This window comes from Dermacentor andersoni, chromosome 2 (genome assembly GCF_023375885.2).
Source record: "Dermacentor andersoni chromosome 2, qqDerAnde1_hic_scaffold, whole genome shotgun sequence".
NCBI classification, from domain to species: domain Eukaryota; kingdom Metazoa; phylum Arthropoda; class Arachnida; order Ixodida; family Ixodidae; genus Dermacentor; species Dermacentor andersoni.
The window spans coordinates 229048161-229120249 of record NC_092815.1 but is presented as its reverse complement, the minus strand read 5'-3'; the positions used below and the strand labels follow the sequence as shown (position 1 = coordinate 229120249).

Here is a 72089-nt window from a genome sequence, read left to right as displayed (position 1 = left end):
CACTCTGTGTTTTCTGTGGTGACATTGGCGACATTGAACATTTAATTTGGCTATGCCCGCAGTTTGACACAGAAAGAAAAGCGATGGTCGACAACCTACAAAAGAGCGGTCTCACGCGCAGGAGCTTTGAAGACGTTGTTTTCCCCGGATGGCCCGCGGCATTCAGGAAGAGAGCGCAACGACTGCTGATTGCCTTCCTGCGAGACACGGGGCTCGTCGACACCTGGTGACGCACCGCTGATCTCAACTCGAAGGAGGATCAGGCGGAACAATTGCGGGCTATGTATGCCAGGCTAACCCCGCCTGCTTCGACATCACCACCACCACCACCACCACCACCATAATGTGGCCTTGTAATGAATTGCGTGTGCATTGTAGGATAAATGATAAAGGCCATTAAACAGTGCTAGATGTGCAATTCTACGTCGAACAGACAGCAAAGGAAGATTAAGATTAGATCTGATGGATTAGAATAACCGCGGAAGATTTCAGCCAGCACTGTAGTTACTTCGTGAATAGTTGGATTTCGCGAACGGTTTCCAAGTGTCCCGAATAATATACCTCACAGACATTAGTGCACTGGTTTTGCCTCCTGGTTAGTTTAGTGGCCAGTATCTTGGATTTGTCCGGAACACGGTACTTTTCCATTGCAATTGAAGCTAGCTAAAGAAAGGCAACCGCAAAGGTTGGCTTTCTCCATGTTTCGATCCCACTACAGGAAAGTATGTTTACTACTTGTCTCTCTAAACTTACAAAACACCTGTCTCATTTTTTGGAACGAAATCCTGTTATAACAGCTTCATTGCAGGGCTTTAAGATAAATTGTTCCAGGGAAACAGCACTTCTAATTCATAAAGAATATCTATAAAAAATTTTCAACGCAGATAGCTAGTCTTAGAATATTTTATAGACTTTAAGAAGGCTCACGATAGCTTAAACAATGACGCCTTTTTGGTGAAAAGAGGAACAAAAATTATTATCAGAGGGCCTGCGCTAGAGCTCGTACGTTCTTATTTGAACCGTATCAGTATGTCGACGTGACTGGTTAGATACGTGGCGAACAATGTCAATCAAGAACGGGGTACTTCAAGGAAATGTTTTGGGGCCACTTCTCTCTTATCTCTAGGTTAATGTCGCCGTAAATGCTAACAAAAATGCTACCTTTATTATATATGCCAACAAAACAAGTATATGTTTTGGTGGAAGCGACCCCAATAACTGAATTTATGCTGCAAACACCACCCTTTCTAGTCTTCACCACTGGGAGAATTCTAATGCTTTACAAGTTAACGTGTCAAAAACTTAACCAAGCCAGTGAATTACCCGAGAATGCATCTACGCTACTGGCTGGCTGAATTTGCAAGAGCAGTAGAAGTGCAAACGTGGGCTAAGAGTCGCAAGATGGCGTGTTTGTTTTTCTGCGAAAGAGAGAAAACTCACGAAATGAACAAAATAATTAAAAAAAGCATCAAGTAACCATGTGCCCGCGCGCACAAAGTAGCAGTGCCATTAAACGGTCTCTGTTGGAGAGCAAGCTACTTATCTGAGGCTCGCCACTCAGGGCAGCGCGTTTCTTTGATGACACCGTCGTCACTGGCGTCTGTTTACGCGTCGTGGGAAGAACGCCCGTGCTATTATTATCGCCGCCGCTCGGCCCACGTGACTGGTGAATAGCTGGCTGTCTTTCAATTTCCATGTTGTGGTCTCCGTCCACTGCCCAGCGGGGACAATAACAGCGAAGGCGGCAGTGTGGCCTTGCGAGCCGTGTGCACCTTGACCGAACCGGTTCCCCACCTTAGCCGGAAGGAGATCCCTTCCCGCGCGTCCTTGTACGATAACGTTGTTCGCGCTCGGCAGCGCGGCATCCATTCGCCAGGCATCCACTGTAAGGCACAACTTGAGCGCCTGCTGCGGGGGCGTCACACTCGCACGACGCAGCGATGCAGCTGGTGGTAGCTGTTGCAACGATCCTGGTGCTTTTCTTCAAGTGCCGCGCGACGGAGCCGGACAGCAGGCAGATGGAGCTCCTTGACAAGGCCAACAAGAGCAGGATTGCACCCGACTTGATCGAGGCGATTCCGGGGGCCGTTTTCGAAGCGAGATTCGAGGCGGGCCCGATCGCCATGGGAAACCGCTTCACCCCAGAGCAGGCGTCCGCCGCACCGTCGGCCATCGAGTTCCCGAGAACCGCCGGAGCAACGTACACGATCGCCATGCTGGACCCGGACGCGCCCAGCATGAGCGACCCCAAGTTCGGGCCCATCCTACACTGGCTAGTGGTCAACGTGGAGGCGGGAGACGTCAAGGAGCCCGTCAACTACGAGCGGGGAAATGAGCTGTTCGGCTACCGCGGTCCCATGCCCCCCGCAGGATCGGGTCCGCATCGGTACGTCTTTCTGGCATACAAGCAACAAAATATCATCGAGTCGCCCCAAGTGGTTCCGTTCGACAACAGGAAGAACTTCAAGATTGCCGAGTTTACCAAAAAACACAACCTGGGTAATCCGATAGCGCTAAATTACTTTCTCGCCGAGAACGCAAAATAAACTACTTTCTCGCAGATAATGCAATATGCATGTAACGACACATTGCAGTTTGCGTACATGTTTTGTTAAACTACGTTTTGTCATGAAGCGTCTTTTTCAAATAAAGTTCTTTGTAATCACCTTTTTGTAATGGGTCTGGTAGCAGCCTAGGCTGCGGTGGACTTAAACGATTTTACACATATATTAATACGACAGCAGCTAAGCATTTGAAATTATGTGTCATTTCGTTTCAGATATTTACCCTAAGGGCCCGGCATCAGGCACTACATAGGGGCGATAACAACAAGAAACTTCGAAAGCGGGTTATAAGCATGAAGAACAAAGCATAACTAAAGAACGCAAATGTTTTCAGAATTAAGCGTAAACAGTACATCTAGTAGCAGCATGAAGTAAGGAATATATAATGCAATAATACAAGATTGAGCTGCAATGCTATTAGTATGATACAACAAATGCATGACAGTGTTCAACGTTAATAAGGCGGGGGGTAACATTGTTCTGTAGAATAAATCAGCTGGAATGTTTGCTTATTAACCCCCGTATTCAAGAACATTACCCAAGTTGAAGCCCACGCTTGTCTTGACTTAAATGACGCCTGTCGTAAACGCGCCCGAGGAAACGCAATGAGCGTCATGGGCACGTTCGCGTCAGGCGTCTCTCTGATCAAGTCAAGCGCGGGCTTCAAGATGCATTCTTGAATCGGGTTTAAGTTAAGATGCGTTGTTGTATACGGCGGTAAGGTGGGTTAATAGTAGAGCCGATTGTAAAAAAGATAATTCCTTGATGTTGGCAATGGAAGGGCGCTCCACCTTTAGTCTTGATAAGACTAAAGGTAAGTGTAAATATTTTTTAACCCGAACGAAAAGTGGATATTTCTTGTGTTCGTGGTCAATGCGGGCGGAGATGTCGGCTGCTGGATGAATGAATTTGCGTGAGAGGCGGTCACGAAAATGAACAGTTCGAACAAAGAATAATCGCAAATATTTTCTGCTTATTAGGAGAGTTAAAATGCCAAGTGTTGTTTGTATGGATGACACAGTGGGGCAGCGAGAATACTAGGAATAGATTAATCTAGCGGCTTTAAATTGACTTAATTGATTTCAACATCTCAGAAAGGCAAGCTTTATGGGGAGGCCATATGTTAGAAGCGTACTCTAGTGTCCATTCATTTAGCGAAATAAATGCCTGAAGTTTGGGGTCTGAATTAGGCGCAGGCAACGTTTAAGAACGCAAAGCTCTCTAAATGCTTTGGTAGTGATTAATTCGATATGATCAATCCATTTTAGATTGTGATTGAGCAGAACACTTAAGCATTTAATCACCGAAACTGCTTCAGCTGCAGAATGTTTAATTAGATATTCGTTAGGCAAGAAATTGATACAGGGACGAATGTTAATTTTCATCTGCCATTTGCTGCACCATTCTGAAAGGGTCGGTAAGTCGGATTGCAGAATCCATCTGGTTGGTTATTTCTTTATATATTGCGCAGTCATCTGCAAGAACACGTATAGAAGACTACATGTTGGTCGATATATTGTTTCTGTCGATTAAAAATGACAGTGGTACCAAAACGGATCTTTGTGGGACATGCGTTTGGTGAGATACGTAATGACTGATTTTAATACTCTGAAGTCTGCCCTGTTTGTCAGTTAGTTTGGCTTGTCCATCTGTCCATTGTGTTACGCTGACGACGACCGTTGTCGCCAATGACGACATCGAACGACAATTGTAGTAGTTGCCAGACCACGTCTTTATCCTCAGCTTCACCACTACACATGGTGAAGAAAAAAAAAGAAGCTTATCAACAATCGCCAACTATATGATTCGGACAAATGTGACTCGGGAAATGTGTGGTGGAGTCTTTTTTTTTATTATTCGAGGCACTTGCCGCATTGCATACGAACAAAAAAAACGTTGAAAAAAATACATCAAATGAATACACCCAACCGTCTTCGGTCCAGGTACTTGAGCAATGATTGGTGCATTCGTTTCCCGTTATCCAATGGGTGAAATCATTTGCCACATTAGGCTGACCTTCTTGAGCATGTTGTGCCTAATGTCCAGGGCAGAGCCACGAAGAGTGTAACCAGTGTCCGCCATGTACACATTCGTCGGGCACTTAGCGCACGTTAGGGTCACCATTCACAGATCCACAGGCGCTTGTGACCGCGTAACCTCAGCCAGAAGCCTGTTGAGCGTGCTCACTATTGAACTATCGCACAAGAATCGCGCTGGGCAATTACTAAAAGTTTTTGCGTTCCACACAGACTCTGAGAGCTGTGCAAACAGTGCACGTATTTTGTAGGCTAGAACAAGCGATAATGTAGTGGACGAGCATTTTATTGCGTGCATCGCATAGAAGTTGTTCTTCACAAGACTGCGGTGTTTTGCCGTTAAATTCTTTGGTCGTGCTTCTAGAAACAGCGTCAGCGCCGTAAAAGAGGCGTACACGAAACCTATCAGTATCAACCTGAAATATGGCACATTTCCACAATATAGGATGCGCCGAGATGCAATGATTCGGTGAATAGTAATGTCGAAAGCATCGATGGCGTGAATGCTGACAACGATGTCGCAGCACTAACATCACACACTTCACAGAATTAGTAGCCTACACAATTCACAACAACCAGTGTCTTATGTTGCAGCACCGCAAATTTACTTGTAAAAGAATGGCTCAAGCTTTATAGGGGCCACTGCGTCCTTTAACTTGTGACATCAATTAATTGTAGCAGATGTTTTGGCCTCATAGATGAACAATGTCCAGACGGAGCCTAGAGAACGACTCTTGTAGCCCGAAAGGCAAGAAGTCTTTAAAATACACCAACTTCCTCGTTGCTACCATATCAACTATGGATTTGAAGAAACACTGAATTGAATGAAGGGTGGAAAAAACTTTATATTTGAAGGTTACCTCATATGCCAAGCTGCCCATGCATCGGCCAAGTAGTTGCTTGAACGTTGTCCTACTGAATGATTGGATCAGGTATGACTGTGTTCACAACTGCTTGAAGCTTATTGCACTGACCACAACGCAACACTACCATAATAACAAAGATGAAAAAATATATGCAACGAGATTGTCTCGCAAATATATAGAAAAAAATCAAAACTTATTCACCTACAGTCTGCACTTTTCTTTTTGGTAAACCACAAAATGTAAGATTAAACAAAAATGAAATAATAAATAAAATTATAATTTTTTCATATTCATACTTTAAATAATGCATTTAATATGAACACATCCCTCCCAATTAAACCAGCTAATAACCGCTGGATTCTCGTTACTTTGCCGGTAGTAAGTGAGCATAATTATTTCAGGAAAAGCAGGCCAGTAAAATTATATGGTGGTCTTCAAAGTGGCAGATTGCTGTTGTCGAAGTAAATGAGTTGAGAGCCGGAGGAACTGCTGAAGATTTTGTTTGTTCTTGGCGTGGGGAAGGGGTGCGGGTGTAAGTATTAAAAGTGAAAATAAAGTTAATGTTTTCACTTCCTGTATGTCATAAGTGCCGCTAATTGGACAACCGTTCACCGCGCGGCCTTTCCGATCTGTGTCGTTCGACCACGTTTCTTACAGCGAAGCTGGCTAGACGATTCGCCCGTCCGCCCGTCCGTCGCGCCTGTACGCCGAAAACTCCTCCGACGCTACCCCAGGACCATGCGCGAAAAAGAAGGAGTCGCGGCGGTCGCTCTGAATGTTATCGACCATTTCATGACGCATGACCTTTATGGTCATATAGAAAACACAGGATGGCGGCGCTCCTTCACTCCCATTGGAAGGTCGAAAAGCATAATAAAACGCAATCGTGTACCCCCTATCGTTGACTTTAACGTTGGCCTAGCGCGCACCGGCGGCAAGTGAATTGTATCCTTCCTGTTGGAATGGTTTGGAATTGAGTTCTAGACGGGCGTCAGTGCCCCGACCACGCGTCACCGGTCGTGTATAGATTTAATCTTTGGCAAAAACTTGTCTAACATAGCAGTCCAACCGATCGCGGTGTACCACAGCGACCACAAAGCTATGGTCACAGTTATAACGAATGAGACAAATAAAGACGATAAAAACCACCAAGTCAAATGTATGTGTCTTTATTCAATGAATATAGCAATCGTCTAGAAATAAATATAAATCACTATAGTTGTCAACATAGTCATCCGAATACAGCTTCGCCGGTTATCCTTCTTGACAGAGTGGAAGGGCATTAAATTTTTGTTTCTTTAAAAGTTCCTTACGGAAGGGGAAGGCAAGTGTATACAAATACGAGAGAACGTTGCACCTGGGCTTCCGCGCGGTTGTGAAAGAACTCAGGAGGCGATTAGAAGCATTCTATTTCGAATAAACTTTGTAAAGCGCATAGGCCTCACGATCAAGGCGTTCTAGTGTTGCTACAGCGGAGTGCGTTATAATCTTGGAGGTCACGTTTTGAAGCACGGCGAATTCTCCACCTTTGCGAACAATGGTAATCTGCAACGTAAGGAGGCTATAATTGAATGCAAATTACAAGATTGTTCTAGTAGGCTTTGTATCATGCAAGTCATCGTGTTAGGGCGGCGTCTGTGCATGTCTGCCAGCCACGGCACCCCATTAGCTGAGCTTGGAGTCGCTTCACAAACGTCCTTCGTTTGGTTGAATCCATCCCTGGTACATGATCTGAGAAGTGGGTCGCCTTTCCGTTTAAGCAAGAAGCTGACGGAACGGCACCTGTTGGGATGGAATTAGTGAAACCAACGGATCTTCTGCTTCTGTCGGGCAGCATCTCGAAAAACTGGGACCGCTTCACACCGAAGTTTGAGTTCTTCCTCATGGCAACAGCGTCGACGATGGTACCAGGGTAGCAAGGCGCAAAGAAATAGCAGATGGTTAGTATTGCTGGAAACAAAGCGCTGTTAGTATTTCACTGTATATTTTTGTCAAAAATTGGACAAACAAGACAATGAGACTTTTGGAGAAAATTGGAGGAATACCAAATGAGGTGCACGAACCTGTTAGAACGAACATTTTGCCCGACTTACGGAAGGAAGCCTGCAGCTGTAACATCGTAAAACAGGTCAACTCAAGAATGACGAGATTGTGTCCGGCACCAATAATCCCAAACCGCGTGGAAAAATTCCGAACGAGAAGACCTTGATAGTGTCAAAGACAGTACAGATGTTTAATGTTGCGCAAGTAGCTGCCATTCAAAATCAGGCATGGACACAATGAGAAAGTGCGGTGCAGAAAGCATAAATCTGCAGTGAAACGACCACCAACTTCAACCGGGTCCAAATGCGGCAGATACAACTGGCTTCACGAGCGTAGAAGATAATCTGCTTTTGGCAAGGCCAGCTTTGTTGGCAAAACTACGAATAATTTTGCACTGTGCTCTAACAACGGCCCTCGTGTACACCAGTTACTCAGCAAAGACGACGACGGCTTCACCATTTTGGACATCAACGCCTGCACCGTTGGAACCAAAGCTGAATGGTTCATAGAGGAGAACATAGGCAGCTAAGCAGTCTTCTTCAAGGTAGAGACGGGCCCTCCCGCTAACCTGCTGCCTTATTCAGTCTTCCAAAGGTGCTAAGTAAATCTGAAGCGAAGTAGAGCGGTACTTTGCACCTATAGCGGGCATATGATCAAGCACGTTCAGTGTGGCCACTCTGCAAGTTATCGTAAACGACCGACCTTGTAAGGAGGAGATTTTCATTGCCAAGAAAGCAAGCACTATTAGCAAGCGAAGCGCTCGATCTTGCGTCGCGTTGAGAGGATGTCGTAAGCACGGAATGCGCAGATAAAACCATGAAAGAATTCCATTAGTTGTTTCGCGACACTGTATACGCGCGTTATTGAGTAGTTGGGCAAGAAAGACTACTTAAAAATAAAATTCTGGGGGTTCGCGAGTCAGCACCACGATCTGATTATGAGGCGCACGCCATAATGGAGGACTCGGGTTAATTTTGATCGCCCGGAGATCTTTAACGCGCCCTCAATACGGGACACGGGTGGTTTTGCATTTCGCCTCCATCGAGATGCGGCCGCCGTGACCGGGATTCGATCCCGCGACCATGGCGGCTATGTAGTAGCGCTGCTAAGGACGAGGTCGCGGGATCGAATCCCGGTCGCGGCGGCCGCATTTCGATGAGGGCGCAGTGCAATACCACCAGTGTACTTAGATTTAAGTACACGTCAAAGAACCCCAGGAGGCCCAAATTAATGCCGAGTCCCTCACTACACTGTGCGTCATAACCAAATTGTGGTTTTGGCGATCAAAACCCCAGAATCTAACCATAGCTGCTAGGCCACCGTGGCAGGTCTTTCAGTCTAAAACAAGCCATTTCCTCCATAATTGCCGTTGTACAAGAAGTGCAGTTCAAGCTATGAGAAATAGTGATTCCGAAGTCAATGAGACCGGAAATGCTTAAGCGCATGCATACACTAGAAGTATTTAGGGCTGAAAAATAGCAACGCAATAGCTCGGAATTTGGTGTTTTGATTATGACTCAAAGTTCATGTTGAACACATGTTACAAAACTGCAGTGCTTGCCCGAAGTATGTCTAGCGCTGACAAGCGAAACGATCATATTGAGACGAGCCCCAGCGCATGCGTGCTACCAATTTGGTGTAGCACGGCGCTAGCTCCTATTTGTGTCTTCGATGCGCTAACATATTTTCCAGAATTCGAAAAAAAAAACTAGGTGATGCAACAGCGACCACCCTAATCTCAATATGGAGTGTTGCCATTGCAAAATGGGATTACCATTAGAAGTTTGTAGTAACAACGGGCACCAGCTTCCTCTCATCAATTGGCTTTTTTTTGCATCAAGGGACGGCTTCCATCATACAACATTGAATACCAGTTTACTTGCTCGCTCTAGTGGGCTCAGAAGGGTGATGTTTTGGGGTAGACGGTTTTCAAGCTAGCCCAGAGGGCTTATGGGCTCGTAGATAAACGTGTCTATATCGTAAATAGAATGAAGAAAACTTCAAAAACCAGGCAAGTACCCGAGGGGGGGGGGGGGGTCGGGGAGGCCCTGCCTCCCCACCCAAAATTAAGCGGCATACTACACCCCCTCCCCTCCCCGCCCACACCATCACTCCTTACACACATTCCTAAAGCACTGACAAATCAATCTATATGGCAGTTAACATTTTGATGCCTTTTACAGCGAGAGCTTTTGTATAAGACTAACCTTACATAGTTTTTTCGTCATCGGTCAACAGAAAAAATCATCGTCTGGGCCGATCCTGGTGATAGTGCAAAAAGGGTCCACGCTCAGTGGCACATAGGCTCGGGAACCTGTAACGCGCCCTTCGAAATCTTCGGGATGGGCCCACCCACGGCATAGGTGAAGCTGGCGTTGAGCGCTCCGCATATACCGGGTGTCCCAGCTAACTTGAACCAAGGGTTTAAAAATGAAATATTGGGGTCAGGAGAGTGAAACTACCTGCATATTGGTGACAGGCATTTGGCGCACCACAGGAAATTTTTTGTATTGCAATTACTTAACTAGTAATTAAAATAATTTTTTTAAAATTTTTAATATTGACTTTAGACACTAAGTGTGATTCGCAAAGTTGGAGAGCACTTTCAGAAACCCCCATTCCATTATTCGCCATAAAGAAAACCTTACGTGTACCTCTTTTTTCGAGCTCGAAAGAAAGCCCGCGAAATACAAAAAAAACCACGTGACGAGCGCATTCGCGCGCCGCGATCGTGCTGCTCTCAACCGTGCTTTCAGTGAACGAAATCAGCTCCGGTATTCATTCGGCGGCCCCGTTTCAGAGGCAGGCCGATATCTTGGTGGTGGTTTCTTCGGCCGTGTCAGCCAGTTCGCGCGTGACGGTGTAAATTGCAGCGAGTGCGCTGCGCTTTGCAGTCGCGATAAAGACTGCCAAGCTCGAAGTTTTCAAATGAGAGGAGTTTTATTTGCCAGTTGCAAAGAAAATAAAAGTGGCGGTTTATGGCTTGGCTGTGCGGCGATGACAGCCGTGGCATGCGGTTGTCCTGACTCCATTTCATTTCGGTTTCTTACCAATTATAAAAAGTGCTCGAATAGGTCACCTTGTGCGACGATACAGCTATGGCATCTTGTAACCAAATCAGCCGTTGCATTTCGTATGACAGCCTCAGGCATGTTTAAACAGACTTCCGTTATTTTGTCTTTAAGGTCTTGCGGTGTGGAAGTTGGTGTGCTGTACACCTTGTCCTTGATATGACCCCACAAAAAGTAGTCCAGAGGTGTCATATCAGGAGACCTGGCTGGCCAGTTCACGGGACCTAGTCGTCCTATCCATTTCTGCGGGAACGCTGCGTCGAGCCAGGTCCGAGCCTTGGCGCTGCTGTGCGCGGGGGCGCCATCGTGTTGAAACCACACATTTGTGGCCCTGGCGAGCGGTAGATCCGAAAGGAAGTCGTCAACGGGTCCTCTGAGGATATCATTGGTGTAGCGATCTGCTGTCAGCGTCTGGTCGAAAAACACAGGCCCGATCAAACTACCGTCGAAAAGTCCACACCAAACACTAAATGACCACTGGTACTGGTGCTGCGTCTGTAAAACCCAGTAGGGATTTGAATCGCTCCAGTAATGAGCATTGTGCAGGTTCACCTGTGAATTGCGCGAAAAACTAGCTTCGTCACTCCATATCACTTTGTTCAAAAAATCCGGGTCGTCCTGCATCTTTATCAGAATCCAATTAGCAAAATCGGTCCTGTTTTGGAAGTCCCGTGGCAACAGATTTTGATGAAGCTGTACGTGGTACGGATGCAGGCGGTGTTTGCGCAGTATTCGCCAAACTGATGACCTGGAGACTCCGGTATCCTCGCTCACGCTGCGCACGCTTGCTTGGGGTTCCAGAGCGAACAGCGATAAAATATGCGTCTCGAAGTCCTCGTCAAAAACAGGTGCTCTGTGTCGTGTGGACGTAAAACTGCCCATCCGTCGCAGCGTCTCGAAGGCACGCAGGATCGTTACTGAACTTGGCCGCCTGCCTGGGTGCCATTGTTGCATAAGGTCTGCAGCGCGCCTTCTGTTCCCATGACATGCACCTAGAGCCAGAACCATGTCTGCTTTCTCTTCATTTGTAAACGGCATGTCTGCAGTGCTAGTAATCACTACACCAAAGATTCAGTCTCGCATGAGAGTGGCATAAGAAGAGCACACGACAAACTGTGCTTCACCGCTGCTTCCAGCTTTCAAAATCCTCATTAGGAAACTGCAACACACAGCCGCCAACACCTCGCGGCGAAACATTATTCCCTGTATTTCTCTTTTGCTTCTGAGTGACAAAGCAGACTCGCCATCTCAGTATCTTATCAGATTGGGACTAAGTCGTCGTCGCCGGGTGCCAACTAGCTGACGCGGACGAAAAACCCCCGCCAAGATATCGGCCTGCCGCTGCAACGGGGCCGTCGAATAAAGGCCGGAGCTGATTTCGTTCACTGAAAGCACGGTTGAGAGCAGCACGATCGCGACGCGCAAATGTGCTCGTCACGTGATTTTTTTTGTATTTCGCGGGCTTTCTTTCGAGCTCGGAAAAAGAGGTACACGTAAGGTTTTCTTTATGGCGAATAATGGAATGCGGGTTTCTGAAAGTGCTCTCCAACTTTGCGAATCACATTTAGTGTCTAAAGTCAATATTAAAAAATTTAAAAAAATTATCTTAATTACTAGTTAAGTAATTGCGATACAAAAAATTTCCCGTGGTGCGCCAAATGCCTATCACCAATATGCAGTTAGTTTCACTCTCCTGACTCCAATATTTCATTTTTAAACCCTTGGTTCAAGTTAGCTGGGACACCCGGTATACGTGGGTGAAGCAGTTTGCTTTTCATTTGAGAGCTTTGACTGTCGTCAGCTGTCGCTGCCATTGCATTTTCACAAAGTGGAATGGTTGTCATTTTTTTCACTCTTTTTTGGTGGCGGTAGTTATCGGCATCTCCTTGGGCGTGAAGGCCAGTTTTCTCATCGATTCTGTGCCCGCGCGATTACCTCGAGATGAGTTCACTTGTCACCATCTATTCAACGATCATGCACATCGCTGTTGCTTTGTTAGTTCCACCTTCTTTGTTTAGACTGTTCCAGCGACCAGGAAATGCATTCGGTTCGTAGTCAGCTGGTCTGTATGCTCGAGGAACGAGTTGCGGCAGGAGAAAACGCCAGTAGCGTTAAACTTTTCTTATTTTTTTCATTATTTCTTCGAGTGACGGCACGCCGCGACGCTGGCAGATCCTCGGAAGCATATACCCGCGATATGGGTTAGAAAAGGCGGAAAATATAATATTGCCAAACAGCGTCCATCATCAGACACTGCAATAACCGTTACATTCATAAACAATATGATTGTCACCCGTTACCTCATCTGGCTTTTCCCTAATTGTACAGCACTTTTCGTGCAATATTGCCAACTGGAAAGAAGTGTCGCGAAGAGTTGAGAAATTAAGCGATTTACTAAGAGAGAGAGAGCGAAGGCAACAGCCAGACAGGAAGGAAAAGCGAAAATTAACAAATTTAACAGGTGTTTGTGAAAATAGCTATGGTTCAACTTCTCTACTTAAAAAGGAAGTAGAGAAAAGGGCCCCGGAAGTGGAGAATAATTCTGTGTGTTTTGAATCACGCTTCTACAGTTATCAGAGGAGCCGCCTGACCTAGCCACTTTCCTGCTGTGCTAATCTGAGTGTTTTTCTAACCTTCCGCGGTGGCGCGGTACGCCTAGCACCACAGCGTCCTGCACTCTACTCGGTTGCACGGGACTGGTGACTACGCATCGTTACGCAACTTCCCAAATAGCAACACGGGTCGGTTTTGGCACTTAAATTGGTAGAGCAGTAAACGAGGGATCCAAAAGAACTGTGATTGTTCCGCAAACATATAATTTTTCTATAATTCTTCCAGGGTTAATTAAAAAAACGCTACTAGAGATACTTATTTTTTACTTTCGCTTGTTTACTTGTTCTTGGCAGCGTTCTTCCTGCGCTTCTATCATACGCGAGTCCATTTGATGTGGTTCCTTGTTTGCCAAGTAAAGCAGTGATGTATCTCACAGGCATACCTGTGAGGTACACCTTATTTCAATTTTCTTTTGCGGGTTTACGCGTCTTTATGGCGAATGGCGGGCATTGTTCGCATTTGTACTAGTGAAACTAGCTACCTCCTCCCCCTCATTTGCATAGGAAGAGTTACCTTGGGTTGGGGCCTCCCCCGAAAAAAAGAAATCCTGGGTACGTACGTGCCTGTAAAGAACCCATGGAAACTTTTGGCTCGGTGTAATGGGCTACCGCATTGCGCCTCTGGACGGCGGCAAACCGCCATGGGAAAACGGTTACAGGGGAGAACACTTGTCGCGTGCCTTCAAGACACCACGCCATCACTGTACTTCTTGTTGACACAGCGGAGGAGACCGGAAACGAGACCGGCGAGTGCACCGGCGCGCGGGAAGGGCGAAGTGGTCCTGGCGAGAGCCAAGGCGTCCACCCACAGGGCCCTTGATCAACTGGCGCCACTTGCATACCAAGCGGTCCCCGAAGGCAACCGTCTGCTAGGACAAAAGAGGCATCTGCTTAGAACGGGATTCTAGCGCGAGAGTGCAATGCGCCGCACGACTAGGGCACAAGAGACACCGAGCGTTTAGCACGATGCTCAACTGTTCGTGCTCGATAGGGACACTGCCTTGAGCGCCAGGATGCTGAGTACGAGGCGGTGTACGCGGCAAACGAGCCAACCGCAACGACTGCACTATGACAGTCATTTTAAAGAAATCTCTTCAATTCCTAAGCAAAACAAACTTTCTTTACATAAGGGGAAGTGCACCATGAAAGTCATTATGGTACGGCGACATCTGCGCATGTCAGTCAGCTACGGTTTTTATTTATATGCGTGAGTGATCTATGAAAAAACGTTGCTTGTTTATTTGGACCCGTGTGTGGTACAAGCTTTGCTACAAGGGCTTCTTTATTGCTTCAAATGAATGCAGTAAAGTGAATGCGGCTTTTTGTATGTGAGCACGAAAACAAGCGCTGACATGGGCTTACGGGAATGAGGACGAGACTCGACGACGCCTGAACAAATATGTCGTAGACGGCGCGTTTTGGACACCACCTATTCGGAGGAAGAGAAAGGTAGTCGTGGATGGCACTGTATTAATGAGGTGAGGACATTTTGAGTGAATGACTTAATAACACGTTGTTGACGTTATTGGTGGAAAGGATGGCTCCATCGTCGAAACAGGGCGTCGGTGCTTTTGGGCGGTGTTATTGAGGTAGTCGCTCTAAAGGTTCTGAGGTTTAGTCAGGTCAGTCCTATAAGGAATGAACAAGCAGTGATAGGAAACAATCAACGGACGTGCAAGAGCGAGATGCCTGCGGAAGGCCTGCGTTCGGCACCAGGTTTAAACGAGATGATGATGGCAACGATGACCGCTGCCCAGGGTCATGCACGTTCACACACGGACGCATCAACTTATGTGCAGCTTCTCGGGCACGCATGTCACGTATACAGGTGGTGCAGTGTGAAACCCTGCCGTTTTCCCCTAGTTGGGCCAGGCGTCATGGTGATCGTTGCCTGGTTTCCTGTCCTAGCGAGAGCAGCGTCCAGGCAAGCAGGGGTGCGACACTGCGTGCCAGGCACAAGTGGCGCCACGTGGGCACCTGCGGCCACCGACGGTCCTGCGCATAAACGAGAACCCTTTCACGTTGAATACGAAGAGCACGCCGCACGGTGCAGCGGGTGAACGTGATTCGCGACCGCCATCTGCGCCTTTTCTACGCAACTGCTCTTGTGCTACCAGCAGCAACTGAAACGCTAACAAGCAGAAAGCGCCTAGTATCTTGCATTGCTACATTTAGAGGTTTGTGTGCCGTATTTTCATATTTACGTTTGAAACGCAGATTCGGGACTGCTGCAAACTGAGTGTACGGCGTGATTGTGCATCGTAGAGCTATTAATTCTATTACGCTTGTAACAGGTACTGCGATGATTATTTTTCTGTTCACATTTTAATTGATGCTAGTGACGCGAAACGTTAGTAAATTTCTATGTTGCCGGAGGCAACATATTATTGCGGTGCATTTGGACAGGACCGTGAACGCAAGAGGAGACGAAGAGGGAAGCCAACGCACTATGTACAACTGTTTACATGGGGAAAAGTTAGTGGCAATCACGCAGCCTGGTAGAGAGGCTACAGCTCCAGGAGACAGTCTACCACTTCCTCTTCGTCGCCCTAACCCTAACGTTATCAGGAAATAGGCCACGGTATACCGGCTTTAGAGGTAATCTAACCGGATATGGTTGCGGTGTTGTTCTCCTTTTTAGGGTGTCTGTAGTCGAATTTGTGTACGGAATTGCTCGCGAAGTTTATTTTTATGTGAGCTCACAGAAATCATCGGGATTTGAGTAGAAAGGAGCTCGTTGATTAGACTCAAGAACTGACCAAGACTGACCAAGAACTGACTCAAGACTCAAAACTGACCATGCGGCAACATAGTGTTTCCAACTAAAATTGCGACATAAAGCACTGGCGCTGCCATTGTTCACCTAGATTGAGAATGATGGTTATTACATGGACTTGTCTGATCCATGTGCCAAAGTTAGCTGTAACAGCGTGTCTGATGTACAACAGCGCAACGTCTCATTCGTCGATCTTACCGTCTTCATCCCTTATACAGCCGTTTACGAATTTTTAGTTGGAGCTCCGAGTGCTCTTCTCTTATATGGTTCCAGTATCTTTTAGGGTGTCATTATCTTTTTGCGAATGTTTTGCACCCAACTTCACTTGCGCACTCAATTTTCTCTTGCTCGAGCTCACTCGCCATCCTTTTCTTTTCGCGGTATTTGTTCCAACGAAGGAGCACCTCTTCTTGTAATGACGTTTTGGCTTCTCCACAATCCCTTGACGCCTGCTTACGCTCGTCTATAGCTGGCTTTATTTCCTTGTTCCACCACTCACGTGCTTTCCTCTTTCCAATCCAACAATCTTTTTCTTATCTTTCCTATCTCCTCCTGCATAACGTTTACCAGTTACTTATATTCCCAGATTCCTGTAGGAAAACCCTCCATTTTCTTCTTGATGTATTTTTTGCAATCTCTGTTGTTTACTTTTTGTTCATTTTTGGAAATTCTGATGCTATTGCTTCATGCTTTGCATTAGTACCTCTCCCAAATTTTAAGCTTAAACCTTTATAATCGCTACCCGGCAAGCCTATCTTTTCCGTGTTTATCATCATTCGGTCTAGTTGCTCGCACACCGTTTCTGAGACTAAGGCGTAATCGATACATGACTGCTGATTTACGCACTGCCATGTTACCTGTCCACGAGACTTGTTCTGCTGGTTAACTATTATAAGGTTCTGGTCATCGCACATATCCAGCACTAGAGAAACGTTGTAATCAGTATTTCCGACTAAATCACCCATGTCCGCGTTCATATCTCCCACTAATATCACCTGGCCCGATTTCTCCAACTCATTAAAGAGACCCTGAAATGATTTTCACGATTTTGTGCAAACGTACCGAGCCGTTAGAGTGGGCTCTTCTTATCATTAATTGACGCATCTAAGTGCTAGGCGTAAAGCGTGTAATTTATTATAAGGTTTTAAAATATACATCGCTGCCGATCACAGCACATCGCTCGGCTGAATTATAGGCCGCGCCCTACTCATTTGACGTCATTTGCCCCAATGACGTTAGTAGGGTGAACTATCCGATTGCCTGCCCAGGGGGCGTCATCAAAATTTTTCCAACTTTATGATGAACAACTGTTGTTCCTAATAGTTGGAATGTTAGTTCATTTGTTTCTACGGAAAGAAAGCAACAGAAAGTGAATGTCCAAGAACAATTTCTCACTACACTTAAGTACTTCCCACCCACAGCAAGCATCATCTGCTTGTGTTACAACGTGCTCAATTTTGACGAGACCTCCGCGGTCAGAGTCGGTCTCAGTCTTTTCGCCAGCACCACCATTCGACTTTGAAGCGTTGTGGGCTACAAACGTAGCGACTGGCAATATGTCAAGCTGCGACATCGTGTCCCTCTGCAAGGCAGCAGGCGAGCGGACTGGCTGCAGCGCATCGGACTGCCGCTATCCGATCGGCGCCAGAGTTTGCGCGTTTGCGGCCGTCGCTTTACACCGGAAGATTACTAACGCAATGCACACGGAATACAAAGGAATAGAGCAACCCGATTTAGACGCACCTATAACCTTGGAAGAAATATATGCGGCAGCCCAATCTTTTCGGAGAAACACGGCTCCAGGAAATAAATCGGATTACTAATGCCATGATCCGAAACCTCAGTGACGCAGCCCTAACACAAATCATGAACTTCTTTAATGAGAACGTCTGGAGTGAGGGTGGAGAACTATCAATAGGATGGAATGAGTACAATATCACCCTAATACCAAAGCCGGGTAAACTCAGGGCTATCCAGAACCTAAGACCGATTTCGCGTACATCATGCGTGGGAAAGTTGTTTGAAAAAGTGATCTTAACCAGAATGTCCAACTACGTAGAGACGGAAAACCTTCTACCCAACAACATGTTCGGCTTCAGGCCACACGTATCAGCTCAGGACGTGTTTCTCCTTCTGAAGTACGATGTCCTGCACCCGATCAGAGGCTCGAGTGACAATTTTATACTAGCGCTCGATATCAAGAAAGCTTTTGATACAATCTCCCATGACTCTATCATGGAAGGCTTGGAGTCCATAAACTGTGGCCGCTGCATATACGCGTACGTTAGGTCCTTCCTGACGCACCGAACCGCGACAATAGGTTTGGGATCGACTAGGTCCGACACTTTCGACCTCCCGAACAGAGGCACCCCGCAAGGAGCTATACTTTCTCCTATCCTCTTCAATGTGGGCATGCGTAAGCTCGCCATTGAACTACAGCAGGACCCAGATTTATGCGTCGCTATTTACGCGGACGACGTAACCCTTTGGACACGAAGAGGGTCGTACGCGGAAAAACAGGACACACTCCAGAGAGCAGTGGACAAGATAATGGTTTTTACGGACAGAGCAGGGATGAAATGTTCCCTTGAGAAGACCGAGCTGATCAGAATCAGGCATAAATACGCGAGAAAAAACGATATTGTACCAATAACGATACATCTGGATGAACGTCTCATTAGGGAGGTGAAAATACTGCGCATTCTGGGAATGTGGGTGCAACAGAACGGAGGCACCACACACACTATCCAAAAGTTGAGAGCAACCGCGGGGAACGTAGCCTGTATGATACGAAGGATATCCAGCAGTAAAGATGTGCTAGCTAAAGTAGAAACGATCAGGCTGGTCCACGCCTTTATAATTAGCAGGTTCACGTACGCACTCCCGTACCAAACACTAACAAACCAGGAGATGAAACAAGCTAATACAATTATAAGGAAAGCCTTCAAGGCAGCGCTTAGTCTCCCCGAAAATGCTTACAACGATAAAGTTGAGAAACTGGGCATCTACAACACCTTTGAGGAATACGCGAGTGCGCTCCTCATTGCACAAAGAGAGCGGCTCTGCTCAACAAACCAGGGAGGTGTAGTTCTAGAAAAGCTGGGCTTCGCGCCGCGACCGCTGTACTGCGACGAGAATACAGTGTTACTGGACAGGGACACGAGATCTCATATCACGGCGGCACCGATACCAAAGAATATGCGCACAACGTACCATGCAGGTAGAAGACGAGCACGAGCTGCAACCTTGCGGAATCGTTTTGGGAAAGGTTCTACCGCGTACTACACAGACGCTAGCAGAGCCAGTAGAGAGACTCACACGCTAGCAGTCACTCAAAAACAACGTGTCATAACGGCCACAGTCGTAACTCGATCCACGTGTGCGGCCGAAGCGGCTGCATAGCCGTGGCCATTGCAGACGCGGAACACAGAAACGAATCGGCAGTCATACTCTCCGTGTCGCCTGTTTCTCAAAGGGACGGTACCCAAAACGGTACATAGAATTCTGGGACAAACCCTGACAGAACACCACGACATTATTTGGTGTCCGGCTCACGAGGGCTTGGAGGGTAACGTTGCGGCAGACCGTATAGCTGGAGGATTCAACAACTGAGCTGCGGCCTAGCCGAGCGCGGGACTTCTTCCAAGCACTCGTGACACTCTTCTACAACAGCGGGAGGAACGCAGAGAATACGGTCATCCACACAAAACCCTTAACAGACAGCAGAGTAGGGACTGGCGACGCATTCAAACAAACAGCTTCCCCAACCTGCATCAACTCAGTAAAATAAACCCAACTAGATTTCTGGACGTCTGTCCATGGTGTTCTAACAAACCCACATTACAACATATCACAAGGGAGTGCCTGGAACGGCCTTCACATATTACTAGCCCATATATAACTGCACATCCATTTATGTTAAAAAGGCAGTGGGAGGCATGGCTTGCGGACGATGGAAAGGAGAGCCAAGTGGCTCTCCTGGACCACTCGCGCCAGTGGAGCCGCTCGTGCCAGTGGAGCCCTGGGCTAAGGGCCTAATCGCGCTCGCCTACTTTTCTTTTTGAAAAATAAAGTTACTTTCCTTCCTTCCTTTTAATAGCATTTCGCGAGTCCGATATTCGCGTAAACGCAAGCGCAAGGGGATAGGGCCTGTGAGTTTGTCCGTGCCGTTTAACGGGATGTAAAAAAACGTGCGCTGCTAAGCGTGCGCTACACTAGCCCCGTTTACATGAATGCGACAGTGGCGCATCGCATTTCCAAGCGCATTTGGGAAAGGCGACGCGACGCCGTTTACATGTAGCGCATTAACTGAATGGATGGATGTTATGAGCGTCCCCTTTGGAACGGGGCGGTGGGTTGTGCCACCAAGCTCTTGCTATTATACTGCCTAATGTCCTACCTAAGTTAAACAATAAAAAAAAAAACACTACGAACTACCACGCCCAAATTTTCTGATTCCCTATTGCGAACTGTGCTTTTGTACGTCTCCGTCTTTTGTCGTTTCCCTACTTTCCTTCCACCAGTCCTCCAATCGCCTCTTACAAATGCCTATTGCGCACATGTTTGCTTTACCACTGCTCCCGCTGAACCCAAGGGCTTCAAGGAGGCCAGTGGTGCCTAAATCGACCACTGGGTAGGCGTCTTCACATTCTAATAAAACATGCTTCGTCGTTTCCCTAGCTTTACTGCCGCAAGCACATGCTTCTTCTTCCTGCTTATATCTGGCTTTGTAGGTGTGTGTTATAAGGCATCCCGATCTCGCTTCGAAATGTAATGAGCTTCCCTTTGAGTTATCATAAATGGTTTCTTTCCTGATTTCGTTTTTTCCTCCTAAATAGTTACTCATGGCAGGTTTCTTTTCCATTGCCGCCACCCATGAGATTATTTCAGCGTCTCTGACTTTCCGCTTGACGTTCTTTGTTGCTGTGTTGCCTACCCTAAAGGCCGCATATTTGCTCGTAAGCTTCCTAGTTCTTTTCCTCCAGTGTGAATCAATGTTTTTCCTGTACAGATACCTGAACACTCTCCCAGCGCATTCACTTTCTTCCATATTCCTCAGCCGTTCTTCATACTCAATTTTACTGCGAGCTTCCTTCACTTCAAAGCTAGTCCAGCCCATATCACCCTGCACAGCTTCATTTGTAGTCTTCCCGTGAGCGCCCAATGGGAGGCGACCCACTGACCTTTGGTTCTCGTCGAGTCCAGTTTGTACCCCTGATTTAAAGCTCTCTCACTATAACTTTCACTAGTGTTCCTGTATATGCTCCCGCTCCCTGCGGGAGCATATAGGAACACTAACTTTCACGAGAACATGGTGTCGTATAAGGGAAGTGCAGCCGACTTCCGGTGTAACTGGTTTCCGGTGGTGGGCCGAGTGCACGTTGGTGGCTGAGTGCCGAGAAATAGACAATTTTAGTTTAGCGTACGCAACTTATAGCGTACGCTATACGCTATAGTGTAGCGTATGTTAAGCAGTGCACGTTTTTTACAGCTTTATTTGGCCAGCAAGATCTTCGGATCTGAGAGGCCATATGCCGCCGTTGCGGCTATTTCCCGACTCTAGCGATAGGTAGCGCCGACATCTCGTATGTTTTTTCGTTAGGCTTCGACTCGTTGGAAACGAGAAGCGATCTCGAAAACACCACAAGGTTATCCATAATACTCTGTCGTCGAAGCGGCCTGAGACTAAGCAAAAGCCGTTTACACAATCATTTGCTGCGAACGAAGTGCATTTTACAAAAGCAACGCCAAATTCAATTCGAAGCGGGCAGCCGGGACTGCCTCCATGTTGGTGGCTAATTCATTCCCATAATTCCTAATGCGACGATCCTGCGTTTACATGCTCCGCGAAAGTTGACTCGCGCCCGTAAATCTACCCTCGCATGGCGCATTAATGCGATGCGCCTTCCTAGCGCATTATAGTGTACCAGCTAGTATAACCACACTTTTAAACTTACACGCTCAAAAAAATTTGTACCTGTGGGGCTTATGAAAACGAAAAGGGAGGAAACATACGTACGCATGTGAATCGTTTGTTACCTTTCGTGTTCGTGCCTGTTCGCGCAGTCATCTGTGACTCAGTCGTTACCTCATATGACCGTTTCGATCCATTTTGATTCCTATTTGAAGTGTTTCTATTGAGGTAGCGATTACATGAACACTCCAATCTCATTTCTGCCACCGGCGTCGCCGTCGCCGTGACGTTCTGTATAAAGTCAAAGGGCGATAAAATCTTCGCCGCATGCTGTACGCTGTATGTGAGAGTGAAAGCGTACGAGGATGAGCCGGCGATCGCTGCTCAACCCCGCACACGAAAAGGAGGAAAGCGGGGACGAAGCGCACCGTGTTTCGTTGAGGGCAAGGCTCTGGGGGGAGGAGGGAGTATGGCCCAAGGCCCAGTGGCGTAGCAACAGGGGGGGCCGGGGGGCCGTGGGCCCCGGGTGCAAGGGGCCAGTGGGGGGGGTGTCATATACTTCTGAGGACACCCCTCTTTCCGCCGGCTACAACCGGGGAGGGGGGTGACGGAAGACCTATGGGCCCCGGGTGCCAGACGACCTAGCTACGCCACTGCCAAGGCCCACCCTGAGTAGGGAGGCGTAGGGGGAGGCACTTTCTACTGTGCCTCCCCCTACGCGCGCGCCCGGCCCGGCCGCTGTATCGTGAAAGCCAACTGCGATGGGGACACACTCCGCCGCGCGCTGTGTTTTCGTGAGTTCACGTTGATGCTAGACGCAGCAGGAAAGTCAATTCGCTCGCTGCTGCTGCCGCGCTCCCTCACTCCAGCGTTTCGACGGCAAGCTTCCGCGGTCGTCGAGTGAGATGTCTGCTTGTGCGCGAGAGACACCATCGTTGGTAATTTAGTTTGTATGCCTCTGTTTACAAGCTTCCACGGCCGTTAAAAATACTAATTTTACTTAGTAGCTAGCTAGTTGTCGACTAACTCGCTATCGCAATCCACGCTTTGCCTTTCGGGCGAAAGTGCGAGTAATTTTTTTTTGAAAAATTTTCAGCATCTGGATCGTTCTTTTCTTTAAATGTGGGTTTCTCTGCATACTTTATATTGTAGGGAGAGTGATAGTTTAATGAAAGCTTCATTCTTCGAATCTAGCATACGCAAGTCTCCCTATTTGAGACGGAGATGATTGAGAGTCAGCGAAAGAAAGAAAGAAAGAAATATGACGTGAATAGAGCAGCAATGTGTTGGTGATTCTATTGCGTCCACATTTTTTAGTTGAACCGAGCGACGCAGCAGCGTCAAATACCACGTCAAGCGAGAAGCCGCTCACCTGCGGGTATCCCGGTGGTGCAGTGGAGTCCAGCCGGTGCATGGCCAAGTGGAGCAGCAGCGAGGCGGCGTAAAGCACTGCCGCCGCCAAGGTGGCCGGTCGACGGCGCTGCTCGAGCCTGCGTGCGTCGCGCGAGCGTCGTCATCTCGCAGGCAGAATGTGTGGCCAGTTAAGCGCTGCATCGGGGGAAACTGTCAAAGAAGCCTTGCACTGCGACCATTCTTCAGGATGTTGTAAACGATCTCACCTTCTGTGTGCGTAAAGCGTAGAGAGAAAACTAACCAAGAAGCAATTATTAGTATGTCTGCACACATACGCGTCTAAAAGTGTTCGCACATATATTGGTGTCATAATTATATATTCTTGTTTATGTACTTGTACAAAAATTTATTTATTTTATTTCCGAATACTGCAGGCCATTACTTAGCCCAAGCAGGAATGAATTTACATTGTTACATAACCAAATGGAAGTAAATATAATCCTAAAGAACTAACTCTAAGCGGAATTCCATTCTTAATAATGCATCCCCTTGACCGGCAGTTATCTGGGGGTGCTCAGCAACACTGACTTCATTTGTGGAAAGAACTCACGCAAGTCGCTACGTTGTCGCACTTCCCAAGATTTCCCAAGTAAAAAATGGCTAGCTTCAAATGCTTGTAAATGATGGTGCCTTGCCCCTTGCTCGCATTCGTGGAACTCCTTTTGCAAATTGTACCTTTTGTAACTGTATTTTATGTGTGTATTTTACCTTGTAAAAAAGAGAAAAAGAAAGAAAGAAAGAAAGAAAGAAAGGGAAAATAAATGAAGAGAGCAGTAAAGCGCCTCACTTGAGAGAACATAGAGGATGGTTATATCGACCACATCATCATCATCACCAGCATATTTGATGTCCACTGCAGGACGCAGGCCTCTCCCAGCGATCCCCTGTCCTGCTCCAACCGATTCCAACTAGCGCCCGTGAATTTCCTAATTTCATCGCCGCACCTAGTCTTCTGCCGTCCTCTACTGCTCTTTCCTTCTCTTGGCACCCATTCTGTAACCCTAACGGTCCACTGGTTATCCAACCTATGCTTTACATGACCTGCCCAGCTCCATTTCTTTCTCTTAATGCCGATTCGAATATCCGATATCCCTATTTGCTCCCTGATCCACACCGCTCTCTTCCTGTCTATTAAAATTACGCCTAACATTCTTCGATCCATCGCTCTTTGCGCAGTGCTTAACTTGCTTTCAAGCTTTTTTTGTCAGTCTCCAAGTTTCTGCCCCATATGTCAGTACCGGTAAAATGCACTGATTGCACATCTTCCATTTCAATGATGATGGTAAGCTTCCAGGCAGGAGCTGTCAATGTCTGCCGTATGCGCTCCAACCCATTTTTATTCTTCTGTGAATTTCCTTCTCATGATCAGGGTTCCCTGTGAGTTAGTTGACTTAGGTAAACCTACTCCTTCACAGACTCTAGAGGCTTACTGGCGATCCTGAACTTTTGTTTCATTGCCCGGTTATTGATCATTATCTTTGTCTTCTGCACATTACTGTTCGACCCCACTCTTACACTGTCTCTGCTATTGTATTAAATCCTTTCTTGTAACTCATCCCCAGTGTTGCCGAACACTACAATGTCATTTGCAAATCGAAGGTTGCTGAGATATACGCCGTCGGTCTTTGCTCCTAAGCCTTCCAAGTTTAATAGCTTTAATACTTCTTCCAAGCACGCAGCGAATAGCATTAGAGAGATTGGGCCTCCTTGCCTGACTCCTTTCTTCACAGGAATATTCCTACTTTTCTTGTGGAGAATTAAGGTAGCTCTGGAACCTCTGTAGATATTTTCCAAAGTGTTTACGTATGCGGCCTATACTCCTTGATTACGTATTGCCTCTATGACTACTTGTATCTGTACTGAATCAAATGGCTTTTTGTAATCTGTGAATGCCATATAGAGAGGCTGAATGTATTTTCGGATTTCTCGATTGCCTGATTCATGACATGGATAAGATCCATTGTAGAGTATCCCTTCCTGAAGCCAGTCTCTTCCCTTGGATGACTAAAGTCCAGTGTTGACCTTATTCTGTTGGAGATTATTTTGGTAAATATTTTATATAATACTGGGAGTAAGCTAATGGGTCTATAATTTTTCAATTCCTTAAGGTCTCCCTTTTTGTGGATTAGTATAATGTTTTCATTCTTTCAGTTTTCTGGGATCGTTGATAACGATAGACACTTCGTATAGCAAGCCGCCAGTTTTCTAGCATTTTGTATCCTCCATATTTGAATAAATCGACTGTTCTTCCATCTTCCCCCCTTTCATGTCTTTGAAGGCCTTTCTAACCTCATCGCTGGTTAAAGAGTCTCTGCGGGCTGTTCATTACTGCTTCGAATGGATTTATAGTGGCTCCCTTTGTCACTGTTACTGTACAGATCTGTATAGAATTCTTCCTATTTTACTATACCTTCGAGATTGCTGATGATATTCCCCTGCTTATTTTTCAGTGCATACATCTTCGTTTGCCCTATACCAAGTTTCCTTCTCACCGTTTCCATGCTGCGTTCAATATTTTACTGCTTCCTCGGTGTTTCTTACGTTATAATTTCGAATATCCCGTATCTTCTCCTTGTTCATCAGTTTTGGCAGTTCCGCGAGTTCTATCTGATCTTTTGAGTTGGACACTGTCATTCTTTATCGCTTCTTTATTATGTCTTTTGTTACTTGGGAGAGCTTGCCTACTGGTTGCCTTGGAGCGTTGCCTCCCACTTGAATGGCTGCCTCTGAAGGCAGCCTAGTTACGGTTTCATTTATTGCATCTATGTCAGCTTCATCTTTCTGTTCTAAGGTTGCATATTTGTTTGCAAGTACCAGCCTGAATTGGTCTGCTTTAACCCTTACTGCGTCTAGGTTGGCCTGTTTCTTCTTGACCAATTTTACCCTTTCTCTCTTCAAATTGAGGTGAATCCTAGCCCTCACTAACCTATGATCACTGCACTTTATGTTACCTAACACTTCTACATCCTACACTATGCTGGGATCGGCAGAAAGTATGAAATTTCTTGTTCCTCCATTAGGGTTTTTAAAGGTCCACTTCCTGCTGCTACGCTTCCTGAACAAGGTATTCATTATTCGGAGCTTATTCCTTCTACGAGTTCTACCAACATCTCTCCTCTCTATAGTGTTCCTAGAATAGATGCCGCAGTTGCCAATTGCTTGTTAGCCAGCCTGATTTGTCACCATTTTTGCATTGAAGTCACCCATTACTACAGTATACTGAGCTTGCACTTTTGTCATCGCTAATTCAACATTTTCATAAGTCTGATCTACTTCCTCATTATCGTGACTGGATGTTGGAGCGTAGGCTTGCGCTACCTTTAATCTATACCTCTTATTAAGATTTATTACGACTACTGCTACCCTCTCATTAATGCTGTGGAATTCGTCAATGTTGCCCGCTTCGTCTTTATGTATTGGGGAATCTTACCCCGTATTGCTTCTTATCTGGGAGACCTCTGTAAGAATGGACATGGCCTTTAGTCAGCACTATATAAGCCTCACTAGTTCTTCTAATCTCACTAAGTCCAATAATATCCCAAGCTATGTCTGATAGTTCCTCAAAGGGTCCTGCTAAGCTAGCAACACTCGACAGAGTTCGGGTGTTAAAGGTTGACAGGGTCAGTTTCCATTGGCAGCCTGTCCGGGCCTAGAGATTCTTAGCACCCTCTTCTGTGCTACAGGTCTGGCTGCCGTCTTGGTCATGGCCTCCGCAACTGCTGGGGACTGAGGCCATTGGTTGATCGAATGAGTCATTTGGGAGGTAGTGGCCGAATACTGCACCAGGGAGGCCAATTCCTGTTCTGGTGAGGGAGGGCCTTTTGTTGGAGCGTAGTAGGCATTCCTAATTTGGTTGTACCTGGATTAGTATAGCCCCACTGGCTCTCGGCGTCTTTTGCCGGTCTCAGTCGCCATTCCAAGCCTGGAAAGTCGAGCATCCGAGCAACCGAGCCTCCAACATAGCTCATTCAGATAACCCTGTAGGCGGCGAGGCTACCTTATCGCGGAGAAGTCCAGCCCAGAGGGCCCTACAGCATTATCATCAAAGAAAGCCCGCTTCGGCTGCGCGCCTCGTAAGTTGCTGCGGATGAATTCTTAAAGGGACACTAAAGTGAAAAATGATTTCTTCTGCATCAGTAAATTACCATTGTACAACACCGAAAACACCGCTCTTACAACGATAAGACGTTGGGTAAGCCAGAAAAAGCGCAAGAACGAAATACGGGTGGAGACGCCTACATAAGTTCCTGCACCTGGGGGCTGTGAAGTCATGGATTTTGGTGGCATCGTTTAGGGCCTACTAATTATACATAGCGGCACAGATTGACTACATTGTGTTCTAAAGGAACCAACTATTAAACATGGCAAGTTTCGGGAACCTTTATTCAGCCAACGCGGCCCAAATGCGAAAACATACTTGGAATTCCTGACGTCACGCTGACGTACCGGCGCTGGGGTTCCGGCGCGAAATTCAAATACTGATACTTGGACCTTCGTTTTCTCATCTAATAATCAAACTATTTTTTTGAAATGACTGCCTGCAGGGTTCTCAAACAATGCTTCATTAGTCTAAACTGATTTATTGTTTCGCTTTAGTGTCACTTTAAACATTTGTAATGTTATGGAGTGTACAGGGCTAACGTCTATTCAAGCGTTAGGTTCCCCGAATACGCTTGCGAGATCTGCATAAACGAATTTCCAGGTATGTAGGCTTACAAACAGACAATCTCGTCCATTTTTACAGCGCAGCTGTATACCTCTACCGTCCAAGGAAATTTTCGTGTCGTTGGCGTGGTAAGCAGGAAACGCCCCATACGTGGGACGATCCCGAAGATAGTGCAACGCCGGATCGACCCGCGGTGGAAATGAAGCAGGCGTTAATCTGTACATGCCGCGATGACGTTGTAAAAAAATCTCAGTGCCCTTCTACTCTGCAGAGCTAACGAGGAGGAAGAAATGGTGGAACGGGCCCTTTACCATACCGGGAACGCTTCAAACCCATACGCTGGCAAATCAGGAATGCGATACCTTATTTAAGCTACAGCAATGCCGTCTGCGAGCAGTGAGACATGGTTTTTACACTTCGCGCATAGAAGGAATTGCCGACCCTGTTTCCGCCGCGCTCACGGAAAGTAAGCGAGACAAAGGAGAGATGCATCGATCCCTCAATAGAATTTACGGGAATACAAACGGAAACACGCAGGACCGAATAAGTGGGAGAACGAATCGACCACACACTCTCCGTTTTTGCAGCCGTGTACGTACGCACCGCGGAGGAGCATTTCATGATTGGCACGTCGAAAAATATCAGAGGAAACATCAAGCGGCTGCTAACCACTCTGAGATGTTGAAAGCGATAGCATAAGAGGCCTAATGGTATTAGGGGCCATACTAGTAGCATTAAGTACCATAATAATAGCATTAGGATCCCGATAACATTAAGGACTATAATAGATGGAGCGGAAGAAACCGCTGCTCGTAAAAAAATAGAAAAGAAAATACTGAAATGAATTAAATAAGTAAAAGGAGAAAAAGCGGAAAGAAAGGCGAAGAAATAAGCGAAAGAAAAAAGAAAGAAAAAGAGAAAAAAGAATAAAACAAAATACTAAGTAACCAAACGCTTCTTCTTTTTCTTCTTTTTCTTCTCTTTCTTGTTTTATTTATTTTCTTTCGTCTTTTTATCGTCTTTCTTTCCTTTTTCCTTTTATTTATTGTCCCCTTTATCTCCCCTTTAGAAGAAACGTAATATACTGTGCGGAAGAAAGCATATGTCGCCTTTAAAGGGACTCTGAAACGATTTTGACGATTTTCTACAAACGTACTGAGTGCTTAGAGTAGGTCTTTCTGATCATTAATTGACACATCTAAGTGCTCCGCGTAAAGCGTGTAATTTATTATAAGGTTTTAAAAATGCATATCGCTGCCGATCGCAGCACGCTGCTCGGCGGAATTTTAAGCCGCCCCTACCCATATGACGGAAATCGCCCATATGACGTCAGTGGGGCGAGCTATCCCATTGGCTGACCAGGGCGCGTGATCGATAATTTTTCCAACTTTATGGTAAACAAATGATCTTCGTAATAGTTGGAATGTTAGTTCATTTGTTTTTATAAAAAGAAAGTAACATAAAGAAAATGCACAAGAACAATTTTTCAGTACACTTAAGCACTTCCGGCACACAGGAAGTGTCGTCTGCTTGTGTTACAACGTACTCCATTTTGACCAGAGCTCCGCAGTCAGAGTCGGTCTCAGTGTTTTCGCGAGCACTATGATTCGACTTTGTTGTCTTGTGGACTGCAAACGTAGTCACTGGCAATATGTCAAGCTGCGACATCGTGTCCCTCTTCGAGGCAGCATACGAGCGAACTGGTTGCTGCGCATCGGACTGCCGCTATCCGATCGGCGCGAGAATTTGCGTGGTTGTGGCCGTCACTTTACACCGGAAGATTACAAACGCAATAGCGTTTCGCGAGTCCGGTATTAGGGCAAACGCAAGCGCAAAGGGACAGGGCCTGACCATTTGACCGCGTCGTTTCACGGGAGGAGCAGAAGCGCAAATGTGAATCGTCTGCACGCGGTGCAGCCACCTGGTGGCACAGAGCTCAACCATACGCAGTAGCAGTAGCGAAGTGTATTCTTTGCTGCTGGTGTGTATATTTCGCAGGAGTGTAATCATCCACGCGTTGTTTTATAAATGTTTAAAATGTTTTACACTTGGTTAGAGCAATATTAGCGCTTTCTATGGCTGGTTAAGCTCTGCGCCAACGGGTAGCTGGACCGTGGAGACCGATCAGGCAGCTCACGAACGTCTACGAAACGTTCCGTTCCGTCGAAACGTTCTGCTAGTGTGTGATTACCGGAATACCAGACACGTTCGGCGTTACGACAGAATGCTCGCAACGCACGCTGCTTCGATTGCTCTCGCTTGTGGTCGACGGCCAAGCGGCTAGCGGAGAGGTTTCGCGCGGGCGGGGCGGGCTCCAAAACAACCGGAAGTGGACGATGTGACGTCGCATCGTGAAGCAGAACCAGTGAAGGCGGAGCTTAGCCCCGATCGCTCGGCGAAGGAGTTGAGGAGGAAAAGCATGGCTAGGGAGGAGGGTAACTTCTAATCGCTTGTAGCTCCATTAATACGTAACGCTTCACTTAAATTGTGGTGCGAATGTTCTACTTAAGCTGTACCCTACGCGTCTACAAAATTTGTCCGAACCATTTCAGGGGACCTTTAAGAAGACAAGTCGACTTGTTGAAACTTCGGCTCCCGCTTTCTCCTTGTTCTCGTTTTGCTCATCGTCTTGAATTTCCATCTTCCGCCTTCCCCCTGTTTTTCCTGGGCACAACCTACAGACATGATAGCGTCGGATTGTAATTTGAATATACGAGAAAACATACCGTATTTTCGCGATTCTAAGCACCCCCCCTCTATTTTCGCGAAACAGTTTGGAAAGAAGTTTGCATGCGAATCGAAGCACCCCCCTATTTGTTAGGAAGAGCGCGCAGCCAAGGCCGTCAAACAAGCTTGCTCACTCTGGAATCATTGCTCGATGGACCTGGAGGCACGCGGTCGATGCTTCTGTTGGACGCGTTTCGCGGCCATCTGACCCCGGAATTAAAGACAAAGCTTCGTAACATCAATAGCGACTTGGTTGTGATCCCGGGTGGCATGACGCCAGTGCTCCAACCCCTCGACGTTTCAGTCAACAAGCACTTCAAAGCCAATCTCCGACAGGAGTACGAAGAGCGGATGCGAAACCCTTACGGGAAGAAGACGCCGACGGGAAAGCTGTAGAAAGCGTCCCCATCAACCATCGCAAAGTGGATTTCGGACGTGTGGAAGAGGGTCCAAGTGGACGTTGTGGTCAAATGATTTAAGAAGTGCTCGATCACAAACAACTTCGACGGAACGGAAGACGACCTGCTGTGGGATACCGCGAGCAGCGGTTCAAGCGGTGTGATGAACTCGAGTGGCAGTGATAGTGACTGGGAATCCTACACAAGCGGTTGGTTCACTGTCTGCGCTGATTTTTCTTTTGAATGTTTGCAAAATAAAATGTTATTTCTCGCACCCGTCTCGTGGTGATGTCGTAGAGAAAAAAGAAAGGGGGGAGTCATTCTAGGTTTTTCGAATCTAAGCACCCCCCCTCCTCACTTTGGGCATCCCGATCGTGAAAAAAAGGAGGTGCTTAGAATCCAGTAAATACGGTAATTCTATTTCGCGATAACTCAAACAAATCTCTTTTCTAGCGTTTCTGTCATCCGTAGACCGATCACGGAGTTCGCCATTTGCGCGCGCCGGCGCGCGAATATCTCGGAAGCCACGGAGCGGCGCGCCCGTGTCCTTGAAACACTTCCAGATGGCGCTCGCCTCCGCCGCAGCGAGGGGAGCTAACAAGCAAAGTGATTTGCAACGTCTGGCTAATATCTGTGGACAGGAAGGCAACAATTTAGGTTTGAAATTTAGTGTTAGAAAATCAGGTGTTATGGTATTCAATGAAAACAGTGAACAGACAGTGGAGATACAGGGCCAAGAAATACCTCGGGTAACAGAATATAAATACCTTGGTATATGGATAAACGAAGGCAATGGATATATGGAAATACAGGAAAAAAACCATAACAGTAAAGGGGAAGAGAAATGCAGCCATAATGAAGCACAGAGCGCTATGGGGATACAATAGGTACGAGGTCCTCCGAGGTATCTGGAAAGGTGTAATGGTTCCAGGACTTACTTTTGGAAATGCGGTTGTTTGCTATAAATCAGGGGTACAATCAGGACTCGACGGGAAACAAAGGTCAGTGGGTCGCCTCGCATTGGGCGCTCACGGGAAGACTACAAATGAAGCTGTGCAGGGTGATATGGGCTGGACTAGTTTTGAAGTGAGGGAAGCTCGCAGTAAAATTGAGTATGAAGAACGGTTGAGGAATATGGAAGAAAGTGAATGGGCTGGGAGAGTGTTCAGGTATCTGTACAGGCAAAACATTGATTCACAGTGGAGGAAAAGAACTAGGAAGCTTACCAGCAACTATGCGGCCTGTAGGGTGGGCAACACAGCAACAAAGAAGGTCAAGCGGAAAGTCAGAGAGGCTGAATTAATCTAATGGGTGGTGGCAATGGAAAAGAAACCTGCCATGAGTAACTACTTAATAGGAAAAAACGAAATCAGGAAAGAAACCATTTATGATAACTCAAAGGGAAGCGCATTAATTTTCGAAGCGAGATCGGGATGCCTTCGAACACGCACTTACAAAGCGGTATATAAGATGGAAGAAGAAGCATGTGCTTGCTGCGTTAAAGCTAGGGAAACTATGGAACATGTTTTATTAGAATGTGAAGACGTCTACCCAGCGGTCGATTTAGGCACCACTGGCCTCCTTGAAGCCCTTGGGTTCACCGGGAGCAGTGGTAAAGCAAACATGTGCGCAATAGGCATTTGTAAGAGGCGATTGGAGGATTGGTGGAAGAAAAGTAGGGAAACGACAAAAGACGGAGACGTACAAAAGCACAGTTCGCAATAGGGGATCAGAAAATTTGGGCGTGGTAGTTCATAGTGATTTTTTTCTCCTTTTTTCATTGTTTAACCTAGGTAGGATATTAGGCAGTATAGTAGCAAGAGCTTGGTGGCGCAACCCACCGCCCCGTTTCAAAGGGGACGCTCATAACATCCATCCATCCATCCAGCGAGGCTCACGCAAGAGGCCGCGTTTCGACCAGAAAGCCCGCCTTCGTGCATAGCGTTCGCCGCGAGCGCTTCCCGGTAACCGTTACGGTTACATACGCTGCAGTTGCCGGGAAGCGTGAGGGGCACTCGGGGATGTTTGAGTGCTGTCGCGTTTCACTCTTAAAAACGAATCATAAGCGTCCTCCAAATTTTTATAGTTGTTATGTAATGAGCCATCGTACGCGTCTATGATAACAGAGGTGGCAGAATACGAATGTAGCGGTGTGCTTGAATCTTTCGGCGTCACTCGGAGCTCACAATTTCCGCTTGTGTTCAGGACACGCGAAACATTTTTACCGATAGCCTAGCAAACTGCATGGTGCTAGGGGAAAAAAAACAGGAAACGAGCCGTTGGACCGTGGCACTATCCGGCGCTTCTAAGAAGCGTAGAGCCGAGGACAAGTGCTGGCCGCGTATGGGTCACTAATTCCTTGCCGCACCTGTCCAGCGTTGAGACGAGGCCCACGGTGCCCAGCAGGTAGGCGAGAATGCTGAGCACTGGCGGCTCCAGCTCGGCGCCCTCCTGCAAGGTGGCCGCTGTCTGCCAGAGCTCCAGCCCTGCCAAGAGTCCCTGAGCCCAGTAGCCCAGGCACGCGCAGCCACGCTGCAACGTCGCCGTGCTGCCGCGGTGTCGAAGAGGCGTTCGTTCACTGCTCGACCGAGCCGCGGCTGCCTCCAAGTCGACTCGATCCACAACCCTAAAGTGACCTGTCGAAGAGGAAGACGTGCGTCAAAGAAATCCCACTTTACGCATAGAATGTGGGTTCTGTTTCGGTCCATTGATTAGTATCACATTAGAAACAAATACACGAGAAAAGATAGCGAGGAAGCAATAGCGAAGGTCCCGAAGCAGAAACTGTCGAGTAGACCTCCAATAAAATTTGTATGTAAGTTAATTTTATCTACTGAAATAACAGCGAAAGGCTGTGCGGTGTGCAAGCAAATATGTAAGTCTTGCGAAGTCGCGTTCCATTTTGAAGCCGTATAAAGCTCGCGAAACGAGGAGGGTGCTGACAATATGTGTGTTGGCGTTCTTCCGGAGTGATGGTGGACTATGCGTCTGATTAGGCGCACGTGTGTGCGCCATGGTTTGGTTAAGTCCAATAGCCAGAGCTGCTGGTCGGTTGTCTCTTGTGATGATAATGCCCTTTAGAAGCACCTGAATGGTGTATAGCATTAGTCAGCGCCCAGTGAAATCTTGGCTCGTCGTTTTCTTCCAGACCAGTGCGCATGCGCACGGCAGCTCAGCGGCGACACCAGTACAGCATGCGTGCGCACGACCAGCTATTGCCAGCTGCAGCTGGCATCCGTCGCCGAGTCGACTGAGCGGAGAGTTGGCACTACCTCCACTTCGCTTGGTTGTTTTTCCAGCCAAAGGGCACTTCCGCGTCTTTAGACACCCTCTGAGCTACCGCAAGCGAACGACTCAAGTGCCGTTGACAACGGGACGACACGAAGACGACGGCGCTAACGGTGACGTCGCTTACTGGCGTAGAGCCTACGTGTATAATTGCCGTCCGAATAAACCAAGTCAGCGGCGCAAAATGGGCGACCATAAATATAATTTATCGAAGGAAAACGGTACAGCGTAGATTCGGCGCAGACCAGTAGTGAGCTCGTCGTCGTCGTCAGACCAACCGATGCCTTTGGGCGCGCGACTTCCCCTTGGTTCATTCATTACAGCTAGTTACAATAACGAAATGTGACAGTATTTCTTCGCGTTTATTGTCGCTCATTGTTGGAAATTACAGTTAATTTGCCGGCGGAAAACGTATAACTTTTTACGAATACCCAATCTTATCTCTTAACTTTTCTACGGCATAGACGTTCGCAGTCTGGGCCGTCATGGAGAATAGATTCCAACCAAGTGCTTTGCAAAAGCACCGAGTTGAAAGTTTTCCTTCTTAACTCTTCGACAAGCATTAACTCTTCTCCACATGTCGGCTTCAGTCTTTTTCGTCTTTTTGCTACCACACCAGATGAAGTTTATCACGAGGTATTAAAGCTAAATAAACGGGGCTAGGTATAGATCATGTTCAACCAGTTATTGCTAAGGTTATAGCTCGTGACATATTACATGTTGTCGACAAGATCAAGAATAAAACATGTAAAACAGGGGTGATTCCACAACTTCAAAAGGCCAAGGCAGCTTCAATGTTTAAAAAGGGTCGGCATAATAATTTCGTTTCTTGTCGATCTAAGCTATACAGCGGTTCTTGAGTAAATTATTTTAGAAATTCTTAGGAAATCGAATAAAAAACTGTCTTGGAAAGTTAGGCTCCATCACATAAGCAATTTGATTTTTGCCCCACTTATTTAACATAACTTGCATTACTAGTCTTCACGAACGAAATAAAAACGTATAATGACAAGGGGCTTTCGGCAGCAGGCTTTTTCGTGTATTTAGCGAAAGTATATTTGGCAGGATTACACACGCTTTTTAAAAACTAGAATGATTAGGAATTGGAAGGCTTCTACGCAACTGCTTAATCGAACTTGCACACGTAGTCAAATATGCAGATAGCTTATCGTTTCCGGTAGCAATTATTCAGAGGTCTACATTCGGTCAGGTGTTTTTTCCACTGCATGTAATAGATTTACCTACTTGTATCAGCCACTGCTATTGCATTTTTTTCTCCGATGACAAGACACTTTATTTATATCATAATATCTTAATTAACCTTACAGCAATACCGAACGTGGACATTCGAAACATTGTACACGGTGCCGTAATAATTGTCTCGAAGTAAAAGTGGCGAAAGCAAAATGCATGCTTTTTCACTCGTATCTAAAGCAGACAACACAAGTGAGCTGCTCTTAAGGCTTCATCTTATCGCCTGGTCATGTTGCCTAAAATCGGACCTACATTTGAAATTTATTGTTCACACCAGAAGACTGACTCGCAAAATTGCATTTGAGTTATGCGTGCTAATCAAGGCTCACTCTTAATTTTGAACAGCACATCTTGATCTCTCTCTACAACGCTTTTCTGTACCGTCCCCTTAATTACCGTTTATTATCATGAGAAAGCACTGACTTAGCGCCCCTGACATCCTTGGACTACCTTCAGAACCGTATGCCCGTTCGCATAATAACTTTCAGTTCATATCCATCTGCTTACCCGACTTCTTCTTCGGTCCAAATGATCAATTTTAATATTTTGCGTTCTTTCCATAGTACCCATGTCCTCAGCTTTTAAAAAATGCATATCACTTTGGGATGTGTGACTTTAAAATGCTCATTGAAATTATTTTCATTGTCCGATAGACCGGAAAGTGGGCGTCCCCGTCATTGGTACTTCATTTATTCTGAAGCGTTCATGGCATGAAATCAACTTGTGCTCAACACAAGTTTTGGTTTTCGATATTGAGATTTTCTGTTTTATGTAGTGCATCGTACCATTATTGGGGGGGGGGGGGGGGGAGGTTCTGTGGATCTCGTCCGCTGCTCTTTTGTTTGTTCTTACTGGCGCAGCCTCTTCGTACAATACTTCGCGCTCATCAAGGTCCTATCTCGTGCCTTTTTTGGCGTTGGTCATGATAAAACGCAAAGGATGTCGCGAAAGCATAAGTTTTACTGCAACTTCTACTGCGCAGAGGTGCTAAAGGACGTACGGGTCACTGCTTGACTCTTTTATGTTTCTCTCTGCACTCTATCAGTGGACTCGTGATAGGTAGAAAAAGAGATTTCAAACTGAGAGCCGAAGGAGAGCAAGAAAGGAAGGATAGAAGAAAAAAAGAGAAAGGCTACAGCAAGGCTGACCACACACTAAAAGAGTGTAATCCTGAGGATATTTTGATAAATCTAGCAGTCTCACAGCACTGTTTCGGAAGCACCAGAAAGACACACGAACCGATACGGCTTCGATTTGTTTGGCACAAAAGCAAGAATAAGAACAGAAATTGCCCCCCGCAACCTCTTCTTCTTTGGCCTCCTAGCTTGCGCTTCAATTTTTTTTTCTACAAGCGCTCTATTGTAATTTTTCTCAGAATGCGATTTTATGACAGTTTCCTACCTTCCTCTAAAGAACAGCCGGGCGTATGTGAAATACATTTTGTGATATATTTGAGTTAGTGCCCAGCGCAACTTTGAAAATAGAATGAATATTAGCAAGCCACTTGGAGTTGAGGAAATAAAAAATCATGCAAATCCCACGTACTGGGGCAATCAACGCAAGGGAATGTTCTTGTGCTGCTTGCTTTGATTCACTACAGTGAGCGGTGATGTTGACGGCGAATGCTTAATTTCTTCAGAGTTTAAGGCAATACGAGAGCAGTGAGTTGTTGTTAAACGTTGCCTTTCGTACGCCACTGTTGTTTGTCAGCGTAGTAAACAGAACACACAGGGGGAGGTGTTTGCCTGAGGCGTTATCCTGCGCCATATTTCATAACCTCTGAAAGGGCCGAACATATTGTTGGGTGTACGTTTCATAACTACAACAGGATTATGAGGCACGCCATAGTGGCGGACTCCGGGTTAATTTCGACACCTTGATGTTCTTTAACATGTCCCTAAATCTAAGTGTACGAGTGTTTTTTATTTCGCCCCCGTAGCTGCCAAGGTGGGGATTATACCCGCGACCTCGACCAATGCCATGGCTGCAAAGCTTTCGCGGCGGGCATAGAAGTGTTGATTTGACGGTCAACCACTTCAGTGGTGCTGCCTAGACCCTACGGTTCACTTTAATGAGGCCCTGCTTCTGCACGCCATGCGTAAGTTGCACGCTTGAGAATTAGGCGTAGCGTTTATTTTTCAAAAATAGCAGAAAAGTAGCGTAGTACACCTTGAAATTAAATTTGCACCGCTTGCCCGTAACCATTCTAGTGGCTATTGTAGTAGCGTTTCCTTGCCTTCTCACGACACCTTTTCCCATCCCTCCTTGTATGGGAACTGCGAGCGAAAAGTGGCAAGGCTGTTAGTCAATCGTTTCGCGACTCCGTCAGTTCCACCCGTTCTCTATCTCCTTCCCCCCTCCTCTCTATCATTACATGTAGCTTCCCTCTGGACTTGCACATTAGTGAAAAGGTAAGCGCTGAAGTTCCTCCAGTGCTTTTGCGAGGGGTCATGGATAATTACAGCTGACAAGAGGCTAATGTGTTCACACCCAGAAAGCTCCAGAGGGCATTGTGAACATTCGACGCGGGGCAAAGGTCCAAACGAGTTTATCGCGTCACTGGATGGATGGATGGATGGATGGATGGATGGATGGATGGATGGATGGATGGATGGATGGATGGATGGATGGATGGATGTTATGAGCGTCCCCTTTGGAAGGGGGCGGTGGGTTGCGGCACCAAGCTCTTGCTATTACGTTGCCTTATGTCCTACCTTTTGTCACGAGCTCTCGTGACAAAGGACAGAAGGAGCGCGAATGACAAAGAATGACGGGGGTGGAGAAAGAGGACGACGACGTTCGGCGGGCTACCTTTGGACCGCTCCGAGAAAAATTCCAACCGCTTGCCTTGACGTGGTTTGCATTTTTAAGTAAAGGGTTCGCGCGTAACATTTGGTGGAGGTGCGGGGTAACAGACACTACCGACAACGGAGCCGCCAGTACAAGGCCTTCGTAGAAGTCGCCATCTTGCCGGTCTTTTGCCCTTGGCCACCATCATGCCTCGAGACGAAGATGCTTTTAGTACTGCATCGGCAGGATAAGCACTGATTCAGCATTACCTAGAGCCACGTACGTTCTCCGCAAAGGCAGGGGAAGATGGCGATGAGTGGCTCACGCATTATGAGCGGGTAAGCCAGTACAGTCACTGAAATGCTGCCTCCCAACTGAGGAACGTTGCTTTCTTTTTGACCGACACGGCGATGGTCTGGTATGACAACCATGCGGACGGACTAACTACCTGGGCCTGTTTCGTTGAGGAGATCAAGAATTGTTTTGGCGATTCGGATGCTAACAAGAAACGAGCGGAATTAAAGTTAGCTCAGAGGGCTCAGGTCCCCGGAGAGACATGCACCACATTCATCGAGGAAGCTGTAAATTTGTTCAAGACCGTAAATCCTCGAATATCAGAAGAAGCTCAGGTGAGACACCCTTTAATGGGAATCGCGGAAGACGTATATAACTTCCTCATTGGAAAAGACAACTTGCAGCCGTATCAGACGTGATACGGCACTGCCGTACCTTCGAAACACTGGAGACTCGTTGAATTACACCGAAATTTGGAAAGCTAGCTAACGTCACGACTCTGGCCAAGAAAGTGTGCTTTCTGTTTCCGAGGATACAGTTGTGCCCGCTTTATCCACGATCCGTGTTTCTGTTTGTTCAACTTGCAATCCATTTGATGCCGCAGGGGATTCTGTACATGTGAACTGCCTAAAGAAAAATGTGTTGGTTCCGCATTGCATGTTATTGGTGCTGAATGGATGCATAGGGCTGTGGGTTATAAATTGTTCTACTGAAGCAACGGTGCTGCCTCAAGGCTTAAAGCTTGCCGCACTTCAAGAAGACTCGCCGATACCCATGGCAGTGCTTACAGAATATGCGGACACAGGAGAAGACGGTAACATGCGCTCTGTGAATTCAAAGATCCTTTGCATGGTTGCTAAATCACTCAGTGACCGTAAGCGTGAGACGTTGGTAGCCCTCCTTGCAAAACATTCCTCAGCATTCGACTTCGCGTAGAACGACAGCCCGACATCAATCCCTGCTTCTAGAACTCGTCACCGCATCAACACACGGTCTGCTCAACCAATTCGACAAAAACCCTATCGTGTGTCGCCCGCAGAGCGCAAGATAATCAGACATCAAGTCGAAGAAATGCTAAGCAAAGGTGTCATCCAATAATAATCTAGCCCTTGGGCAGCACCAATGATATTGGTGAAAAAGAAAGACGGTACGTTGCAATTCTGTGTTGATTATCGACGCCTGAACGCCATTACTGAAAAAGACGTGTACCCACTCCCCCGAATTTACGACGCGATCAATTGCCTTTTTGTGACCTCTTATTTCTGTTCTGTCGATCTGCGGTCAGGTTACTGGCAAATTGCCATGCACAGTGATGATAAGGAAAAACAGCATTTGTAACGCCCGACGGCTTATTTGAATTGAACGTCACGCCATTCCAACTGTGCAACGCTCCCGCAAAGTTCAAAAAGTTCATGGACACCATACTGCGCGGCTTGAAATGGGAAATGTGCTACCTGGACGACGTTGCGATCTTCGGGCGAACATTTAGTGAGCATAACAAGTTCCTGGAGTTGGTGCTGAACTGCTTGGAGAAAGCCGGCCTTGTCCTGAATTCGAAGAAGTGCTATTTTGGTGAACGACAAGCTCTTGTGCTGGGATATCCGGTCGATAAGGAAGGCATACGAGCAGATCCACAAAAGACTGCGGCTGTACAGGCATTTAAGGAGCCTCACGGTGGGAAGCAGCTACAAAGCTTTTTAGGCTTATGCTCCTACTTTCGCCGATTCATTCCTAGATTTGCTGACGTGGTCCATCCTCTTACATGCCTTCTCCAGAAAGGCGTTCCTTTTGAGTGGGCAACAGAGTGTGACTCATTTCGCCAATTAAAGTTCCTCTTTACATCACAGCTTGTTCTTCGCCACCTCGATCCCTCAGAATCTACAGTGTTTCCCACCGACGCGAGTGGTGTTGGCATCGGCGCTGTGCTTGTTCAGCGCATCGACGGAAGTGAACACGTGATGTCGTACGCTAGAGCTCCATGAGTCGCTCCGAGCGTAATTATACAGTGACCGAGTAAGAGTGCTTGGCGGTCATCTTCGCGGTGCAACTATTTCGTTCTTGCCTGTACGGGCGCCCCTTCATGGTGGTCACGGATCATCACTCACTGTGCTCTCTCGTGAATCTTCGGGACCCTTCTGGTTCACTTGCACTTGGTGCTCCACGTCTACAAGAGTGCGATTTTGTTGTTTCGTACAAGAGCAGCCGACGACACGCTGATGCTGATTTCCTCTCTCGGATACGACTTCCAACGACTGAATGCGACGCTGACAACTTCGATCAATACATCGTCTTTACATCTCCGGAATTTCCTGATATGGGTACCTTCATATCCGAACAGCAGAAGGACGACGACAGTTTGCAGCCGTTCTTCGCGACCTCACGCGAGCCTTCAGGAAATAGCCGCTTTCGCCAGCGTGACGGCGTCCTGTATAAGAAGAGCTACTTGACCACTGGCGCGCGCTACCTTTTGGTTGTCCCCAAGAGCCTCCGCAGTGAAGAACTATGCGCTATCCAGGATGATCCAACCTCTGGCCATCTTGGCTCTACAAGAACGCTCTACCGTGCTCGAGAGTGCTTTTACTGGCCCAAGATGTATCGCGATACCGAACGGTACGTCGCCAGCTGCACCGAACGCCAGCGTTACAAGCGACCTCCAAGCACACCGCATGGTCGACTTGAACCAGTTACGCCTTCCAGCGCCCATTTCGAACAAGTTGGTATAGATCTCCTGGGCCCCTTCCCGCGATCCTCCAACGGCAATCGTTGGATTATTGTGGGTGTAGACCACCTGACCAGTTATTGTGAGACGGCAGCGCTGCCATCGGCAACAGCAGCAGAAGTCTGCCTTTTCCTATTCCATCATTCGCCGACACGGGCGTCCTCGAATTATAATCGGCTATCGTGGGAGACAATTTACCTCAGTTGAAGAGACCCTTCGTTTGTATTCAGCTAGCTTCCGACATTCGACGCCATAACATCCACAAATCAATGGTCTAGTTAAACGTACAAACAGAACGCTTGTCAACATGCTATTAATGTATATCGAGTTCGCACATAAGAACTCGGACAGTGTCTTGCCTTTTGTCGCCTATCCAATAAACACCGCAAGATATGAGACCACCGGTTACTAAGCGTTCTTTCTGCTTTATGCTCGGCCACTTCGCTACACGCTCGACACCATGTTTCCTTACTTCGCTCATGACGATGACTCTATTACCAAGATCCTCTGTCGAGCAGAAGCGCGACGCCTTGCTCGGCTACGCACCCTCGCTTCGCGAGACCGATCAAAGATCCGCTACGACGGCCGTCGCCTGCATGTATATATCGATCCTGGTGACCTTGCCTGGCTCTGGACGCCATTACGGAAGCGCGGCTTCTGCCAGAATTTCTTGGCACACTATGTTGGACCTTACATTATACATGAACGCCTTAGCGAGGCCAACTATCGCATTGCACGCCTCACAAACAGTGGACGACACTCGACCAAAGCCCAAGTCACGCACATTGCCCGCCTGAAGCCTTACAATTAACGAGCGACTGATTGACTTGCCCGGTGGGCTTCGTCTGCCAATGAGGAAATGTCACGAGCTCTCGTGACAAACGGCAGAAGGAGAGCGAATGACAAAGAAGGACGGGGGGTGGAGAAAGAGGACGACGACGTTCGGCGGGCTACCTTTGGACCACTCCTGGAATAAACGCCAACCGTTTCCCTTGAGGTGGCTTGTATATTTAGGTAAACGGTTCGTGCGTAACACTATGGTAAAAAAAGAAAAGTAAATAAAAAACCCACCGTGAATTCTCATCACAAAGCTTTCTGAACCCCTACTTGGAACTTTGCTTTCCGTAAGCCTCCGTTGTTGGTCGTTTCCCTACTTTTCTTCCAGCAATCTTGCAATCCCTCTTACTAATCACTATTGCGGAGATGTTTAGCTTCCCTCTGCTCTGCCTGAACCCAAGGGCTTCAAGGAGGCCAGAGGCACCTAAATTGACCGCTGGGCTGATATATTCGTATTCTAATAAAGCATGCTCCATCGCATCCCTAGCTTTACCGCAGCAAGCACATGCTTCTTCTCTCTGTTTGTATCTCGCTTTATAAGTGGGTGTTCTAGGGCATCGTGACCTCGCTTCGAAAAGTAACGAGCTTCCCTTTGAGCTATTGTAGATTACTTCTTTCCGCATTTCGTTTTTTCCTCTTAAGTAGTTACTCATGGCAGGTTTCTTTTCCATTGCCGCCACCCATGGCATAATCTCAGCCTCTCTGACTTCCACCTGACGTTCTTTGCTTCTGTGTTGCTCACCATGCCGACTGCATATACTTGCTGGTAAGCTTCCTAGGGTTCTTTTCATCCACTGTGAATCAATGTTTTTCCTGTACAAATACCTGGGACAGTCTCCCAGCCCATTTACTTTATTCCATACTCCTCACTCGTTCTTCATAATCAATCTTACTTTGCTTCCCTCCCTTCAAAGCTTGTCCAGCCCATGTCACCCTGCATAACTTCATTTGTAGTCTTCTCATGAGCACACAATGCGAGGCGTCCCACTGACCTGTGGCTGCCATCGAGTCCTGATTGTACGCCTTACTTCGAGGAAACAACCGCCTTTCCAAATGTAAGTCCTGGAACCATTACACTTTTCCACAACCTCCGGAGCACCTCCTACCTATTGTATCCACATAGTGCTCTGTGTTTCACTATGGCTGCATTTCTCTTCCCCTTTGCTGTTATTGTTTTTGCTGAGTTTCGATGTATGTAGCCGTCGTTTGCACATATACCAAAGTATTTATATGCGTTTACCCTAGGTATTTCCTGGCTTTGTATTGACACTATCTGTTGCTCTGTTCCCTGCTTTCATTGAATACCACAATACCTGATTTTCTAATGCTAAATTTGAGACCTGAATTCTCGCCTTTCTGTCCACAGATATTATCCACACGTTGCATACCACTTTGTCTGTTAGCTAGTTAGCTAGCAACACATTGTCGTCCGCATTAAATAAACCTGGGAGCTGCTGCTCTACTACTGTACCCACCCGTTTGTATGAGAGATTAAACGTGATATTACTTCATTCTAGCGCACTCTCCATCCTCACCATGTGCATCATAAACAGCAGTAGGGATGAAGGGCACCCCTGCCTCAGTCCCTTGTTGATATCAACTTTCTCCTCGCTCCTAATCCCTTTCCATTCAACGAAAACGGCGTGTTCTAGGTAAATCTCTCACAAAAGTAGTAGACAATCCTCACCTAAGCCTTCCCCTTCCAGAATGTCCCACAAAATGTTGCGGTCTACGTTGTCATACACTCCTGTCTAATGTCTAAAAAAAGCCGCACATAACCGTGTCCTTTCTATTCTGGATATTTCAATAGACTGACTAAGGAAAAATATGTTATCATCCAGGTGCTTATCGATTCTGAAGCCAACTTGAAGTTCTCCCAATATGGCCATTATTCTCTGCCCATGCTTGCAGCTTTAAATGAATTGCCTGCATTGTTAACCTATGTTTTACTGATGTAATGGTCAACGTTCTCTACGAGTAAATTCTATCTGTCTCCCCCTTGCCTTTATAAATTAAATTCATTCTACTTTCTCGCCAACTGTCTGGTATTCGTCTATCTTTTAAGGTTTTTCCTATTGCCTTCAGCAGGACTTCCTTACTTTTTGGTCCTACTTCAATAATTAGCCTAATGGGAACCTCGTTTAGCGCTGTGGCTATGCGCTTAGGAATTTTCTCTTCGGCTTTCATCCAGTTGCAATTTGTCAGTACCAGCTCTCTTTCCACCTGGTTCTCTTTCATGCTCTCTTCTTTCTCGAATGCCACCTCGTCATTGCATTGAAAGACTCGGCTGTTATTTTTAGAATGTAATTTAATGCCGTCTCCCCTTGCAGTTTGTTTTCATCTTCATCTAGCATATGTTGTAGGATTGTTTTAGACTTCCTGTCTCATCAGTTTATGTGGTTCCAAAATATTCTAGGTGCGGCCTTCTATTTCTCACGCATTTCTGGCAATTAATGTTCACCTTCACTTTTTTTCTTTGCTCGCACGAGTATTTGAACCATAAATTTTTCTCCCGGCATATTGTCCATTTTCTGGCTTCTTCATCCTGCGGCAACTGCGCCTTCTTTGCCTGCCTGTGCTCTCGGGATGCTTTCTTTCGTTCGGCGATCGCTTCTCGTATCTCCCTGTTCTACCAGCTTTTCGGTTTCTTTTTTTCTTTCCAACGAGCATGTTGCTTTTCGTTTCGTATTTCTGTCGTAATTGCTGCTATGCTGCTATACCCTTCCTCGTCAATGACCATTTCTGTCAACTTATCACGAATTCTTTCTATCATGAGACAGTAATTAATTGTTGTTGCAGGTTATCCTCGTTATTTCATATCAGCGTTATCCACAATAACGAGGATATATTGCTCACAAAGATCTAGCATTGACTTCCCGTTGCTGTCGCTATAGCCATCTAGATCCTGTATGTGGGCATTCGTGTCACCTAATACGATAATTTTGGCCTCAGTCCTGAAAGCTTTAATATCAGCGCTTAGGCATTCCACTAACTCTTGATTCTTCTCTGTGCAATTTTTCGCGGTCCAGAAATGCATTACGCACAGCGATGTTTTCCTTCCACTCATTGTACCTGATAACCAAAGGCTTTTGACATCTTGAATTTATTCTTTTCCATTTGGCTCCCTGATGGATGAGCATTACGACTCACATCCCTTTCTTTCCGACTTAGTTCTGTTGCACCCTTCCAAAACATAATTCTCAATAACTGGCGGCTCTTAATTCTGAGTCTCCAAGGTGCGTTTCTGTAGCCGCATACAGACCTCTTTGTTCTCAATTTGACTGCTCCTGAATCTCTACCAACTTTTCCGCTCTTCTTCCGCCCTGCATATTTAAGTAGCCTATTTCACGGCGATCTCTCCTTGTTTTCCTCCTTTTTATGTTATTGACGGCTATGTTCCCCTAGGAGACCTTCTTCATTAACTACCTACTCTGGCCTACTGAGCGCCCGTGGGCCCCCTAAAAAAGCTTGTCACCAGCCACTTCTCGTCCAAGTTTGTGATTGAAGTGGATCCCGTCTCGTTCAAAACCACCACACCTTCTCACTTCCCTGTTTACTTCTACAGCCTCGAAACGTTTCTCTGGGCTTATTGTCCGTGTAGCCGCATGAGCAGCCACAATGGCTCTTTGCACGTGACTGTCACGTACAGGCACCTCCGGCGCCGTGCACACCACGATCTGCAGCTGAGGGGACATCTCGCGCAAGTCGTCGACCTCCTTCGCCTTTGCGCTCTGCCGCGCTCCTGTCATGCTTAGATACGCTCTGAACCAACCCCCGACGCGGTGCGTCAGACAGCAGTAGCTGCAGCAGCAACCGCGGCAGCAGTGGGAAAGTTGAAGGTGGAGGCAAGGGAAGCTTCGCTTTAATATAAAGCATGTCATGTCGGCAGTTGAACTATGCAAAAAAAAAAAATGATAGGCGGATCGCTAGTATTTTTTTTATGCATTGAAATAAGCATAAATCAACGTGTGTAGCGTACCTTTGACCTTCACTTCGCAAAATTCGATAGCTCTGCGACTAATGGTTCTGTGAAAAAAGCTATGCACAAACATCGCAAGAAATGAGATGCATTTTTCTAAAGATCTTGAGCTTTAGGTACAGCTGTACTATTACTGACACCATATCAAGAAACTAAACAGGACATCCATATTTACGACTATTCTGATACCAATTCTCTTATGCCGCCTTTCAAAGTCTCGCACCACCTTAATATCTTGCCGATTGCATACTCTTTCACTAAACATAGCCTCGTTGATCGCAGGCAACATTAACGTGCTCATGAACACCTTCTACGCTGAAATGTCAAGAAACACAAAGATCGCAGCATTTACACTTAGGGTTACATAATTTTAGCCAAAATAAGCACTTATTACGAAAAATTCACTGTGATATACATTTGAAGCTCGCTTCTAACTGGCACCAAACATTTGGCCATGAAACTTCCTTTCATATTTCCCTGAAATTTATTTCTTCATCATCATCATCAGCCCGTTTTATCATTAGACTGCAGTACAAAGGCCTCTCCCTGTAATCTCCAATTACCCCTGTCCTGCGCCAACCGGTTCCAACTAGCGCCCGCGAGTTTCCTAATTTCATCGCTCCACCTTGTCCTCTGTCGTACTCGATTGCGTTTCCCTTCTCTTGGTACCCATTCTGTAACCCTAATGGTCCAACGGTTATCTACCCGCCGCATTACATGACCTGCCCAACTCCATTTCTTTCTCTTGATGTCAATTAGAACATCGTCTATATCCGTTTGCTCTCTGATGGAAACCGCTCTCTTTCTGTCTCTTAACGGAATGCCTAGCAATCTTCGTTGCATCGCTATTTGCGTGGTCCTTAACTTGTTCTCAAGTTTCTTTGTCAGTATCCAAGTCTCTGCAACATATGGCAGCACCGGTAAAATGCACTGATTGTACACCTTCCATTTCAATGATAATGGTAAGCTTCCAGTCAGGAGCTGACAATGTCTGCATTATGCGATCCAACCCATTTTTATTCTGTGAATGTCCTTCTAATGATCAGGGTTTCCTGTGAATAATTGACCTAGGTAAACGTACTCCTTCCCAGGCTCTAGAGGCTGACTGGCGATCTTGAACCATTGTTGTTCCCTTGCCCGGCTATTCATCATTATCTTTGTATTTTGCATATTAGTCTTGCACCCCACTCTTACACTTTCGCTGTGAAGGTCCTCAATCATTTGTTGTAACTCGTCCCCAGTGTTGCCGAACATGACAATGTCATTGGCAAATCGAAGGTTGCTGAGATATTTGCGGTTGATTTTAGCTCCTAAGCCTTCCCAGTTTAATAGCTTGAATTCTTCTTCCAAGCCCGCCGTGAATGGCATTGGAGAGAGTGTGTCTCCCTGGCTGGCCCCTTTCTTATAGGTATCTTCCTGCTTTTCTTGTGTAGAATTAAGGTAGCTGTAGAACCTCTTTAGATATTTTCCAAGGTATTTACGTAAGCGTTCTGTACTCCTTGTTTACGTAATGCCTCTATGACTGCTTGTATCTCTACTGAATCAAATACCTTTTCGTAATCTATAAAAGCAATATAGAGAAGCTTATGGAATTCTGTGGATTTCTCGATAACCTGATTAATAACATGGATGTGATCCATTATAGAGTATCCCTTCCTGAAGCCAGCTTGTGCCGTGGTTGACTAAAGTCCAGTGTTGCCCTTATTCTATTGGATATTATTTTGGTAAATATTTTATATAATACTGGGAGTAAGCTAAGGGGCCTATAATTTTTGAATTCTTTAATGTCTTCTTGTTGTGAATTAGTATATTGTTTGCATTCTTCCAGCTTTCTGGGACACTTGCAGTCGTAGACACTTCGTATATAGAGCCGCCACTTTTCCAAGCATTATGTCTCCTCCATCTTTTATTAAATCGACCGTTATTCAATCTTCTCCTGCCGCTCTTGCTCGTTTCATGTCTTGCAAGGTCCTTCTGACCTCGTCGCTAGTTATCGGAGGAGTTTCTGTATCCTGTTCATTACTGTTTCTAATGGAGGTGTCCTGACTCCTCTGGGTACTGCACAAGTCAGCATAGAATGCTTCCGCTTCTTTAACTATATGTTCGAGATTGCTGATGATATTACCCGGCTTCTCTTTCAGTGCATACATCTTGGTTTATCCTATGCCAAGTTTCTTTCTAACTGATTTCACCGTGCGTGCATTTGTGTGTGTAAACAACTTCGTGTTGTTTCTTACATTGTATATCGCTTTTTTTACTCATTGGTTGGATGGCTTGTTTTATTTCTCTACTGTATTAAATGTCTAAAACCAGAGTAGCTTATTTCGTTTCCATTTCTGAAATCTGCTGCATTTTTATCACTAATATTCTTGTTCACCATGTCTTATTCGCCGACGATATTTCTCGCCCAAGGTACGTGGATGTCGCGTGCCTAATTTCAAGTTATGTTCGTTTGCTTGTGCCGTTTTTTGGACATACAATGTTCACAATTTTTACAACTCTGATTATTTCGAATTCGTTCTGATCGCAGTTAAATTATAGCCCTAACGTTACCCAAGACTGCACCCAGAGCAAATTTCATAATTTTTCCGGCGCCAAGCGGCTCAAATATGAGAAAAAGCTTTCCAATTTTTGACGTCACACTGCCTATCACGCGCTTTTGTTTCGTCGGGAATATCAAAAGAACAAAAGATAAACAACGGGCATGCACTTCCGAATTCATTTTCTCGAATTATAATTAGCCATATTCCACTAAATAATGGAGATGTATGTTTCAAGGAATAGATTACCAGCTTCAGCTTTTTCATTTATGTTCACGTAATTTCCACTCTCAACAAAGACCTTAGGCAGAAATGGGATTACACTGCCGTCGCAAGGCGCACATAGAAAGAAAAAAAAATTTATTGCGATGACGCACACACAAAATGACGGCATTCCACATGCACGCCAGAGAGATAGCGATGGCCGCCGATAGCAAAATGTGAGAAATACGGTCAGATTGTACGCCACAAATCGATAGATACGCCTGGGTTTTAATGTTTCTCTCCGCGGTGTACTTTTAATTGTTCGCCATGGCAGTGCGTGAAGAAATTTGAGCAAAGCAGATTTCATACCTGGAGCGGCCTCTACATAGAGCTTCGCGGTACCCTGGCTCTTCTTGCATGCGAGCTCGCCGGGTCTGAGGAGCACTTCGTCGGTGGCGTCCGGGACCCGCCGAGTTGGCGACGGCCTCCGAGACTCGTTCCGCCCTTGGCCTCCGTGTGCCGCGTCACCCCGGCTGCAGTCTGCACGTTTGAGGTCGTCACGACGGTGAGGAGGCTCTGGCCAGTTTCAGGATTAAGTCAGCAAGTGTGCATTGGGGACATTACGAAGCACCATCGTCGTGATGTTTTCGATGAGTGTATTCGATGGAAGCTTATTAGGCGCGTTGTGTGCAACTCGGCGTTCGCCAAATGTGATGTTTGTGGGAAATTAAGCATTTGCAGAATGCACGAATCTTGCGGTTTCACCCAGGCTGCCGCGCATGAAAATGATGGAGCCAGCAGACCCAAGCATTATGCTGGATCATCTAGAACTCTATTTAATATATAGAGGGTGTCCCAGCTAACTTTAGCCAGAGTTTAAAACGACGCGAATGCCATGTAGCTGCGCAGAACAAAGATAATGTTGTATGCCGTCGCTCGGAGATACTGAGAGTATTTTTTGCATTCCGTCTAATTTACATAATTAGTCCTAATTAATTATTCAACATATCAAATATTATAATTACATGAAAAGTGTCAATGAGAAAATTGTATAGCAACATGAAAAACTCCTGATACAACTTTCTATTGCTTAATGCGTGCTACATACGCTACATACAAGTGTTTTTCCGAACGGGAAAGAAGCCCGCGAATGCACGCGAAAATACCGCGCGACTGGCCACTCTAGGCACTTTGCGTGCATGCGCGGGCTTCTTTCACGCTCAGAAAAACGTGTTTATGTATTACAATTTATATGTGTTCATATCACTTTAGTATATTATTTCAGAACTTAATCAAATAATTAAGACTAATTATGTAATTAAGCGGAATGCAAAATATACTCTGAGTATCTACAAGCGGCGGCGCACATTACCTCGGTTCTGTCCAGCTACGTGGCATTTGCATATCTTTAAATCTCGGTACACAATAGTAGGGAAACCCTGCATATGTATAGCTTCTAGAAAGCTGTGGGAAAGCTGTGGCTGTTATCGCAGTTGGTGACACAGACTGACTGTGAGAAAGTGCCAATTTACTGTCCATTTCAATTTTCCAGAATAGAGCCATACCAAATGCGAGAAACAAAATTGAAAAACGCAAAATATATTCGCAATACTCAAGCTATTACAAATGCCTGATATGGTCATTATTGAAAAACAATATAGGCACAATTTTTTTAATCTAATTTAACATTTCTGATAAAAATGATAAAGACAGTGCTTTCCGGAAGCTATTTAGAAAATATTGTTCCATACGAAAACGAAAAATACATTCATGCGAATGTTCGAATACACTCATTGTCTGCTGAAATTTAATTTGAGCCTCAACGCTACGCAGCAACAGCACTATGAACCTTGAAGACATAGCATTTCACCTATGTTTACGTGTTAATAGAACAGTGTAGCGGTTTGTGTGAATTTCCGCAAGTAAGACAGTCATGGAGAACATCAACCATTTGTATGAAAAAATGAAAGATGGTGAAATTTCTTTATCGGGGGGGGGGGGGGGGGGGTGTTAAGCAAAAGATAAGGTTGTGGTGAACGTCGCAAACTTTGATCGTAAATTCGGCTTCACGCATGACATGAGGACGGCGAATGCAAAACTAAGAGCTTATTGCAGCTCAACCGATATCACAGCTAATGATAGTACGCTCTTCGACATCCAGTCCTTCGGGTGCCGTAGGCGACCCCACAGACATGCCGAATCAGAACCAAGCACTTGGTTGTTTTTTCGGGCAGCTGGTGTTGGCAGTAAGAAGGCAGCGCAAGAAAGAACGCCGGACTTGGTGTCCTTTTTGGATGCAGGCACATACGTGATTGCCTGGCTTCTGAAAGTGCTTTCGTTCACCTTAAATTTCTTTTTTGTGTTTCTGAACAGTTTACTCTTGTGAATTAAAATATATGCGTCGGTGTGCCGCCATCGTCTAGTGAGTATTATCACACGTCTGTGGCCCCAACAACCGAGCTTCGTGTCACGGCATTATTTGTTTTCTTTTGTTGGCCACACACACCAGCACTCGGCGAAGCGCACCTTTCCACGCAACCGGCATTGCAGCGCGAGTGCGGTCCGGCTTCCCGTTCCTCCGACGTGCTGCGGCCACGTGTGGCCGCGAAGGCGCACGGACTCGTCACAACGTGCTCCGACGGGGCAGCGATAGTGGCCCAGTTCAGCCGCAGTCAGCACGTGAAGGAATGTAAAGTGATGCCAGTGATGCTGCTCCACCTTCCGAAAAGTCGGATTGTTTTTAATACTGTATTTTTGGACGGTGGCCTTCGGACGCGACCGTATCGAGTGGAAGACTTTCAGGACGCCCTTGCTCAGTTCACGTTGCTTTCTGAGGGAGATGCCCTCCGGACATTCCAAGCGAATCATGCGTGGGTAGTCAGGCTTAACAACTCAGTGCCCGTGAAGAAGTGGTTGGAAATGAGCAACATCAATGTCAAGGGGCGGCGATACCTCGTTGTCGATCCTAGCAAGCACCAAGTCCCTGTGAGGGTGCACTGGGTTCTGCGCAATGTCCGTGGCGAAGAAGTGGGTGCCGCATTTTTGCCGTATGGCCAAGTGTCTTGCCAAAAAGAGGGCGGTGGCAGCTTCATGGCGTTGCCGATGTAGGGCCGACGATGCGCGTCTTTAGCTGGAAGTTGAAGCCTGGAACTGGAAGCATAAAACTGGAATTGCAGGCGAGCCGCTCCTCATGGTGGTCGCTGGACCATTGCCTGCGCTGCCAAAGGAAAGCTTATATTCGCCGTGACTGCCGCGTTGCCCAAGATGCAAACGATTTGGGCACGACCAAAGCCAGCGTGTACTCTAGTATGACAGGACCAACAAGGAAGTCTGACGTGCACGTAATGGACGAAACGGAAGTGGAATAAATGACCGCGGTGGCTACGGATACCGCAAAGCCGGTACGAACGCGCCAAGAAACTTAAGGACAAGCAAGATCTCCAAAACACGACAAACGTGCAGGAAACGCAACAATATCAGGCTGCTAAGGCGACGCTTTGCAGCCAGTAGACAGCAGGAGTGCGAGAGCCTTTCTTTCTTTATTCATTTATTCAAGACATTCCTGACAAAATTCCTTGGGGGACGCGACAGAAGGCAGTGAACGTGCCTGACTGGGCCACGCCACCCTTGGCAGCTGCGATCACACAACCACATAATGCAATGACAAAGAAATAGAGTAGAAATGCGGAAATTTGAACCATGGTAAAATTTAGACATCAATAATTTTTTTGCCCTTTTTGACATCAACAACATGCGAATACATGTACATGCAGGTACATACAGGTACATGATACAGATATGTCGAAGCAGCAGTCATCCGGGCACAAAACATATATCGTACTTCCACAATGAAAGCAATGACTCGCAGAGTAAAAGGAAATCAACTAAAATCAGTCCAGCACTGTCATTATTCTGTATTAAGAAAAAAATTTTCATGATAGCTCTTTCATGATATTCGTTTAGTAGATCTGGCTTCTTAAAAGTTAGTTGTTGATCGCCGTATTTTGTACGGGAGCATTGCCTGGGTATGAAATTCTTTCGTAGGTAGTGCAGAACAGGTTTCACTTCATATTTGGTTCGGAATGTTGTAGTTGTGAGGTACTGCTGCGAAATTTTTAAGGCCAGTGTACATTTATATAAGTTATGAATCGTCAGTATTTTATTTGATTTAAAGAAGGGTGTAGTGTGTTCCGAAAGTTCTGAATACCCGATTGCACGCACCGCTCGTTTTTGCAAAGGAGAAAGGCTCTCTAGGTTAGTCTTAGTCGTTGTTCACCATACTAAGAAACAGTAACATAACCAGGAATCAATAAGTGCGTAGTATATCTGCCTTTTCACCGCACACGGGACATAATATCTTACTTTATTTAAAATTCGAACAGCTCGCCCCAGCTCACTTCGGAGCTGATCAGCCTGAGACGTCCATAAAATGTTTTCTTGAAATGCCACCCCCAAAAATATAACTGATTGTTCGATGGTAACGTTCTGAAATTTTAAATCCAATTTTACAGTCGGGTGGGTTCCTCGCGGCAGAAAGAGTAAGCATTTCGTTTTACTGATGTTTAATTAGAGAGTATTAAATTGAAGCCACAAATCGAGACCTGTTAGCCATTCGTTAGCTAGGTGAAATACTTCTTTTACATTAGCACCTGAGAATACATTCGTGTTGTCTGCATTTAAGATTAACTTCATATTTTTGGTAATGTTTACAATATTATTAATGTATAATAAAAATAACGTCGGGGTCCAAGTAATGATCCCTGTGAAACACCAAATTTTACAAATCCTGTCAGAGTTTACGACGTTTATGCGTGTAAATTGAGCTCTCGAAGTTTAGTAGTAGTTTTTTATCAAATACCAGGCTTTGCTGCATAGTCCATAGGATGGCAATTTCCTTAAAAGCACATCATGTTGGGCACAGTCGAAAGCCTTTCTGAAGTCCAGAAATATTCCCAGTGTAGCTACATTCCTTTCAATATTGTCTAGTATGTGCTCATTTATTTCAATAAGTGCAATTTCAGGCGAATTGTTTTTTCAGAACCCAAATTGTTCGCTTACCTTTATATTGTTCTTCACCAGAAAGCCATAAAGTCCTTCATGTATTATGTTTTCCGCTATCTTCGCAAAGAGAGGAAGCACTGGGATTGGTCTGTAATTGCCCCAGCTCGCGGCATCGATGGTGGAGGCGAAGCCTTGCGCGCCGCTGCTGCGGCGCTACCGAGAGAGGGCGCTCGCTGGTGTGACGTCACGCTAGGAGGATAAATGGGGCTACAGCTTGGCTCCTCGCAGTGGTCGGCGCGCTGCCTTGCGCTATGTCGGATGTGAAACCGGGTGCTGGGAGAGTAATCTACCTCCTGTGCCTGGGTTTAACTGTGTTGGTGGGGCCAGGAGAGACGGCCAAATGAGAAACGGAGGAGTAGCCATAAATGTGCGACAGCCACTACAAGCTTCTGTAGCAACCTCGCCGGTACCGACAGAACGAGGAGAATCACTGTGTGTACAGCTACACGCTTTGGACCTAGTTGTATCTGGTGTCTATATCTCTCCCCAAACAGGCGCCGCTCTTGCCATACTGTCCAACGGGCTGCCGAAGCGAAGTGATAAACGGATGGTTATCTGCACGGGAGACTACAATAAGGGTCCTACAAGAGACCATCGATTCATCCAAGTACTTGACGGGAAGTACTGTCTTCAGTTATGCCCCCTGCAGCCAATGAGCACCACCCAATGGAGTAGCAGTTTAGATCTAGTCATGTATAGGCATTCCGACGACTATGTCATCACCAATGTACAGAATATAAGCCATTACTTCACGGATCACAAAAGCGTATTCATAGGATTATATATATAATCCTATGAATACGCTTTTGTGATCTATGTTATGCATGGCTATACATGGATTCACACTGGACACAACATGGTATTACTGTGATGTTGCTTTATATAAAGCAACATCACAGTAATACCATGTTGTGTCCAGTGTGAATCCATGTATAGCCATGCATAACATAGATAAGTCATAAGTGTACCAAGGATATCAATAGCAGAAACCAAGCAAAACAATGTATAGCCATAAGTTTAACAAAGGGCAACCATGTCCACACCATCAGCCGAACCAAGGCGCAGCCAAGGGTACTGCTTTCGCAATCTTCCAGGCTTAACCAAGCTAAGCCTTCAGCCAATTATTTATTTCTTTTTGGCCTTTTTTGCCGTGTGTGCTCCCAGTAATGAAAAATGAGCGTGTAGCGCGTTCTTTGAGAAACTTGATCTATACTCGAACTCTGACAGGCGTTTTCTTTTGTTAGGCGACTTCAACTGCGCATGTATGGCGGGACTTAGATTGACAAGCGCTTCTGCTCGGGATGAAGGTGCGAGCTATAGAGATGTTTTGATTCAGGCTTACCACTTAGACGATCTCGGCTGGTTATTGTGGCAAGGTTCTAGTCCTAGACATTTGCAGCGTGGTATTAGTGCGAGGCTGAACAGAATGTGGCACTAGTTCAGAATTTCACAATTATTTATTGGTAAAAATAAAGAAATATTACCTGTGTTTAGTATGCATAAGGAGGTCCCATAGTCGAAGACTGTATAGGGACCTCCTGTTAAAGACACTTAGGATGGTATGCAATGTTTAAAGCAACAGCGGCACAGATGAGAGCGAAAGAGTAATATCGAAGCATGTTTATAGCATATCAGTAATACCAGAGTCATTCCATGCTTTTCTGGTCACGAAACTCCGCCGTCACGCTATGGGAGAGGTTCATATGCTGCCCAAAGGTGCCGCGACGCGGCGCCACTGTGCCACAGAGGGCATCGTTCGCGTACCGAAACGCGTGCGCAGTGCGAGGCGAGCTTCGGGTGCGTTCTGTGCATGTGCTGCGCTATTTTTCGAGTGCTGGGCTGTTTAGTTGAAGTGGCGGGATGGGACAACGATGCCGAACACGTGTTGCAAGTAACAGCTGAAGAAGTAGAATGGTGGTACCTCTAACAAGCCATTAAAAAAAATTGCTGTATTTGTGATGTGCTACTTGTGTTCGGTTGAAAGTTGTTTTGCCATGTGTTATGAAATGCTTATGCTTTACACTTTCTCGTTTATAGAAACAATCGATTATGCATTCTGTATTTATTGCCATTCGTTTGCTGGTGTTTGTTTTCTGCCCCCCAGTGCATATCTTTCACGTTTGATGTTATTTCATTATGCTTATTATATCAGTGTCATGCTTTTAACAAACTTCTTGTATTGTGAATGGTGGACCATTCGTGACCGGATGCCTCTGTGCTGTCTGTATTTCGCTCCGCTTATTTTACATGATAAATAAATGATCGTGCTTGCATGTTGTCTTTGCACCAACACGTTCTATTTCTTTTCTTAATCGAAGTATAAAGATTTTAACATATTGTAATTAGTTGCGCATTAAGAACCAAAATACCTAGTCTCGTCGTTCCTGCGTCGAAACCACGACCAGCGTGAATAAGTGCTGGGCTTACTGACGCTTCTAAACGGCTGCTTGCTAAGGCAATTGCCTAATTACAATACAGCTAGTTTCAACTGCGCAGGTCATAACACTTCACATTCGCCTTAATCCATTGCTAAAAGCCGCACCGAAGACATTTAGTAGCGAAGTTTGTCCTGCATTAATCCTACCTAAATCTCATTCAGAAATGACATCGCTTTGCAGAGAAATCTCAAGCGCACGGAGCAGCTCAATTTCCTTTTCTTTGTCATGAAGTATTCTACGGTAGCAGCCCCTTGCAACAACAATTTGATTTTTTTGATCTCCTTATAAGATACTGCCCACAGTCAGAGTCCTTCTCTGCCACAGTTTAACAGAAAGTTAACAGCTGTGCTCGGCGAACAATCTCGCGCTATGCGCAACGGAGAGTTGGCGCTTACTTACTGGTAAGCGGGGATGACAGCCCGTATGTTTGCATCTGGTGATAAGTGGGACCACTGGCGCTTTGTTGCGAATGCGTGGTGTTTAATTTCAGCCAAATATTAAAAAGCGGAGCCCACTGAAGTGTTGAGGCGAACGGGGTTGATGTAGAAATCTGGACCGAGACCACCCGGCCGTGTACAGCGGACGCATTTCGACGGGGGCGAAATGCAAAACACCAGTTTATTGAAATTTAGGTGCATTTTGAAGACATTTAGTAGCGAAGTTTGTCTTGCATTAATCCTACCTAAATGTCATACAGAAATGGCATCGCTTTGCAGTCCTTTAGGTGCATTTAAAGACATTTAGTAGCGAAGTTTGTCTTGCATTAATCCTACCTAAATCTCCTTCAGATATTTATTTACGTTTATTTAAATTTAGGTGCATTTTAAAGGATCCCAGGTGGTCAAAATTAATCCTGAGTCCCCCACTACGGCGTGCCTCATAATCGTATCGCGGTTCTGGCTCTTAAAATCCCAGATTTTCTTTTTTGCCTGAGACCGCCGCAAGCTCCATGTTATGTGCGGATTTTTTTTCGTCCCGGGCGCTCATATCATGGCAGAAGACGCGCTCAGGCAGTAATTTAGGCACATTCAATGGTAAAAATAGTTACGTGAAACTAAAGCGACGGTTGAGGAAGTTGAGAAAGCTAGAATACCGAGGCCGCCCCACACACAACCACAGCGCGGCGTTCGCATGCCCTCTAATGCACGGTTGCGCCTCTAGCGGCGGGCGCTGGCTCTATATGAAAATGAGGCGGCAGTTTCGTGACCAGAAAAAAATGAAAGGACTCTGGTAATATTAACAGTTCTTAACAGCATGACAGTATAAAAAGCAGAATAAAATTAGAAAAAAAAACAGACACTATCAGTAAGAATTTGACATAATAGTTCTGCGGAAACCCGCAAGGTGGAGAGGAGTAATTAGTAAAGGGAAATTGAGGCATCCACCCAAACGTAGCTAAGTGCTACAAAGGAAACCCATAGGGGTCCCCAGAAAGAAAAGCTTCGCAGTTGAGGAAAAAAAAAAAAAAAGAAAACTCAACTGCGAAGCTTTTCTTTCGAGGGACCCGTATGGGTTTCCTTTGTAGCACTTGGCTACGTTTGGGTGGGTGTCTGATTTTCCCTTTATTTCCACTCAGTAAGTATATATTGTGAATGCTTTAGTTCTCTTTTAAATTGATATAAACATTTTTGATTATGGGTCGTAGAGAATTCCAAAACGATGTCTAGGAAAATTACTCAGTCTGTTGACCACAGTTAATACGCACTTTAGGCAGAAGGAAATTACCATTGAGTGCAAATCTAGTATGTCAATGAGCTATCAGGTCGCAAGGTGAGAATCAGATCGATGTTAGTTCTTTAGTCATGTATTTGTAGGATAAAATCACTAGATTATATTTGATGAGATCTCAAATGGTTAGGATGTTGTTTTCATGTGGTAGTGATTTTACATGCGCAAAACGTGAGCTGCTTGAAATAATTCTTACAGATCGGTTCCGGATTATCTAGAGGAATGCCAAGTGAGTGTTGTAAGTGTTAAACCAAAAGTAGAGGCGTATGGCTCGATAACGCTTACGAACACTGACTATAATATTTACACGAAGGATTTAGCTAAGTGAAAACAGAGTTTTATTTCAGAATTAGTTGGATCGCGTCGAACATGCGGCGTGAAAGGTCGTTCAAGTACTGCAAATGCTTGTGTCGCTCGCAGAATTCTGGAGTGCTGTGGTGCTTGCGATGACTGAATAGTGATGATGCATCTAGACCTTTCAAAGGCATTTGACCGTGCGTCACATGTCTTTTCTGTCCTCGAACCCACCAACATAGGTAACGCGATAATAGATGGTTTAAAAATTGCTTGCAGCCATTCCTCGGTATGCATCATAGGGAATAAAAATCAGCAGTTTTGTCTTAAAGGCGAAGCATCGATTGCGAAAGCAAATTAGCAGACAGCCATGCATACGAAGTAAGGATAGTACTTTTATCGGCCGCATGAACTTGTAAACATTCGCCTGCTAACTAAATTAACAAGCATGGTAGCAGCGCGCGCAGCAAACATGAACACATCGCACTCGACGGCCGCGGACGCTCGCTGTCAAAAGGCTGGCGTGAGGAAACGCGGCCGTGAGCGAAGTGGTCTTCGTACTGTCCATCGCTTCAGTGCAAAGTGAGCGCCGAGAATACACAGCCCGCACAAAGGCATGATCGCTCTCACGATGCAGCCGCCACACGCGCGGTTGCAGCCGTAGCAGTATGCTGCCTCCCTTGCCTGCCTCCGCTGCCTCGCCACGTCGGTTGCCTCGCGCACACGAGAAGACTTCCTCTTCGATTTCCTCTCTTTCGTGCGGGCGAGATTGAGTCGCGATCATCGACTCCCTTCGCACGCTTTCACCAGCGTATCGCGGTGCGAGATAGGCTGTCCGAGTTTCTGGAAAACCAAGACGTTTTCGCAGACACCATGTTCGGGTTCCGCCCGCACCGGTCCGCGCAAGATGTTCTGCTTCAACTAGACCGCGAAATTCTAAATCCCGTCCAATACCCCCTCAATGACAAGGCAGTACTCGCCCTCGATTTGAAGGAGGCTTTCAACAATGTCACACACGACATTATTTTGACACACCTCTCCCAAACCAACTGTGGACACAACACGTTTCAATACGTTAAGCAATTTCTCTCCGACCGGCAATCGTACATCCGGATACAAGATGAAGAACACGGCCCCTACCGATTAGGCACCAGAGGTACCCCGAAGGGCGCGGTCCTCTCACCCCTACTATTCAATATGGCAATGCTGAAAATCCTGGCTCAGCTGGGGAATGTAGAAGGCATACAGCACGCGCTGTATGCCGACGACATCACCATCTGGGCTAAACACGGATCGGTAGGAGACATTGAAGCCAACCTGCAGCAAGCGGCGAAAATCGTGAATGCCTACGCCCGCCGCTACGGCCTTCAATGCTCCCCGGCCAAATCGCAATTTGTGCACATTCGCCCCTCGCCGAAGTGCACTACCAAAATCGAACTGGCCCTACCAAATGGACCCATCACAGAACACGATCAGATCAGAGTACTGGGTCTCTTTATTCATAAGCGCCGCTGAGTCGACACAACACTGGCAAAACTGCGCAAGGTGGGGGACCAGGTGGGCCGCATGGTTCTCCGGATTTCAAATAAACGCGGGGGGTTACGGTGCAAAGATGCTTTGCGGCTGGCGCACGCCTTCGTAACCAGTCGAGGGTTGTACTCGACTCCTTACCTCCACCTTCTCAGGTGTGACGAGAATGCCCTCGAGGTGATTCTCTGTAAAATTTACAAGCGTGCTCTCGACCTCCCGCTCAACACATCCAACCAGCGCCTCCTCGGCCTGGGAATGGTCAACACCTTCGCGGAACTCCGAGAAGCACACTTGACGAACCACTACACAAGACTCTCAAAGACGCCGTCGGGTCGCCGCCTTCTTGCCCGACTACACATCCACCATCCAACACAGACGGGTGAGCGCGTGCGCATCCCCGAAATCTGGAGATACGGCCTCCACGTGCGCCCTCTTCCGGCCCACATGACACGAGACGACCATATTAGCCGGCGCCTAGCGCGGGCGGAAGCATTAGCACGTCACTATGGGAACAAGCACGGAGTATTCTACGTGGACGCCTCCGGCCCACACCATGGGGGTTGGTATACGGCCGCAGTCGTCCACCAAAACACCGCGGTGAACGGCCTTACGTTCAAAGCACAATACATAGCACATGCGGAAGAGGTGGCCATCGCGCTCGCCGCCACAGATCAGGACTCGCGGGTCATTATTAGCGACTCGCGAGGGGCCCGCAGAAGCTTCGAAAGGGGCTTTATTTCCTATTTGGCGTACCGCTTACTTCAATGCAGCAATTATCTCGGGGTCCCCGCGTCCCGCAACGATAATATGGACTCCCGCGCACGAGGGTCTCGAGGGCAACAAAGCGGCCGACGCCGCTGCCCGCGCGCTCACTCTCCGGGCATCGCCCTCGCCTCCCGTCGCTGTGGACTCCGACCCAAATCCGGCACTTACCTTCAAGGAAATCACCCAACACTACCAATACGGCCATGCAATCTTTCCTAAGTCCTGTAAGGGCCTCACGAAGGCGGAGGAGCGTTTACTCCTTCGCCTCTATACTAAAACAGTGTTGTGCCCGGCAGTACAAAAACATTTCGACCCTGCGTGCACAGGGAAGCGCCCGCACGGTGAGAAAAAATCTTCGGACGTTTTCCACATGGTGTGGGCATGCCAATAAACCCCTCATCTTCCCCCTATACCCAACCCTACACGGGAGTACTGGGAGGCGGCCCTGTTCGGTAGTAGCGTAGCCAGAAATTTCGTTAAGGGGGGGGGGGGGGGAAGGGGGCTCACGTTGGAGCTCGGCCTCCTCACAGAAATTGCCGAGGGGTCAAGTACATAAGTAATAACTGCATTGTCATTGCCAAAGATGCTGCAAACGAATTCTTGGATGCTACGCACTGTCAAGACATGTAAAATGTGTATTTTTTCATAAAATAATGTATTCTTATGTTTCAAACATTGTGCTAGAAATACTGGATATCAATGCTTCCATGTTTTTGTCTGTTTAATTAGAAAGAAAACATCACACAAGCTTTAGAACTATATCAGCGCGAAACCAGCAAAGCAGTGCATACCGCTTATATGATAAATGTAAAGACCGTGAAATGAACAAGTAGAGGACAAATATCTTAATGAAACTTTGTCATTCAAGAACCTTGTTTACATTTTTGTACACATGTAACGGCCAGGAAAAAATATCAGTGATGCTGTCCTTCGTTCCAATGTACTGCGCAGGAGCAGCTGTCACCGGTCGTGTATTGTAATTGCACCGAAATTGTAGTCGCAAGAGAGATCACATATAAAAAGCAGCAGTTATGCAAAATATACATTAGACATGCGAAGTACAATGGAATACACAAATGCGAAGATAAAACTTGATAAAAAGCAAAAAAGTGTAAATCTACGCATCTAAGCGAAAGTCACTGTATACAAGGTGTTTCAGCTAAATTGAGCCAGAGTTTAAAAATATGCCGATGCACTCAAAGACGACGCGACCAAGTTCATGTTGCTAACTTTTGTATGTAGTGTGTCACGCTATTTTTTATATTTTGCTTAATTAGATTTTTAGTCATGATTACTAAACCAACTTCTGAAGTAACGAAGCTAATGAATGGATGGATGCAAAACTTTAATGAAGGTCCTGAGGCACGCGACTCAGCGCGCTGCGGGCCGCTCCCACGTTGGGACAGTCGGGCCATGCCCGACCGCCGCATCGTGGGCCCTCTGGACAGCCCATAGTTGCGCACCGGCATCGCGGCTCTTGATAGCGGAGAGCCAATTGTCCTCATTGATTTGTTCTGTGCCTCGTAACGATGGGCAACGTCGGAGCCTATGGTCTAGGCTAGCGATGTCAGTGCAGTGCCTGCAAGAACTAGTGGCATAGGTGTCGGGATAAATTTTGTGTTAAAAAGCCGGAGTGGGATATGAGCCTGTTTGCAATAATCTGAGGGTCAATGCCTGCGCTCTATTTAACTTCTTGTGTGGAAGGGGAAAGTCTCTCCTGCCGAGATAAAAGTGCTGCGCAATTTCATTGTATGTGGTCGGTTGATCTCTGTTCTCCACCAGTGCGGGCCGGTGTTGGAGTTCTCCATGGTCGCGGAAAGCGAGACCTCGCGCCTTGGAGTGGGCCAGCTCGTTGAGGTTTGTGGGGCTTCCCATGATGGATCCCATGTGAGCGGGGAACTACGTGAGAGTGTGGGTGGCGATGCTTTTGCCGTCGAGGATGCGACAGGATTCCTTACACATGGCGCCAACGCTGAAGGCATGGATGGCTGCCCTCGAGTCACTGAAGATATTGGCATGTTTGTCATCCAGGAGGGCCAAGGCAATGACCACTTGCTCGGCCGCATGCGACGACGTGCTTCGTACCGAAGCGGCGTTAACGGTCGAACCCCTGTGGTTGATTGACACTACGTGAAATTGTTGCTGTTGCCATACTGGGCCGCATCAACGAAGCAGCTGCCGCCAGGGAGTTCTGTTGTGCGGCGTAGGAGCGCAACACAAAAGTGCAATCACACAGTGCAATCACGACGCGCAAGCGGGCATGTCACTTGGTGTTTTGTATTTCGCAGGCATCATCAGTAAGCTGGAATACACTAATACTTAATAGATATATAGAAAGACAGAAACTGTTTATTCGGGCGTTTCGCAAACCGCTCTCCAATTTTCTAATTAGAATTTTTTTCCTAACAAAGCTAGAAAAAAAATTCTAATTAGAAAATTGCACAGCGGTTTGCAAAACGTCGGAATAAACAGTTTCTGTCTTTCTTTATATCTATTAAGTATTAGTGTATTCCAGCTTACTGATGATGCTTGCGAAATACAAAACACCAAGTGACATGCCCGCTTGCGCGCCGTGATTGCACTGCTCCCCAACGTTCCACGCACAAACAGCCATAGGTGCGCTGCCGCTTAAAAGGTGACAAGGCAGCGACGTAGGCGTTGGCTGTGCCATTTATTCCAGTGTGATGTGCTCCCCTCGCGAAAGTTTGCTATAGCGTTAAGTAGACACAGCGGTTATCGCTTGTGCAGCCGGAAGTAACAGGTCCGTCATTTCGCGATAGCTGTAAGCAAGTTTAACATCCCTAAATAAAAAAAAAAACTCAGCTTTCAGAAGGCTGAAAATGGCAGAATAAGAGTATGCTAACTTATCAGACGCAGTCTTTCACTGAATTAACGTTTATTTTTCATGCGCTTTCACAGCAAGTGCTCGAAGAGGTCACCTTCTGCAGCGATACAACACTGGGGTCTTCTAAGTAAGCTTGCTGTCGCTGCCTTGAGCACCGTCGGTGAAATGCTGTGGCGCAGTCTTTAGTTATATTCTCCTGTAAGGCTTCTGGAGTCGTCGTTTCCGTCGTGTGTACGTGATCCCTAGTATACCAATTTCGGATAATGAGGCACGCCGTAGTGGAGGACTCCGGAAATTTCGACCATTTGGTGATTTTTATCCTGCACCTAAATCTAAGTACACAGGTGTTCTCGCATTTCGACCCCATCTAAATGCAGCCGCCGTGGCCGCGATTCGATCCCGCGACCTCGTGCTCAGCAGTCCAACACCAACAGTCAAGAGAATTGAGGTCGGGTGACCTTGCAGGCCACAGGACAGGCCAGTTTCTCCCTATCCGTTGCCCTGAGAAGGTAACATCAAGCCAAGGTCGTGCTTGACTGCAGCTGTGGGCTTGGTCTCCGTCATGCTGATACCACATTGCGTCAAGCTGGGCTAGTGGCATGTTGCAGCAGATGTCTTCAACCGGCCCTTTGAGGAACTCACTCTTGCCGGTCGGAGTGTTGTTAAAAAATACTGGGCCAATGACTGTGCTATCATATATTCCGAACCAAACGTTAAAAGACCACTGATATTGGTGGCGGGATATTCCTAGCCAGTGGGGATTTTGCTCACTGCAATAGTGTGCGTTGTGGATATTTAGTCCGGAAACCTTGGCGAGAAAGTCAGAATTCTGCTCCTCCTTAATCAAATACAATCGTCGAGTGTCTTTTGGAGATCCCTTGACTGCAGGCATTGATGCAACTGCAGGTGATACGGGTGCAGTCCAGCTGTTTTCAAAATCATCCAGGCTGTTGAGTTGGACACACCGTGCTGTGCGGTCACGCTGCGCGTGCTGGCATGTGGATTAGCTGCCATGAAAGACAAAACGTTGGAGCGAACCTCATTATTTATGAGTGAAGCTCTCTGCCTCTTTCTGGTGAAGCTGCCGGCTTGCTTCAGAGACTCTTAGGTGTTGAATATTGTCATCGAGCTCGGTCGCGTACCCGGGTGCCAGCTTCGAAATATTCTTGCATCCTGCCATCTCTGTCCGCCTGCAGCTCCTAGGGCAAGGATAATGTCTGCTTTTTCTTCGTTGGAAAAAGACATCCAGATATTGATCGCGCTTTAACAGCCAATGCACGATAGTCTCTTTATCGTTGTCTGGAATTACCACCTATCACCACCACCACGTCCGTCAGTCGCTTTACGCAGCGCAGGAGATAATGGCAATAAGGGTTGCAATAAGGGTTGCTAGCTTAAATCGAACAGCCAACGCTTGTGTCGCTGCCCTGTCACTTTTTAAACGGCAGCGCGCCGATGGCTGTTGGTGCGTGGAAAGCTTGGGAGCAGTGCAATCACGACACATCGAAATGAAGAAACGCAAAGGAAAGCATGTTGGTCACAATCGAATGCCTACTTGGGGCACCTAATGTAGCTACCGAAGGAATATCGAAGAAAACCTGACACGCGTGGTCCACAGAGAACCGTATGCATGCTGCTCGTTGTCCTACACTGGCGAGATAAAAGTATTTCCGTAAACGTCGCGATAGCATCGAAATGATGGTGACGCCCTCAAGCGAACGTGTTGCACTCTGTCGAATCCCCACAATGGTGGCGGGTAGCGACCACTGCTTCTTTTTGTCGTCTGCTAGCCAGAAAGCGACCAAAACTCTCGGAGGCTAAAATCCACTTCGCCAGAGAAAAACGAACGCGCACCAAAGTGCGCCACGCGGTTATCAGGGCAACACGTGAAAAGCGCATGACCTCTGTCTGGCTCTGGCAACCAGCGGGTAGCGAGAACAAGAAAATTGAAGAGGCTCAATGTGTCCTCGCGAATAAAAGTCAAAAGTAGAAAAAATAAATAGGAACACAGTTACCTCTGCTGGCTTTAACGTCTTGACATGGACGCTTTGGCGCAGGTGAAAAAATTTTACATCCTTTTCTGTGACATGATGGCACAAATGAACCATCACAACGCTTCGTCTCATCGGACCTCGCTGTGTGCTTTGTCAACTTGTCTGATAGTGCATTGATTTGGCTTGTCTCGTTATATATGGTCCGATGTACGACTTTAGAAAAGTCAATGCAGCTTTGCGTCAAATCTTTATAAGAACATTAAGCTCACAAAGTTCCGGAATTCAAAATGTAAAACACGACTTTGGAAATGTCAATGCACCTTTCGCATCAAAAGTTATGTGATCTTAATACCCATAAAATTTCGGAATTGAAATCCATGCTGTCCGTAGATACCGCAGTTCTGCGAGATGCCGCGACGAGCCCGCTCGCCATCAAAGAGCCCTTGAAACTGCTGGGACGGGGATCTTTGCGTTATGTTACTCCAGGTGCATGGGCGTTGCCACGATATCCAACCCGAGTTCACAATGTTCGCGCCGAAATGACTTTTCGAGCGTGAAACATACATTCTAGACAAAATGCAGAAAGATTTCCGGCGCCGGGGGTTGTTTGGTCGGCGGTGCATCACAGCACGAAAACATTTCGGGTGTGGCTGAAGCCGCATAAGCCCCCCCGTGGCTATGCCCCTGCTGCTCGGCTGCTCCGACCTGGCGAGCCAGAACGCCCTGGTCGGCCGTGCCCGAGCAGCGGCTACAGCCAATGGGCTCCTGTAATGACGTGCCCACCTAGTCTTTATAAGGAACGGCCCCTTAAGGACTGCTCCACACGCTCCCTGTAAATACTTCGAACAATGCAGTTTTTCAGTCGGTCGGTCGGTCGGTCGCACCTAGACTCTGCCCATTATCTTCGTGCAGCGTCTCGCGTCAACGCCAACGACGCGGCGAGAACACAGCGCTCATGGAGCTGTCAGCATGCGCCTCACTCTGCCACTTTGGCAGAGTGAAGACGGAATGCTAGCGAAAGCTGACAGTTAAAGCTCTCAAACAAAGAGAAAGGGCTTTAGCTGCCGTACCATCTTCACAGAGTGGAATGGTTGTCATTTGTTCGTTCAGCATCGTGGGAACGTTCTTAGTCGGTGGTCGTTTCGCGCCGGCCTCGTTTACATTCTCGTTGCTGTTCCTTCTGGCGCTCCGTGTACGCAGGTTGTTCTTCGGGTGCACGAACTATACGTGTCCGCCCCAACACAGCTGTTTTTAGCACCGATACCTTTCCTGCTTATATACTGCGATAACCTTGACATCACACTATTTTGCGTGGCGAGCGTTCTAATCTGTTCCGCATTTTGACATCTCCGCCGCCGCACTGCACCCGTGCGTGATCACACACAAAGCAAACAATGAAACCCATTTTGTATCGGTTTGTTAGAAATCGCTAAGTCCGTCTCTGTTGCCTGACGCCGAAAGAACTACGGAAGGTCAGAAATATACGGCTTTCGCTTCAAAACGCGAAACTGAAACTAGAATGTCGCATCTATTCTGCCTGATAGAGCGGTTCCGTTCTACTCACCGGCAGAAGGCTGCTGCTCGTGTGCTTCGATCGCATGTTCGCTTGTCTCCGTCGAGTCGTCATGGCGAATGTCTGCTTGCTGGCTTTTTGAGCTGCTGTCATCATTGTCGGAATCGGCTCCGTCTGCTGCACTCCGAAGCCGCGGCGCCGGCAGCGGCGGTGGGCGGCCGGCCATTACGCATGCCACCGGAACCACAACACGCGTGCTCATTGCCATGGCAACCGCAACGACTGGTCGGCGGTCGATCGTTTGTTAGGGACTCCGAAATGGTCAGCTCGGTGCACAGCTTGGAGGCCATGCCTCCTCGCTAGGAACTTTCATGGTAGCGACCAAGTACTAACAATACCCAGTATCTTTTGTGTGGAGATGCATGCACTTTCCACCGGAAAAACCTAAACTGCATAACCCACCACCGTTAAAATGAAGAAAGGAAACTTCTCTCGGCAGGATGTGCACTGTGGGATGAACGGACACCCTTTTCACTCTGTCAAGGCCTCCGAGATTGCCGCGCGCTAGCAGTTTTTGCTTTGGCCGTCCCATTCGGCGAGCTGCCCGGCAAATAGGTGTAATCCGGCACGCGCGCCCAGCCTCCCCGTGGTAGCGCTGTTAGCCAAGGGTTCTTAGTGTGTCACGATCTATATGGTATTTAGTATCTCCAAGGTCCCTGGAGTCTGGTGGAGGCGGCCTTACCCACGAAACATGCAAGCAGCTATTTCATGTCTACAAGATGTCTTGAACGGCTAATTTAAAAGTCTAGTAGCTGTCTTGATCAATACATTTTGTAGCCATGGAGGTCTAGAAATACTTCAGTAAGCCCTACTAACGTTACGCTAAAAGTTGGCTAATGGACAGCTTGACAAGAACAAGTGAAAACTTCTTTTAGACATACTCTCAAATTTTTGCGGCAGCTGTTACAGTAACACGAGGTTGGCCACAGTTACAATGTATTTTAAATGAGGCACGGGCATCAAAACAAGAGGTTTATATTGTCGGATAGAGTGATGCACACGTAGTTTTCCCGGATGGATGTACCATGGGAATAGTGTAGTACAGCCTCATTGGTCAGTTAGTGCTTTTTACTTAGACTAATCAATTGAATGTCGCCTGTCAGAATAATTTTGCAAATAAAACAAGATCTGTATTGTGTACTGATATCATGCCAATGTTTGCCCATTAGAATGCGTTGGCGGGCTAGTTGGTGCAAATCCATAAATACTTTGCCTAGCGCAAAACAACAGACACAAGAAAGACGACAGGACAAGTGATACTCTCAACTGACATCATTTTATTGCGTCATTCCTTTATAGACAGCAGAAACTAGATGAACATGCGCAGTGAGCACCATGAGCAGGAACCACCAACATCCCATCACAAGAGCGCACTCATGCGACAGAATCCAAGAAACCATATTCAGCACTGTACAAGGTTAAAGAAGGCACACTAATGCACTGTGACCCCAATGACTGTATGAAGAATGCTTCCGATAACTCTCGGGTGGTGGTATCACGGCCCTTTTTCAAAATCTAGGCATCACGAAACATGGGTTTGCACTTGCATGCTTTACAATGTTGAGCCAAATGGGAACCTGTGCCTGTTGGTATGGATCGCTCATGTTCTCTAAGGCGCTCGTTAACACAGTGGCCTGACTGCCCTACATACACTTTGCCTCATGACAACGGAATTTTATATACCACACCGATGCTGCAATCTACAAACTTCACGTGGTTCTTTTCACAATCTGGTTTTTTACTTGTTCTAGAAATACGGCTGCACGACATTGACAGTTTTTGAGGAGCACAAAACACTCTCAGAATTTGGTATCTAATGGCGACATTCTTTACATTGTGAGCCACTCTATGGCAATACGGCACAACTGCAGGCGTCTTCCTTTGTGTAATACAGTTATTTTTGTTCCGCTTCCCTTTCAGTTTCTGAAGCAATACCTCTGAGACTGACGTCACCACAACACTCGTGTAACCCGCAACCTGCAGCCTATTTAAATGTGCAATGAAACTCCGTTTCGCAGGGTGATGAAAAGATTTCATTAACGAAGATTCTAGACACATCAGAACAATGGCGCGGTTCACAAACTTTGAGTGCGCAGACGGGCAAGATAAAAGTTCCTTACGTGCACGTTGCGAGTACATCCAACACGCGTGACCTGTTTGTAAGGATAACTGGAAATCTAGAAACTGGAGTTTAGGTTTTCACAATCCGACCAACCCGGTAGCATTTCACTTCGCATTTCATGAAAATTTTATGTCCCTTCTTGAATTTTATCTACGTGCAGCTTTTATGTGGTACGAAAATAAGCTTTTTATTCAGAAAAGTGGTGTGTGTATTGGTTCATGTGTGGCGCCTGCTCTTTGTAATATTTTTCTATCGTTTGTCGACCGCGCTTTTAAGAGTGCTTTAAACAATGACTCGGTTCAAATTTTTAGATATGCTGACGATTTTCTTGTGATAAAACAGAGTAACAATGAATGCTCCCTTACGGTAGCTGACATTTTAACTCTGTTCAATGACAATGGCAAAGGTTTAACTTTCACGCATGAGCTATCTAGGGAGGGTAAACTCCAGTTTTTAGATTTAGATGAAATGGAAAGTGAAGGAAAAAATAACTTGCCGCCGGTGGGGAACGATCTCACGTCATCACATTACGCGTGCGATGCTCTCTACTAATTGAGCTACCCCGGTGCCATTTACCCATCCACTTCCTAGACTATTTATGTGTTACTACTAAAACTTACCCTTGGAGTATTAGCCAGCGCCACCACTCACATACCTTGGCGGCGGATGTGGAACATCCTTTCTTCCGCAGGCGTCACGAGTACGTGATCTTTCTTTGAGTGAAGCCAACTGGTCAATCAGCCCAGGCATGCTAGCTGAAGGCGTCAATGTTGCTGGATTCGAGACCCTCGTTATGTAATGAACGAGAAGAAAGGAGGTTAACTGAGGGTCCCGATTTTTATTAATGATATACCGTATTTTCGCGATTCTAAGCACCCCCCGATTCTAAGCACCCCCCCTCTATTTTCTCGAAATTTTTTTTTTCTCGATTTGTTAGGAAGCGCGCGTAGCCAAGGCCACCAAGCGCACTTGCTCACTTTGTCATCGAGCCAGAGCCGTCGGAGTCCCGACGTGGCACGGCGTCCGCGGCGCGAGTACGCTGTACAGCCGGACTGTACGGATGTATGGCGAAAGCTACAGAAAGCGTCCCCATCAACCATCGCAAAGTGGATTTTGGACGCTTGGAAGCGGGTCCAAGTGGACGTTGTGGTCAAATCATTTAAGAACTGCTCGATCACAAACCACTTCGACGGAACGGAAGACGACCTGCTGTGGGATACCGAGAGCGGCGGTTCAAGCGGTGCGACGAACTCGAGTGGCAGTGATAGTAACTGAGCATCCGACACAAGCGGTGGATTCACTGTGTGCACTGATTTTTCTTTTGAATGTTTGCAAAATAAAATATGATTTCTCCCACCCGTCTCGTCGTGATGTCCCAGCGAAAAGAGGAAGGGGGGAGGGGGGGTCATTCTAGATTTTTCGAATCTAAGCAGCCGCCCCCCCCCTCACTTTGGGCATCGCGATCGTGAAAAAAAGGGGGTGCTTAGAATCGAGTAAATACGGCAGTTACGAAGAGGATGCACGACGCAGAAACGTATGTATAACTATATACCCAAGAAAAAAGCTAGTGGTAAACATGCAGGCTGGTACAAAGGTCACAGCTCTAGCAGACAGTCTACCACTTCTTCTTCGTCTCCCCCTTGCTCGCATGGTCCCGTCCGAATGCACCGTAACCTAAACCCCAGGGGCTGGAGCGCAAGTCCTGACACTTGTTAGAATGATAACGAACTAGATGAACGGTATGGATTTAAGCGACACACGTGGACGACGTCAATTCGTAGCTGGGATGACGATGGCGTGTCTTCAACAGGGGTGATTTCGTAGTTTATGTCACCTGGGCGTAAACTTTATTGAAAAGGCGAAGGGGAAAGGGGGAGGTGGCTGAGGGATCGGGCTCAAGTAAGGCCCTGGGCCTGTTTGGCCTTCTCCGCCCATTCTACCATTTGAAGCTGTCGGTCGACGTCCCCAGAACTGAGCCAGGCTGCCCAGTCAGTTTCGCTGCTGACGGGGGGGGGGGGGGGGGGATGAGAAAACGGGAGCGAGGTGCATTCCCACATTATGTGTGTCAGTGTCCCTGTTTGTGAACAGAGCCTACATCGGCCGCTTTTCTTGCCCCCTGTGATTTTGTTAATGTACTTTGGGTGTGGGTATGTGTTTGTCTGGAGTCGCCTAAACGCGACCGCTTGCGTTTTACCTAGTTGTTTAGCAGGTGGTGGGAGCGCGCGACGCCTCAAACGAGCCTATAGGCTATTTCGTGATAAGTCTCGCAGGGTTGCTCGTGTCTCTCCTCCTCGTTCACGCCGTCCGCATCCACGGACGAGGCTCGGCGCGCGAGATCTCGAGCCAAACTGTGAGCCGACGCGTTGCGGACACAGCCGCGTGAGCGGGGGTCCACACGAGGGTTTTCAAGCTGCTTAGGGGGCTCCGCGTGAGGACGTCCGCAGCTTGAAGGCGGCGGCCGACACCTCAGCGAACGTAATCGTCCTATTACCCGGTACGGCCTGGTATAGCATGACAGCAAGTTTTCCGACAAGCCGGCATGGTGAACTGGAGTCCACAGAACAACGAGATTTCCGAGAAATAAGTCATGGTTCCGGTGGCGACGGTCGTTGCGAGTCTTTTGTGACGACTGAGCCGCTGTAACTCTGTCATAGGCAATCTGGCGAGCCATACGAGCCCGACCAAAGGCGTCACGAGCGTATTCCGTGGTGTGCCGTGACACCGAAGGGAGCAAGGTGTCAAAAGGCA

At 46.8% G+C, this 72089-nt stretch overlaps 2 protein-coding genes across 2 annotated transcripts; one reads left to right on the top strand and one right to left on the bottom strand.

The window, feature by feature from the left end:
• Nucleotides 1-1696: 1696 nt before the first annotated feature.
• LOC126539965 (protein D2-like) lies at nucleotides 1697-2670 on the top strand. The gene has a single exon (XM_050186795.3). The coding sequence runs from the start codon at nucleotides 1941-1943 to the stop codon at nucleotides 2544-2546; it is 606 nt and encodes a 201-aa protein (XP_050042752.1). The 5' UTR covers nucleotides 1697-1940; the 3' UTR covers nucleotides 2547-2670.
• An 11566-nt stretch (nucleotides 2671-14236) lies between these two features.
• Nucleotides 14237-67385, bottom strand: LOC126539819 (uncharacterized). The gene is made up of 5 exons (XM_050186645.2): nucleotides 67211-67385; nucleotides 49361-49531; nucleotides 33455-33722; nucleotides 23255-23372; nucleotides 14237-15187 (listed from the first exon to the last, which is right to left on the bottom strand). The coding sequence occupies exons 1-5, from the start codon at nucleotides 67383-67385 to the stop codon at nucleotides 15068-15070; spliced, it is 852 nt and encodes a 283-aa protein (XP_050042602.2). The 3' UTR covers nucleotides 14237-15067.
• Nucleotides 67386-72089: the final 4704 nt, after the last annotated feature.

Coding starts and splice junctions, on each gene's coding strand:
- LOC126539819 (XM_050186645.2), bottom strand. CDS start 67,385: ATGGCCGGCCGCCCACCGCCGCTGCCGGCGCCGCGGCTTCGGAGTGCA. Junction 33,723..49,360: donor CTATGTAGAGGCCGCTCCAG/GTATGAAATCTG, acceptor CCTCTTCGACAG/GTCACTTTAGGGTTGTGGAT. Junction 15,188..23,254: donor CACCACCGGGATACCCGCAG/GTGAGCGGCTTC, acceptor GTTTATGCGCAG/GACCGTCGGTGGCCGCAGGT.
- LOC126539965 (XM_050186795.3), top strand. CDS start 1,941: ATGCAGCTGGTGGTAGCTGTTGCAACGATCCTGGTGCTTTTCTTCAAG.